The sequence below is a fragment of the Furipterus horrens genome, unplaced genomic scaffold (genome assembly GCF_987537825.1).
Source record: "Furipterus horrens unplaced genomic scaffold, mFurHor1.1.pri manual_scaffold_17, whole genome shotgun sequence".
Classification (NCBI taxonomy): Eukaryota; Metazoa; Chordata; class Mammalia; order Chiroptera; family Furipteridae; genus Furipterus; species Furipterus horrens.
Genome location: NW_028327187.1, coordinates 11,816,087 through 11,884,315, shown reverse-complemented (window position 1 = coordinate 11,884,315; position 68,229 = coordinate 11,816,087). Strand labels below are relative to the sequence as shown.

Below are 68,229 nucleotides of genomic sequence, written 5' to 3'. Positions count from 1 at the left end.
TTCGTCCAGTGCATGGTAGAACTGTTCTTTCTCTTTGGTGGTGGCGCAGAGGGTTGGGGCATACGTGCTAAGAATGCTGACTGGGCCGAAAGTTGTTGACAATCGGAGGGTAAGTAATCTCTCTGTGCCTCCTGTAGGTGGCTCTATGGAGTTAACAAGCGTGTTCTTCACAGCGAACCCAACACCGTGCTGTCTTGGTTGGTCCGGAGACTTCCCTTGCCAGTAGAAGGTGTAGTTGGTTTCTCTGATAGTTCCGTTGTCGGCCAACCGGGTCTCCTGTAGAGCCGCAATGTCGATGTTTAGTCGTGCCAGTTCCCTATCGATGACAGCGGTTTTCCTGGCACCCTTGATCCACGGAAGGTCTGCAGTAAGTCCGGGACACATGGTCCTGATGTTCCAGCTAGCGAGGCGAAGAGCCGGAGGCTTCTTTCTTGTTGTTTGCTTGGAATTAACTGGTGCGGGTGTTTTGTGGCCCACTTTTCGAGAGGCGCCTCTCTGATCCCCACGCACCCAGTGGGGCAGGCGAGCCATGGCGAGACGGTAGCTGTCCAGTGAGGTGCGATGACCTCTCCCACCGTCAGAGGAGACCCCTGGCGCTCGTTTCCTTCGCCAATCGGATGAGCTTATAACCGGTATCTGTCTCCTCCCGTGTTGAGTCGACATCTTGCGATGACGCTGGAGTGTCCTCTCAAGTGAAACTGAAGCTACAGAGCCTGGGCAGGGTGATATGGAGGGTCTGCTGTTGCCCATGCAGCAGACCCCCCCTCTCCTCGCAGCTGAAGGGTCCAAGGGAAAGACAAAGTCAATACAGCTTGGCTTCAGGTGCGCCGCAGGAGTTGCCGGTGTTGACTACAACGTCAAACCGCCTTAGGGACTCCGGCTCCGGATTTTCTGTCGGGGTTTACTCCCTTAGCCTTTCCCCTGAAGAGGTATGCCGCAAGGCAGCGGAGGTTTTTTGGAGTCAGAGTTTTCCTTCTCTGATTTTAGAGATGTCCTTCCTCTTTCCTCCTTTACAGTCTTGAGGGCAGCATTTACAGGCTAAAATAGAAAACTGGCAGTGTAACCTTCTAAGCAGATACTACCAATACCCTGCTTGGGTATACTCACCCAACAATAAACATCTCTTAAATGTCCTCCAAGTGCCATGCCTCGAATTAGTAAATGGCAGTGCAATGGCAGCCAAACATTTGGATCAGTTTCACTAAGTAAACCACCAGCACAAGTAGGTTTTTAAAACAATAGAATAGTGTCTCATTTTATTAAAAATAATAACTATTTTTAAGCAACTTACCAGCAACACTGAATAAAAACCTGGCTGTGTTTCCCACTGTTTCAACTGCTCCTCAGCTGGCTTTAACACAGCAGTATCCTGACTGTTGGCCTGAGTTAAGACTTGAAGAACAACAGTGCTGGCACTATTGAGATCCATGGAAACCAAACAGGGGGTATACTTTAGACTTAATGACATAAGTCCTTTGAAAATCAAAAGACAGAAAAAGATACGCTAAGAATTCAGCAACCAAAAGAATTCTGCCATAATAATATCTGACAAAGTAGAATGTTAAGATAGAAAGTGTTAATAAGGACAAAATTAGACATTTTATAATAACAAAAAGATCCACTGATAAGGGAGACATAATTTTAAACTTATATGTGCATAGCAGAGCCTCAAAATATATACAATGGGATCTGACAAATTCAAGGGAGAAATAGAATATCAAGAGTAATATCTTGCTCTGGCTGGTGTGGCTCAGTGGATTGAGTGCTGGCCTGCAAACCAAAAAGTTGCTGGTTCAATTCTCAGTCAGGGCACATGCCTGGGTTACAGACCAGGTCCCCCATTGGGGCACGTGATAGACAACCACACATTGATGTTTCTCTCTCTCTCTTTCTCCCTCCCTTCACCTCTCTCTAAAAATAAATCTAAAAGTCTTTTTAAAAAACCATTAATATATTGAGGCTTTAATACTCCATTCTCAATAATTGATAGAAGAACTGGACATAAAATTAAGACGGATATAGAGGATTTGAATAACAGTTTCTATTAAGTCAAGCTAGCTGACATCTATGAATCACTTTATTCAACAACAGTGGAATAAATATTCTTTCTAAGTCTACACAGATCATTTTCCAGGCTAAAACATATTGAATGCCATGACCTAGTTTAAATAACTTTAAAAGGATTTAAATTACACAAAAGATTAAGCCCTGTGGTGGTAGAAATGTGTAAGAGATGACAGTACCACTTAACAAGGCTTCAAAGAAAGTAATGATGAACCAACCAACTTTCAGTTAAGCGAGAAGGTGAAGAGAACATCTAAAGATGTTGAGGATATTGGGATACTTTGCTGATCATGAACCATCTTCACTCTCACCTGATGATCTTGCTTCCCATTTCCCTGAGAACATATAGGGCAACCAGAAGAAAACTTTGCTCCTTCCTCATAAATGTTTTCCTCTCTTTGGGATCATTTGTATCAGCATACAGTCATGTCATTTCTCCTAACTTAAAAACCCCTCTTCTGATCCCACCTTCCCTTCAAGTTACCCACATTTCTCTGCTTAGTTTTATAGAAAAACTCCTTTAAACGAGTTGTGTATACTCACTGTACCGAATTCCTCTTCTCCCATTCACTCTTCCTCTTTTTCTTTTCATTGAACAAATCTTCACTTAATGTTTACCATGTCCCAGGTATTGTCTTAAGACCTGAGATTACATCTTTTAACAAGACAGATGAAGTTCCTCCTCTAAAGGAATTTACATTTCTATCATAGTCCTATCAGAAGTATTTTCCACATCTTCAAATAAGTTCATTCCTTTGGTCTTGAAGATCACTTTCCCAGACCATGCTCCAATTTTATTGGTTGCTAAGGGTGCTGCATTGATAAGTTTGAGGAAAAATGTTATTTTTACTATGTTTTGTATTCTAATTCAGAGAAGGGAGAATCCCAATGGCCAGTGCACATCTGTTATTTTCCTGTGGGTTTTATACATTTTTCACATTGTTTTGTTCCTCTATTTCTCCATGACTCTTTTTTTTTTTTTGTATTAAATTAGTATGTTCTAATACCATTTGATTCCTTTTGTATAGGATCTCACTCTCTGGGGCCTCAGACCTTGTAAGGCTGCTCTTCCTTCCCTAACAACAGCTAGCATGTTCTCTGTGCTAGTTTATGCTGTAGGGTCTACTCCCCTACAAAGCCACAGTTTCCCTTCCCAGGAAAAGCCCCATCTCTCCATAATCTCGCTGGGGACATGCCAAGCTTAAGGGTAAAAAAAGTATACACCAAGGAAATTTCAAGAAATAGCCAGCCTGTTCTGCCAGGAACAGGAATATAACACTAGAATTGAATTTTGAGAGTGCTGGATCAAGGCGACTAGAATACGACTGTATAAGCAAGCTTTACTGAATGAAGACAATTTCTCATGTCATGAGATTTAACACACTGACAAGGATGCCAGGAGATGGAGGAAAATCACTGCCATAGTAGCCATTAGAAGTTTTAAGAAAGTGATGGCCCACATGGAGAGAAGAAAAAATGCTTACCTTGGACTGGGCTCATTACCTTCCATTGGAATAATGGAATTCCAACACAATAGAGGACAGAGAACAGCTCTTAACAAAGATGCCAGAAGACCACATTTCACTTAAAAATGACAAGGTCAGTGGGGCCATCAAGAATGTTTAAACAGAAGAGAGCTGATAAGATGCTTCTGACAGCAGGCTCCCTAGAGGCAACTACAGCCAGAAAAAAAGCAAGAATTCAAGAGAAACAGAACAGTTGTTCCTATAAAAAGATCTGATCCTTTCCTTAGCTCCTGATCCTAAGGCAATTTTCAGAGGAGCCCAATTAATTAAACAAGTGCATAAATCCTGAGGAAAGAAAAAGGATTCAGAGGCCCAAAGTGTCATGATGGAGGGCCTGTTAGAATGTGGCTTATGAAACACTAGTAATAAAAGGATTTGGGAATGAAGTCTGGTTCACAGGAAGCTGACTGACTCCCTGAATCAACACAGTGGCTGTTTCTCCAGCCCCCAAGTTGATCATTGTAAGTTATGCACTTGGAAGTTGGAGCAATAACCCCCACAGGGTCATTGTTCTATGGGGTAAGAGCAATCAGTGGCCCCACCCCAGGCCAAGATAGAATATCAAAACCAACATTATGATCTTGGTGAGCACCAGATTGGGTGGGTGGGGTGTAAAGAGAGATAGGGATCCTATTGAAGACCTATAAAATGCAGGAGAAGAGGAGGCAGTAGAGCCACAGGGATGAAGAAAGTGGAGGAGGTGTGGAAAAGTTCTAGGATTCTGTCTATGGGACACAGAGGGAGGTAAGGACAGAGAAAACGGAGATGGTGAGAAGGATGGCGGAGGCTTCCACTGCATGGATGGGGGACATTTCCTAGGACAGTGGAGAGTACTGGAGATTCTGCTATATCCTTTGCTGTCCATTTTAGTGTGTCTGAAATAGCACCCCATGTCTTTAAAAGTCACTGGGACAAGTGGGAGAAGGTGTTATCCATACACAGGCAGGGATTGTCGTGGTGGGGCACTCACACTTCATGGAGGATGATCAAAGATGTAGAGTGCACCCAGTCTCCCTGCCCCATAACCTTCTCCATCAGACCCAGGAAAATTGGGCTTTTGTGTGCCCTTCAGCAACAGATGTTCAGACAACCCAGGCCTCTTTGGAGATCAGGCAGAGTAGGATGCAGGAGGGAGAGGCAACTGGAAAGACAGAGGAGTATGAATGGGAGAGGAAGAAAGTATAGAAGGAATAGAGGAATGCTGTTGGAGTAGGGGTTAGGTGGCAAAAGCAAGTGGGAATTCTAACACTTGAAGCCTTATAGAAACCAAGAGGGGACCCGGACTGCTCAGCTCAGGGAAGTTGGGAACCAGGTGACTCAGGAAATTTGAGAGACAGCTGGCAGTCTGTTCAGCCTGCCCACTGGAAAGCCTAGGCTGTGCATCCTTTCATGTTTTTTACTTTTTGTTTTGTTTTTTGTTTTTGCAAGTTTTATTCACTTTTACAGAGATAGGAAGGGTGGGAGAAAAAGAGGGAGAGAAACATCAATGTGTAGTTGCCCCCAGCTGGGGATCTGGCCCTCAACCCAGGCATGTACCTTGACTGGGAATCGAACCGGTGACCTCTCAGTACGCAGCCCGGTGCTCAATCCACTGAACCACACAAATGAGGGCCTTAATCAAAACATGTCTGTAGGTACATTTATATGTATTCTCAGACATTATATTGGATCGACTAGGTTTTTTAAAATTAAATATGTGTATCCAACTCCAGTGTTCTGCGACTTGCTGTATGCTTTTAAAATCTGTGAACAGGGTCTCATGTATTGTTTGTTTGTTTGTTTTTAAGATTTTATTTATTTAATTTTAGAAAGAGGGGAAGGGAGGGAAAAAAAGAGGGAGAGAAACATCAATGTGTGGTTGCCTCTCGTGTGCCCATAACTAGGGACCTGATCCGCAACCCAGGCACGTATCCTGACTGGGAATCGAACCAGCGACTACTTTGGTTCGCAGGTGGGTGCTCAATCCACTGAACCACACCAGACCCCTCCATATCACCCTGCCCAGGCTCTGTAGCTTCAGCTCCACTGGAGAGGACACTCCAGCGTCATCGCAAGATGTCGATTTAACACGGGAGGAGACAGATACCGTGTCACTCCCGAGTCAGACTGCACAGCCATTCTCGGCAGTGCAGATAGACTCTTAAGAAGCTACACCATCGTCTCTCGAGACGGACGGCTGCCGACGACACCAGACAGGGGCTCATGCATTGTTTTTACTGCTGCATTTCAATCTGCTAGATGCATGTGCCACGTTGCATTCATCCATTTTTTTTACTGATGGAAATTTAAAGTGTTCCCCGGTTTTCCCATCACCAACACCCTGTGCATGTGGCCTGACACACTATCTGTACCAGCATGTCTTCAGGAGATGTGCGCTTCAGCGGACTTGACAGGTCATAGAAGGAATGGGCACTTTTTCAGTTTTAAGGTTTTACCATCAAAACAAGGGCTCTGGAGCTGCAGTGTCTGGTTTTAATCTTATTGGTGATCTCAGCAAGCTGAGTGACCTTGGGCCAGTGGTTTCACCTCATAGGGTCGGTTTCCTCATCTATAAGAAGGAGGGCAGTAATAGTGTGCACTGCACTCCTAGGATTGTCGTGAGGATGTGTTAGTGTTTATCTAGAAGAGTGCTAGGCACACAGTATGTATTGCGTAAATTGCTCTCCCTGAATTCTGCCAAATTACCCTCCCAAATGAGTCTTCTGTGCCTCACACAGGCTGCCAAATCTCCTTTCCCACCTGCCCCTCCCTATCCATACCCACACCCACACCCACACCCACACCTAAGCAGTGGGCAGACTGGTTTGCTCAAAATCTCTCTGAAACTTGGAATGGTTAAGCTCTTGTTTGTTGTAAACTTGGTATATTAAAATCTCCAGGAGCAATGACGGTGAGCACCTTCTGGGATGTATGCAAGCCAGTGGGATTCCCTCTCTTTGAATTGACTCAGAATGTAGGTGGGGCCGAGAGACTGGGGCAAACCCCAGCCCCGCCTCTGAGGCGGCTCGCCAATAAAGTTAGCTGAGAATCAAGCCACAACCGATTTGATCACCCATCATAATGGTAACTGAGTCATGACGGAGACCCTACAGCTCGTCAATATGACAACTTTTTGCTCTCTGGCCCTGTAAGGAAAAGTAGGTCACCCCCACATTGAGGGCCTCCAATGCCCCTTGTACCATTGAGTGGGTAAGTCTTGTGAAACAATGGCTGCCAGACCCTTTCTTCACTAAGTTCTTCCAGTCATTGTGAAGCGTTACCCTCATAACCCCTCTGCCTATGGCCAGACAGCTGCCCTCAACTCCGAGCTTTTTGCATGAGAAACAAAGGCTAAGTGCTGTGACTGTGGCTGGAAAGCAAGTGCCTAGAGAGAAGAGGCGGGACAGAAAGTGATAGGAGGAGAACTCAATGACAACCGAATTCCAACGCCAGATCGAATTCCGACTTCCGCTGCAGCATCAGGATTCAGCACCCACCAGAGACCCTCCACCCTATTGGCCAGGGCCTCGAGGCACAGGCATACAAGGGGCGCACTGATTGGTGATGAGCGGAGGACCAAGGAGAACAGCACGGCTCAGCATCCAAGTAGCGCACAATTGGTGGCCAACTTGTGCGTTGCCTGGGTGAAAGGCCTTGAGGCACCTACCACGCGCTGTCGCAGGCTCTGCCACTGACGCCATTTTGCCCATGGTCATTGCCTCAGCAAAAGCCAGATTTTCGGGCTTCAGGAACAATGAGCTCCCGCGACAAGAATGAGGGGTCTGTTTCGGGAGCAGGGTTTGACCCAGAGGGCGGGGAGTGCGCCAGAACAGTCGGGCTCGCTGTGAGGACATCGCAGAGCAGTGAGAGTGAGGGCGGGCTCCTCGACCCGGAGGGCTTCGAGGCCGAGCAGGAGGATGTGATGGAATCGGGAGGGCGAGTGCCTAGGGGCTGTGAAGGCTGACCTGGCTCCCCAGCCGACTCTGAAGGGGCCACTCTGGCCTACCTTGGCAATGAGGCCGCAATAGCCATCCTGCAGCCGCTGACCGACCGAGATGCCCTACGTGTCCGCAGAAACCCCACCCCAGAGAGCTGCGACACTGAAGAGTCCACCATTTTGGCGGACCCAGAACCAGGTCCCAGTGATAGAGGCGGGAGGGCCCAGAGCTGGGTGGGATGGCAATTGGCTTCCGGCGCCCCATTCCTCCTGAGGGAGACTGAAGGAGGCCGAGCTTGGGGAATCCCGAAAACAGGCGCTACGAATGAATCAAAAGTCACTGGGGGTCCGCAGCTGCCTACAGAGCAAGGCCCAGTCAGCTCACAGTGTTCGGACACTGAGTCATCTGATGAGTTCGGTGAGATGCAGGTGATGAGGGTGAGCATTTGTCGAAAAGGAGAAGGCCAGGCCAAACCGCACAGCCCTGAGGATGCACCCAGACAGTCAGGAAATCACGGTAGGGAGAAGTTCTTTCCCGTCCCAGGCACTTTCCTGTCCTCAGCTACACAAGGACGACTCACTTCACGTGTGGAAAAGCAGGATGTTAGGGATCTGGAAGCATCCTCCAAGAAACCACAAAGTGCGGTCAGAGGGAAGGCTGGGAGTAGGTCCAGCAAACTTCCTCTAGTTGCTGCTGCTGGTGTCCTGCCGAAGCCCACTCCGACAAGGAAAGTGGCCCAGGAGAAGAAACCCCTAGGAGGGGCTGCAAAAGCAGCCCCCGGGGATTCTATCCTTCCTCGGGACACACAGGCTTCGCAGGTGCCCTGGATCCAACAACCTTCCTCGGATCTCTGGTGTTCCCCTGCTTGGGAGGGGCAAGAGAAGTTCCTTGGTCCCTTTTGGAACCAAAGAGTTCAAGCACGCGGGCGCTGGGAAGAAGTCAGCGGCCAGGAGGAAGACGACGTCTGACCCAGTAGTGGGAGAAGAAGATAAGGACTTGCACAGAGGCCCATTCCCGGAGAGCCAGGTGAGTCTCAGGCCCTGCCTGCTTCTCCCTGCTCCCCACCCTTCTCATGCCCCACCCCTGCCTCTCTCCCCGTGCTCCCTCTGTCCCTCACTCCGGGGCTGTCGTTGGGCGCCCAAGGCCGTTAGGGTGCCGGACCTGGGTGGTTTTCGCAGGGCAAGCCCGAAGACAGCTTCGCTGTGTGCTGGCCTACATACTGCGCCACTGGCAAGCTGCCCAGCCTGCTCCGTCAGAGAGGGGCTGGGATGGAAGGCAGGGCTGGGGCAGCGGAAGGGGATCGGGGACCCCTTCCAAGTTTTTGACAGGAAGCTTCGAAGTTGAGACCAGCGAGCGGCCTGGCTCCTACTTCCTAGCTGCTCCGCAGCCTTTCCTGCAGGGGCCGCGGGCCTTCTCTGCACCCCACTGTTCTCTCTAGCTCGGCTCTGCCCCCTGGCCCAAGGCTGACTGAGGGAGAAAGTGCCCAGGAGATCAGCCTGCGGACTGCCTTCCCTGTGCCCGGCCTCACCCCAGCTGCTCAACACACGTGCACCTGCACATGCCCACGCTCAGCCAGGTACACACACCCAAGTTTGAATCAATGAGAACTTTTTGTTTGTCTGTTTCAGACACAGAGGCAGAGACTGTTGTTTCCATGCAGGCATCGTGAACAGTGTGACACTTGTGACGTGAACAACAGAAATGCCCCTGATTCAGGACACTAAGAGTCCTTGGCCCTGAGCCAGGGAGAAGTCATGCCCCGTGGGCCCGCAGCCTACGGTGAGTCCCATGGCTTTGCTGGAGCGGAGGGGCAAGGGCACCGGGAGGGAGACGTCTGGTTCTGCCAGGGCCTCAGCTTCCTCCCAGCCTCCCAGCCGCCCTGCCTCCCTACACAGCGAGACAGCCTCTCCCAGAGGATACAGGCTGTCACAGGGCTGGGCTCAAGGCACCCAATCTACTACCTGGGGTGCACACAGGGGTCATTCGTGGCAGCGCCACAAAATGCAATTCCAGACCTAAAGTTTAGGCAGAACAGGGCCTTTTCCGTTAAGTCCTGTTAGGCCACAGGACTCGCCTCAGGGGCTGGTGGTGACAGCAGCTCAGCCAGCTTCCAACCCAGAGCCACACACAGTCTTGGGGACCAGAGTCCTGGATGAGCTGCCCCTGGGGAACAGGGGAGGCAGGCCCTGAGAGAAGGGTGGAGCTGCTGGGCAGGCAGGGACAGCTTGTAGCCAGCAGAGGGTGATGCGGCCTCACGTTAGACCGCGCTAAGGCCTTTCCTCCTCCTTGGGAGCTTTGGCAGCTGGATCTTGTGTTCTGTCCCTCTCAGGTGACGAGGAACATCCTCAACAATCCCTGGGAACAGAAAGTCAGCAGGAAACAGAGCAACAGGAGCAACCTGCAGCAGAGGGTTGTCCTCGGGTAATTCCTCTGGCTCCCAGAAATGCAGGCCCAAACTAGAGAGCTGGGATCTGTGTCTGGATTCAACAGACCTGTCTCCCACCCCCACCACCACCCCACCACCATCCCGCCTCTCGTGGGGGGGACGTGCCTTCTCCGTGTCCTGAGGAGCCCGAGGCGGCGAAGCCCCAGGGTGGGGGCATCCAGGGGTGAGGAGGCCTGAGTATGCTAATTGTCTCTCTTTCTGCGGTGTCTGCCGGCCCAGTGTCCCCAGCTGCAGAGAGAAATACGGGACCTTAAACAGCAACTTGGTATGCGGAACCTCTGGCTGGTCTGGGCCAGGGCCAGGGGCCGACTGAGTGTGGGTTGGGGACGGTGTGCGGGTCCCAGGGACCTCCTTTCCTCTGGGGAAGGGAACCCAGCAGGCCTGGCGCTGGCGCCCGCTCTGCATGCACAGCCCGGGGTGTGCACAGAGGGGAAAGTGTGGTTCAAAACGCGGGCGCACTTTGCCGGCGAGGACCGCTCCTAGGCTCTCCTCTTAGGACGTTTGGTGATGCCTCCCTGACTTTGCCTTGGGTATAGCTGGGTGCGGCGTCTGCGGGTCTGGCTTGTTTGAAAAGTTCTGAGTGGTTCTGATGTGCCCCAAAGCTTCAGCTCTACTGGCACGCTTTGTCATGCTGGGAAAACATGTGCACATTGAATTGGGCTGGTGGGTGGGAGTCGGGGCCCAAGGCTCCTTGGGGAGGGGCTGCAGGGGGTCTCAGGTTGCAGGGCTGGGCGGTTGCCCACAGGTCAGGGGGGATGGGCTTCCCCGTCCTAGCTGGAGTGCCTGCTTATGCCTGTCTGTGTTTCAGAGGCCATGCGGTCCCTGGCTGGCAAGTTCCAGAAACTGTGATGTGAGTGCTCCACACACGGTGCCCCTTCCCCCAGCCGTGGCTCTTGAGGCGTGCCGTGGGCCGGCCCTGGTTTGACGCTGGTCCCCGACGCTGCCGTGTGTGTGTGTGTGACAGGCGGAAGCGCGCACCTTCGCGCAGGAGGAGCAGCTGGTAGCCTTGGAGCCCGGGCGCTGCGGCCAAGCTGATTCCCTCCCGTCCCACCTCGGCCGGGGCTTCCTTCCCCGGTTCGCCGGCTCCTACTGCACTTCATTTGTCAGCTTTTCCAAATTAAAGTTTCTCTCAAATTTTGTGGTCTCTTGGCGTTGGGGAAGGGCGGTTGCCGTGGAAGGGGGTGTCTGGGCAGGGAGGGCCTGGAGCTGCTCCTTCCATCTCAGAGGTTGGTCCAGAACAGTGCCTGTGGCGTTCAGTGGCGGGCTCTCTGCCTGCGGGGCCTCTGGGCCAGCCTCTGATAGCGGCGCTGCAGGCAGGCCACCTGACGTCCCGGGGTGTGGTCTGTGGCTCTGCCAGTCAACGTCAGAATTTCTTACCTTTTCCCTGCGGTCCCTCTGGGTGTTCTGTCCCAGCCTCCTCCCCGTTGTGTTTAGACCTTGGGGGTTGCCTCTGCCAGACTGGGTTTCCAGGAGACTGGTCTTTAATACACAGTTGGCAGGTGTGGGTCGATACAGGGCGACAGTGGATGGAACATTCAAGGTGCGGGGCTTGCATAGCATTCATCGTGAGTAACGAATGGTCCTCTGAGGGGATACGTGGTTCAGGCAGTAAGGCAGTCGAGGCCGTGGCCAAGTCCCTTAAGGAATCCAGTGGACAAAAGCACGGCTGGCACCTACATTTTTCAAGGGGCATTGTTAAATTCCCAGCAGATTGCGGGTGGGGGATGATGCAGAAGTCACCGAACCCCGAAGCAGGGTGTCCAGGATCTGAAAATGTTGCTTGAGGTGTCTGTGGATCCTAGTCTGCCACCCTATGACGCCTGACAACTCCTGGAGTGAGAATGAGGAGCATGGGCACCTGAGAGTCGGGGGACACGCCTCAGCCTCGGGGTAGGGAGCTCACGTAGGAGACCGCCCCCCCATGAGCCCGGCAGGGCACGGGCAGGGTGGGCGCAGTGAGGATGGAAACGAGAGGGTGACCCACCAGGGCTATTGGGCAGACTCGGTTGCACCCTGCCTCCACACTCTCACCCTGTCTCCCTCCCGGGTCCTGTGCGTGAGCTCAGGTGGACAGACCCTCACGCGTGGTATGGGGCATGCACAGACCTCGGGGCCAGGAAAGGGAGTTCGTGGGGCTTCGTCCTTCTACCTCAAACGCCCCACCAGAGAAAGGGGCCTTGGTTGCTTAGGCTCTGGCTGTGCCCCTAACCTCAGGGCTTCTTTCTCGGCGGGGTCCCTTGCTGTCTCATGACGAGTTTGCAACAGAATGCCCAGCTGGGCTCTCTGGCCGCACAGACATGCAGGGAGGCTGTGATGGGGGCCAGTGCAGCACCGGCACTGCCCCGGGAGCCCTGGGGTCACAGTGACCAGCGTGAGGAATGGAAGAAGTGCATTGAAGAAGTCATGGGGGTCAGGAACGCAGCCTGCAGTGGCCAGTTTTGCCAGCCTCCCTTCCCTCCTCCGAGCACACGCTTCTCCACCCTGCACGTTGAGACCGAGTACGGCACGACAGTGCTGCTCTAAGCTTGCTCGTCACAGCTCACAGGCCGCGGCCTAGCGCCTTCCAGTTCCAGGGGGAAACACGCGGTCAGAACCCAGCCCTGATTCAGCGTGCCCCTTGTGCCTTTTCCCTCAAAGCTGCTCTGCAGGCCGGGAGGCGGTGGTGACTGGCCTGGAGAGCCGAGGTTCTCAGCCTGCCTCCTTCTGCTACCTGCCTAGCTCTTGGGCAGACCCCCCTCGCCACCCCCATGCCGACCACCAGCAGCACCTCGACCCCCGACGATCCCGCTCCGACCACCGCAGCCATCCCCCACAACAGCTCCGTGACCAGTCAACTGCCTTGGGCGGACTCTGGGCAAATGGGCACGCCCAGGGAGGGGAGGAGGAGGGGAGCGCACCCAAGGAGCTGAGAGCGGTGCGCACAGGAATGGTGCCCAAGGATGACCACGGCCTAATTTTTGGAATCGGCTAGTGTGTTACCGTGCATAGAAATGGGGCGTTAGGTTTGCCGCTGCAATCATGGTGCTAACTCAACTGATTTGAAGGTAGGGAGTCCTTTCTGCATTTGCCGTTCAGCCTCGGTATCATCTCAAGGCTTTCAAGAGGAAGACGGAGGAAGGAGTATAGGTCACGGTGGTGCGACAGGACCAAGACCCGATCCTGCATCCCTGGCTTGGAAGATGGAGGAAGGTATCCCTGCGCCAAACAATGTAGGCATCGGCTAGAACTGGAAGGACAAGGAAATCAATCCCTTCCAGTGCCTCCAGAAGAAAACGCTGCCCCACTGCCACCCTGGCATCCGCCCAGTGGTTTCTGTGTCTTACCCTGCCCTCCAGAAGTATAATTCAACAAACTAGTCTACTTCTTGAGGCCCTCGATTTCTAGGAATTGGTTATGGAAAGGGTAAGAAAGTAATACTCTAGGGGATAATAACATTCCTCTTAAGATGTTATTCACTTATTTCCAGGGGGAGTGGAAGGGAGGGAGAAAGAGAGGGAGAGAAACAGCAATGTGTGGCTATCTCTCGCACGTCCCCTACCCAAGGACCTGGCCACCACCCAGCCGTGTGCCTTGACCGGCGATAGAGCTGGCGACCCTCTGGTTACCCGGCCAGCACTCAGTGCACTGAGCCACACCAGTCAGGGAGAATACTAACATCTCAGTGGCCACTCAGCTCAGAGGGAGCTCTGGAGATCTGTTGACCGGTGTGCCCGGCGTTGCTACAGCCGCGCCGGTGAAGGCCCGAGCCAGATTCCACATGTCCGGCATGCCGGGACTCTCCAGCTTTCGTTCCCTTGTACGACCTTGAACTCCGTGGGCAAAATAGATGGTCTCTTATGCGGACTCTAGGTAGGATGGAAGGTGAGCATGAGTCAGCAAGGACAGCCATCCGTGGCTGTGGCAGAGGCACAGCACACTGCTCGGGGGCACCTGTGATGACCATCATAGGATGTCTGAGAGACTAGGGTTTGCTGTGGTAGTTCCTGGGTGAACTCGGACACCTTCGTGCACATCTACCCTCAACATCCATGCCAAGAACTCCTCCTTTCTCTGTCCATACTGTCTCTTTATCCATTTCTTATAGCATTTCACCAAGAAGATCTAACAATTATAAATACATACGCACCTAACATCAGATCCCCCGAACACACGAGCCAGACACTGACGCAACGGAAGGGACAAACAGATAGTAATACAATAGTAATAGGAGAGTTTAATAGTCTGCTCTCAGTCCCGGGTAGAACAACGAGAAAGGAGATCCATAAGGAACCAGAGGGCTTGCACAACACTACGGGACAACTGGACTTAACAGGCCTGTACAGAACAGTGCACCCAACCGAATCCAACTACACATTCTTCTCAAGCACACACAGAGTACACTCCAGGAGAGGTTTCTCTGAAACCACCATACAATTTTTTAAATCTTTACAACTTGGAATCATTCTCAGGTATCTTTCCTGATCACAGTGGAATCAAACTAGAAATCTGTATCAGAAAGAACTTTTTTTTTTCCCCCTCAGAGGGAGGAATAAGGGAAAAGCCAGAGGAAGCAATTCAATTAGAAAATGTCCTTCCAATGAAAACTTTCTGAAAAATAACGGGCCTGCACCTTCACAAATGTCAGTGTCGTGCTTGACCAAAAACACCCTGGGAGACTGTTCCAGTATCGTGGACATCAAAGAGACATGACAAGCGAACGCAGTGCATGGTCTTTGATGAGAAAGAAGTTTTTTTAAAAATAGCTAAGAAATGATAGTGCGGTCATTGGCAATTTTCAGTGCGGATCATAATTGTTTCTCCTCAACGTTCAATTTTCTGAGTGTGCGAATTGCATTAAAGTTTTTGTATCTAAGCATTCTTCTTTTTAAAGATGGAAACCGAAGTATTTAGAGACAATGAACTGTAATAACTTAAAGGCACTCAGATGATTCACTGAAATAAGTAAATATACACTCCCATGAAGAGAGAGAGAGAGAAAGAGGGAGAGACAGAGACAGAGACAGAGAGAGAGAGAGAGAGAGACAGAGACAGAGAGACACAGAGAGAGACAGAGAGAGGGAGATGGAGAAAAAGAGAGACAGACAGACTGAGGGAGAGAGAGAGAGAGAGACACAATGAGAAATGTGACAGATCTTTAATAATGGGCGAATCCTGGTGCACTATATATATGTGTTCTTTGCAATTGTCTTGCACCTTTTTGTAAGACAGACATTTGCAAAAATAAAATATTTCAATCAATTAAAAATCAAAGAGAAACGTAAACAATGCCTAGGAACACATAGCCTGCCTAATCTGACTCAGGAAAGAACAGCCAACCCATGAATCAATAGGTTAATAGTTAAGACGCTTCTCACAAAAACTCCAGGCTTCCCCACTGAAATGTGACAAACATCCTGGGCACAAATATTTTCAATTTCACACAAACTCTTGGAAAAAGGAGAAAAGGGGAAACATTCTTTTATCCCTTTTGGGAGGAAGATAACCTTCCTACTAAATCCTGGCAAGGGCAGTTCGAGGAAGGGGAATCATGCGTCAACCGCACGCTCACGACCCGGAAGCGAGGATCAGAAACAGAGTAGTAGCAGACAGGATCCTACAGGGCATAAGACGGAAAGTACCTAATGTGCAATGACTGACCTGGATTCATTTCGGGAGTGCTAACTTGATTTAACCTCAGAAAATCATGAGGAAAATTTCCCACATTCACAGATGAAAGGAAAGAATCATGAGTCTCACGTTCAGGAAACAAAAGGAAACAATCGCTAAGTGTAGCTATCCCTTTGCGATGTACTTTTTCCAATTTCTCTTAAAAGCTGTGGTTGTTGAGATATAATTTCCTCACAGGACTTTCTGAGTCCTCATCAATTCATACTGTCACGGAGAGCCACCACCACAACCAAAATACAGAACATTTTCAGCGCCCCAGATCCTTCCCTTCTCTCAAGTCCCACAGCCTGACAGCCAGCGACCTGTGTTGTGTCCCCAAAGGCTGACTTTCTCAGCATGTCAGAGAGTGGGACCACGCCGCAGTGTGTGCACTTTTGCATTTGGCTTCCTTCACAGAAAAGGATACGTGAGAGCCTTGTGCAGGTGCAACGTACCATTCCTCCGCCCGGGTAGGGTTACATGGCGCGATCACTTCACGGTTACTCGTCAAATGTCGCTTTGCACATAATCTCTCCCACCCTCGAAATGGTTAGACTCTTTGATTGTTGCAAACGTGGTGTGTGAAAAGTGATGGATGGTTTCCGTTCGTGTGCCCGGGATCAGTGACAGTGAACTTCTTTTGGAGAGTGTGCGGGCCACCGGGATTCCCTCTTCTTTGAATGGACTCCGAGTTAGGGGCGGGGCGGGGAGAGCCGGGCCAACCCCAGCTCACGGGCCAAACCGGCCAACCAATCAAGCCCCCCGAGCATCAACGCACAGGCCGATTTGATCACCCATCAGAGCGGTGATTGAGTCGTGACGGAGACCGTCCAGTCCGTCGAGATGACAACTTTCGCTTTGGGGCCCTTTAAGGCAAAAGTAGGGTCCCCCCCCACCCCGCACTATTGAGGGCCGGCTTCCGGTGCCCCCATTCCCATTGGGCGGTATGTCTTGTGGTGGAATAACGGCCGGCAGACACGTTCTGAGCTAAGCGATTCTCCACGCTGCCACTGCGCCCTCCCCACCCCTCCGCACGCCACCACAGAGGTGGCACCTTCGTCTCCCTGCTTTTTTGCACGAGGAATTGGGGCTACACGCCCAACTGCGGCGGGAAGGCGGGTGCCCGGGCACAGGAGGCGGGGCAGGAAGTGATGAGAGAAAAGCCCGAAGACCACCGAGCTGGTCCGCCAGATCGGCTGCCGACTTCCGCTACAGCGCAGGGACTCGGCGCCCGCCAGAAACCCTGCACCTTACTGGCCAGGGCGCGGAGGCACGGGCGTACAGGGGCGCACTCATTGGCGGTGGGCGGAGGACCAATGAGAAGGCGACAGCGGGGCCTCGAAGTCGCGCGCTGTGGGAAGCGAGCCCGCGCGTTTCCTGTGGGGCTGGCCAACGGCGTTCTGGGCAGGCTTCTGCGCCCGAGCGGTGTCGCAGCGGCCAGCGCCTCCGCCGCTGTTCTGCCCAGGGTCGTTGCCTCGGCAGAAGCTCCCTTTCGGGACTTGGCGACAATGAGCTCCTCTGAGGTGGACGAGGGGTTTCTTTCCGGAGCAGAGTTTGACCCACAGGACGAGGAGGGTGCCGGCCTCCTCGCTTTGGGGGCGCCGCAGGGCAATGAGGGCGGGGGCAGGTTCCTCAACCCGGAGGGCTTCGAGACCAACCAGGGAGCCATGGAAGCAGCAGGGTGGAGGCATTGGGGCTATGAACGCCCACCTGGCTCCCCGGCGATGGCTTCGCTACAGCAGCTGAGCGACCCGGATGCCCCGGCTGTTCGCAGAAGCTCCACCCCAGAGAGTTGCGACACTGAAGACTCCACCATTTTGGCGGCCCCGACACCAGGTCCCAGAGATAGAGGCACGAGGGCTCTTGGCTGGGTGGGATGGCAGCTGGGTTTTATCGACGCGTTCCACCTCAGGGTGCCTGATGGAGGCCTGGCCTGGGACACCCAGTATAGAGGCCTTGGGTATAGGTCAGAAGTCACTGTGGGTCGCCAGCAGCCCTCTGGGGAAGGTCTGGTCAGCTGGCCGTGTTCTGACTCTGAACCACCGTATGAGTTGGGTGAGAGGAGGCTGATGAGGGTGAGAGTTTGTCGCCAAGGAGGAAACCAGGTGAAACCGAATAGCCCCGAGGACGCACCCAGACAGTCGGGAAGCCAAATCAGGGAGCAGTTCCTTGCCGTTCCAGTCGCTTCCCTGTCCTCAGCTCCGCGGAGATTCACTTCAGTTGTAAAAAGGCAGGCTGTTTGGGATCCAGAGGTGTCCCTCCATAAGGTGCCACCGAGTGTGTTCTCTGGGAAGGCTGGGAGCAGCCCTGTCTTCTTGCCCCAAGGTAATGTTGCAGGCAGCCTGACTAAATGCACTAGGATAAAAAAATGGCCCGTGGAGCCAAAATCTCTAGGGAGGGGGCCCCAAAGTAGACCCCCAGATATTCTTCCCTTCCTGCGGGCAGGGAGACTCAACAGCTGCCCTGGATCCAGCCCCTTCCCCTCCGACCTTTGTCGTTCCACTGCTAGTGAGGCGCCAGAGGTGTTCCTTGGGCCCTTTCGGAACTGAAGAGTCCAGTCACACTGGCGCTGGGCTGAAGTCTGTGGCCAGGAGGAAGAGTGGGTGCACGCCGGTGTTGGGAGGAGATGAGGACCCGCACAGAGGCCCATTCCTGGAGAGCCAGGTGAGTATCGGGCCCTGCCTGCTTCTCCCTGCTCCCCACCCTTCTCATGCCCCACCCCTGCCTCTCTCCCCCCGTGGTCCCTCTGTCCCTCACTCCGGGGCTGTCGTTGGGCGCCCTCGGTCGTTAGGGTGCCGGACCCGGGTGGTTTTCGCAGGGCAAGCCCGAAGACAGCGCTACGTGTGTGCTGCGCCATATACTGCACCGCTGGCTAGCTGCCCAGCCCGCTCCCCCAGAGGGGTGCTTGGATGGAAGGCAAGGCTGGGGCAGCGAATGGGGATCGGGGACCCCTTCCAAGTTTGGGACACAAAGTTTTAGTATTTCGACCCATGAAAAACTTGCCCCTACTTCCTAGCTGCCCCCTAGCCTTCCTTGCAGGACTTCTCTGCACCCCACTGTTGTCTCTAGCTCGGCTCTGCCCCCTGGCCCAAGGCCGACTGAGGGAGAAAGTGCCCAGGAGATCAGCCCGCTGACTGCCTTCCCTGTGCCCGGCCTCACCCCAGCCCCGGTGCCCACGTGGCACGCGCACACGCCCACGCTCAGCCAAGCACACACATCGAATCCATGAGAACTTTTGGTTTTCGTCTCTGACTCAGGGGCAGAGACCATCGTTTCTGTTCCCGCATCTTGGAGAATGCAACACTGATGATGGGAACAGTGGAGACATCCGAGTTCCAGAACATTCACAGTCCTTGGCCCAGAGCCAGGAAGAAGTCATGCCCGGTGGGCCCGCACCTTCTGGTAAGTCCTGTGGGTTTGCTGGAGCGGAGGGGCGACAGCATAGGGAGGGAGACGTCTGGTTCTGCCTCCTCCTAGTCTCCCTGCTTCCCTTCCTAGCCAGACAGCTTCTCCCAGAGGATAACGGGTGTCACAGGGTTGAACTCAAGCCACCTCCTCTCCAGCGTGGGTTTGCGCGCTAGGGACATTCGTGGCCGAACCCCAAATTCAACTCCAGACCTAGAGTTTCAGCGGAACCAGGCCTTTTCGGATAAGCCTTGTTGAGCCACAGGGCTCGCCCCAGGGGTTGGCGGTGACTGCAGCTCCATCGCTGTCACACCCACAGCCACACACAGTTTGAGGACCAGAGTCCTGGATGGGCTGCCCCTGGGGGACAAGGAAGGCAGGCCCTGAGAGAAGGGTGGAGCTGCTGGGCAGGCAGGGACAGCTTGTTGCCAGCAGAGAGGGTGGTGTGGCCTCGCGTTAGACCGCGCTAAGGCCTTTCCTCCTCCCTGGGAGCTTTGGCAGCTGGATCTTGTGTTCTCTCGGTCTCAGGTGACCAGGAACCTCCCGAAGAACCTGCAAGACCGGACCATCAGCAGCAGCCACCTGCGGGACAGGGTTGTCTTCAGGTGATGCTCCCTCTGGCTCCTTAGAAATGCAGGCCCAAACTAGAGAGCTGGGATCTGTGTCTGGATTCAACAGACCTGTCTCCCACCCCCACCACCATCCCACCTCTCGTGTGGGGTACGTAGCTTCTCCGTGTCCTGAGGAGCCCGAGGCGGCCAAGCCCCAGGGTGGGGGCATCCAGGGGTGAGGAGGCCTGAGTATGCTAATTGTCTCTCTTTCTGCGGTGTCTGCCGGCCCAGTGTCCCGAGCTGCAGAGAGAAATACACGACATTCAACAGGAACATGGTATGCGGAACCTCTGACTGGTCTGGGCCAGGGGCCGACTGAGTGTGGGTTGGGGACTGTGTGCAGGTCCCAGGGACCTCCGTTCCTGTGGGGCGGGCAACCCAGCAGGCCTAGTGCTGGCGCCCGCTCTGCATGCACAGCCCGGGGTGTGCACAGAGGGGAAAGTGTGGTTCAAAACGCAGGCGCACTTTGCCGGCGAGGACCGCTCCTAGGCTCTCCTCTTAGGACGTTTGGTGATGCCTCCCTGACTTTGCCTTGGGTATAGCTGGGTGCGGCTTCTGCGGGTCTGGCTTGTTTGAAAAGTTCTGAGTGGTTCTGATGTGGCCCAAAGCTTCAGCTCTACTGGCACGCTTTGTCATGCTGGGAAAACATGTGCACATTGAATTGGGGTGGTGGGTGGGAGTCGGGGCCCAAGGCTCCTTGGGGAGGGGCTGCAGGGGGTCTCAGGTTGCAGGGCTGGGCCGATGCCCACAGGTCAGGGGGGATGGGCTTCCCCGTCCTAGCTGGAGTGCCTGCTTATGCCTGTCTGTGTTTCAGAGGCCATGCGGTCCCTGGCTGGCAAGTTCCAGAAACTGTGATGTGAGTGCTCCACACACGGTGCCCCTTCCCCCAGCCGTGGCTCTTGAGGCGTGCCGTGGGCCGGCCCTGGTTTGACGCTGGTCCCCGACGCTGCCGTGTGTGTGTGTGTGACAGGCGGAAGCGCGCACCTTCGCGCAGGAGGAGCAGCTGGTAGCCTTGGAGCCCGGGCGCTGCGGCCAAGCTGATTCCCTCCCGTCCCACCTCGGCCGGGGCTTCCTTCCCCGGTTCGCCGGCTCCTACTGCACTTCATTTGTCAGCTTTTCCAAATTAAAGTTTCTCTCAAATTTTGTGGTCTCTTGGCGTTGGGGAGGGGCGGTTGCCGTGGAAGGGGGTGTCTGGGCAGGGAGGGCCTGGAGCTGCTCCTTCCATCTCAGAGGTTGGTCCAGAACAGTGCCTGTGGCGTTCAGTGGCGGGCTCTCTGCCTGCGGGGCCTCTGGGCCAGCCTCTGATAGCGGCGCTGCAGGCAGGCCACCTGACGTCCCGGGGTGTGGTCTGTGGCTCTGCCAGTCAACGTCAGTGTTTACTCCCTTTCCCCTGCGGTCCCTCTGGGTGTTCTGTCCTGGCCTCCTCCTCGTTGAGTGTCTCATGGCATTGGTCCCCACATTTCCCCTCCTACCTTCAGCAGGAACTCACAGTCCCCTTCCAGAGCTCAGTCCCTCTTGCCGTGTGTCCATCTACTGCTGGTTGTCCTGCTGTCCTGCTTTGTTGTCTGAACGTCCCTGATTTCCCCTGTGGCTTTCCGCCAGTGGCATGCCCTTCACCTGTCTTCCACAGGGGTTAGAGAGCAATGTAGCCCCTCCCCACCTGCACAGTCCCAGGTCCAGTGCTCTGTGGAGTCAGTCCCTAGCTCTGGGGCCACCTGGACAGCTCACCCAGGAAGGTGTACTCTTCCGATAAATCTGCTCTCCATTTGAGCCTGAGTTGCCAGTGCTGTGTGGTCCCTCCTTGGAATCAGTGGGTGGGCGGGTGGGGGTGGAAGTATAAGGCATAGCCCAGGGACTTGGGGATCGGGGGGAAGGTTCTGGGAACACGGAAGAGAGGCGCTGGCGGTTGTCCATCCTGAAGGACAGGGACTGAGTCTTTGCTGGCTCAGGGCCAACCCTGGGGAAACTGCCTGCCCGAGTGAGCGGTCACATCCGTCCTGCACTAGGCGGCCATCTGGCCCTCCTCCCACCGGGTCATCTCCGTACCCTCGACGGGAAAATGGCCACCAGCTTCTATGCTGAGGGTGGTTGATAGGTCTCCATGGAGCTGCATAGTCCCCTTCAAATACTGCTGCACCAGCTCAGGACACACATTTTCCTGGCAATGGTAGTGCTCACCTCAGCTCAGCCTCCCACGCTGCCTCCTTAGGACACACAAGGTTGAGTCTGACTCTGTGTTGGATTTGCCCTCAAGCGAAGGTTGGGAATTGGTTCCTTCCCACAGCCAGCACCCAGGGCTGCACGGGCCTGCGACTGAGGGACACACTTGTGTATAGAGCCTTGGGGGTTGCTTCTGTCAGACTGGGTTTCCAGGAGACTGGTGTTTAACACACAGTTGGCAGAGGTCTGTGGGTAGGAAGCAATGGTGGATAGAACATTCAAGGTGGGGTGCGCGCACGGAATTAATTGCAATGGTCTCTGAGGAGAAACATGCCGTTGAGAGAGTAAGGCAGTAGAGGCCACAGCCAAGTCCCTTAAGGGATCCAGTGGACAAAAGCACGGCTGGGACCTACATTTTTCAAGGGGCATTGTTAAATTCCCAACGCATTGCCAGTGGGGGGCTCATGCCAAAGTCACCAAACCCCAAAGCAGGGTGTCCAGATATGAAATTGTCCCAGTTACGGTAGGCGGCTGCGGATCCTATTCTGCGACCCTGATATCCTGACAACTCCTGGAGTGAGTGAAAACGGGGAGGATGGCCTCCTCAGAGTCAGGGGACCTGCCTCACCCTCAGGGCAAGGAGCTCATGTAGGAGACCGCCCCCACATAAGCCCAGCAGGGCATGGGCAGGATGGGCGCAGTGAGGATGGAAACGAGAGGGTGACCCACCGGGGCTATTGGGCAGACTCGGTTGCACCCTGCCTCCACACTCTCACCCTGTCTCCCTCCTGGGCCCTGTGCGTGAGCCCAGGTGGACAGACCCTCACGTGTGGGATCGGGCATGCACAGACCTCAGGGCCAGGGAAGGGAGTTCGTGGGGCTTCGTCCTTCTACCTCAAACGCCTCGCCAGAGAAAGGGGCCTTGGTTGCTTAGGCTCTGGCTGTGCCCCTAACCTCGGGGCTTCTTTCTTGGTGGGGTCCCTTGCTGTCTGATGACTAGTTTGCAACAGAATGCCCAGCTGGGCTCTCTGGCCGCATAGACATGCAGGAAGGCTGTGATGGGGGCCAGTGCAGCACCGGCACTGCCCCGGGAGCCCTGGGGTCACAGTGACCAGCGTGAGGAATGGAAGAAGTGCATTGAAGGGGTCATGGGGGGCAGGAACGCAGCCTGCAGTGGCCAGTTTTGCCAGCCTCCCTTCCCTCCTCCGAGCACATGCTTCTCCATCCTGCACGTTGAGACCGAGTACGGCACGACAGTGCTGCTCTAAGCTTGCTCGTCACAGCTCACAGGCCGCGGCCTAGCGCCTTCCAGTTCCAGGGGGAAACACGCGGTCAGAACCCAGCCCTGATTCAGCGTGCCCCTTGTGCCTTTTCCCTCAAAGCTGCTCTGCAGGCCGGGAGGCGGTGGTGACTGACCTAAGGAGCCCGAGTTCCCAGCCTGCCTTGTTCTGCTACCTGGCAAGGGCAGTTTGAGGAAGGGGAATCATGCGTCAACCACACGCTCACGACCCGGAAGCGAGGATCAGAAACAGAGTAGTAGCAGACAGAATCGTACAGGGCATAAGACGGAAAGTGTCTGATGTGCAATGACTGACCTGGATTCATTTCGGGAGTGCTAACTTGATCTAACCTCAGAAAATCATGAGGAAAATTTCCCACATTCACAGATGAAAGGAAAGAATCATGAGCCTCACGTTCAGGAAACAAAACGAAACAGTCGCTAAGTGTAGATATCCCTTTGCGATGTACTTTTTCCAGTTTCTCTTAAAAGCTGTGGTTGCTGAGATACAATTTCCTCACAGGACTTTCTGAGTCCTCATCAATTCATACTGTCACGGAGAGCCACCACCACAACCAAAATACAGAACATTTTCAGCGCCCCAGATCCTTCCCTTCTCTCAAGTCCCACAGCCTGACAGCCAGCGACCTGTGTTGTGTCCCCACAGGCTGGCCTTCTCAGAATGCCAGAGAGTGGGACCACGCCGCAGTGTGTGCACTTCTGCATTTGGCTTCCTTCACAGAAAAGGATAAGTGAGAGCCTTGTGCAGGTGCAACGTACCATTCCTCCGCCCGGGTAGCGTTACATGGCGCGATCACTTCACGGTTACTCGTCAAATGTCGCTTTGCACATAATCTCTCCCACCCTCGAGATGGTTAGACTCTTTGATTGTTGCAAACGTGGTGTGTGAAAAGTGATGGATGGTTTCCGTTCGTGTGCCCGGGATCAGTGACAGTGAACTTCTTTTGGAGAGTGTGCGGGCCACCGGGATTCCCTCTTCTTTGAATTAACTCCAAGTTAGGGGCGGGGCGGGGAGAGCCGGGCCAACCCCAGCTCACGGGCCAAACCGGCCAACCAATCAAGCCCCCCGAGCATCAACGCACAGGCCGATTTGATCACCCATCAGAGCGGTGATTGAGTCGTGACGGAGACCGTCCAGTCCGTCGAGATGACAACTTTCGCTTTGGGGCCCTTTAAGGAAAAAGTAGGGTCCCCCCCCACCCCGCACTATTGAGGGCCGGCTTCCGGTGCCCCCATTCCCATTGGGCGGTATGTCTTGTGGTGGAATAACGGCCGGCAGACACGTTCTGAGCTAAACGATTCTCCACGCTGCCACTGCGCCCTCCCCACCCCTCCGCACGCCACCACAGAGGTGGCGCCTTCGTCTCCCTGCTTTTTTGCACGAGGAATTGGGGCTACACGCCCCAACTGTGGCGGGAAGGCGGGTGCCCGGGCACAGGAGGCGGGGCAGGAAGTGATGAGAGAAAAGCCCGAAGACCACCGAGCTGGTCCGCCAGATCGGCTGCCGACTTCTGCTACAGCGCAGGGACTCGGCGCCCGCCAGAAACCCTGCACCTTACTGGCCAGGGCGCGGAGGCACGGGCGTACAGGGGCGCACTCATTGGCGGTGGGCGGAGGACCAATGAGAAGGCGACAGCGGGGCCTCGAAGTCGCGCGCTGTGGGAAGCGAGCCCGCGCGTTTCCTGTGGGGCTGGCCAACGGCGTTCTGGGCAGGCTTCTGCGCCCGAGCGGTGTCGCAGCGGCCAGCGCCTCCGCCGCTGTTCTGCCCAGGGTCGTTGCCTCGGCAGAAGCTCCCTTTCGGGACTTGGCGACAATGAGCTCCTCTGAGGAGGACGAGGGGTCTGGCTCCGGAGCAGGATTTGGCCCACAGGGCGGGGAGGGTGCGGGCCTCCTCGCTTTGGGGGCGCCGCAGGGCAGTGAGAGCGGGGGCGGGGGGCGGCTACTTCGACCGGGAGGGCTCCGAGGCCGACCAGGGAGCCATGGAAGCAGCAGGGTGGGGGCCGTGGGGCTCCGAAGGCCCACCTGGCTCCTTGGTCCGCGGTGAGGGGGCCACTCCGGCGCACCTTGGCAGTGAGAGCACGATGGCTGTGCTGAGGCAGCTGAGCGAACGGGATGCCCCGGGTGTCCGCAGAGCCTCCACCCCAGAGAGCTGCGACACGGAAGTGTCCACCATTTTGGCGGCCCCGACACCAGGTGCGAGGGCCCAGACCCCGGTGGGACGGCGGGTGGCTTTTGGCGCCGCGTTTCACTTCGGGGAGCCTGGAGGAGACCTGGCCTGGGCAACCGCCAATAGAGGCGCTGGGTATAGGTCAGAAGTCACTGTGGGTCGCCAGCAGCCCTCCGGGGAAGGTCTGGTCAGCTGGCCGCGTTCCGACTCCGAGCCACCCTATGAGCCGGGGGAGAGGCAGCTGACCAGGGTGAGCGTTTGTCGCCCAGGAGGAAGCCAGGCCATACCCAGGAGGCCCGAGGACGCACCCAGACGCTGGGGAAGCCACGTCAGGGAGCAGTTCCCTGCCCTGCCGGGCTCTTCCCTGTCCTCAGCTCTGCGAGGATTCACTTCAGATGTGGACAGGCCGGCTGTTTGGGACCCAGAGGTGTCCTTCAACGAGATGCGACCAAATGTGCTCTGTGGGAAGGCTCGGATCAGCTCCGTCTTCCTGCCCCTAGGTGCTGCTGCAGGCAGCCTGGCCGGGGACACTGGGATAAAGAAACGGCGGCGTACAGCGCGGATATCCCTACGGGGGACCCGCAAAGCACCCCGCCGGAGGATCTCTCCTTCCTGCGGACAGGGAAGCTCGGCAGCCGCCCTGGATCCAGCCGCCTCGCCTCCGACCTTTGCTGCTGCGCTGCTTGGGAGGGGCCGGAGGTGTTCCTCGCCCGTTTTTGGACCCAAAGAGTCCAGTCACATGGGCGCTGCACCCAAGTGTGCGGCCATGAGGCAGAGTGGGAGTGGGTCGGTGATGGGAGAAGGAAAACATGAGGACCCGCACAGAGGCCCATTCCCGGAGAGCCAGGTGAGTCTCAGGCCCTGCCTGCTTCTCCCTGCTCCCCACCCTTCTCATGCCCCACCCCTGCCTCTCTCCCCGTGCTCCCTCTGTCCCTCACTCCGGGGCTGTCGTTGGGCGCCCAAGGCCGTTAGGGTGCCGGACCGGGGTGGTTTTCGCAGGGCAAGCCCGAAGACAGCTTCGCTGTGTGCTGGCCTACATACTGCGCCGCTGGCAAAATCCCCAGCCCGCTGTGTCAGAGAGGGGCTGGGATGGAAGGCCGGGCTGGGGCAGAGGACGGGGATCGGGGACCCCTTCCAAGTTTTTGACAGGAAGCTTCAAAGTTGAGACCAGTGAGCGGCCTTTCGCGGCTCCGCAGCCTTTCCTGCAGGGGCCGCGGGCCTTCTCTGCACCCCACTGTTCTCTCTAGCTCGACTCTGCCCCCTGACCCAAGGCTGACTGAGGGAGAAAGTGCCCAGGAGATCAGCCTGCGGACTGCCTTCCCTGTGCCCGGCCTCACCCCAGCCCCGGTGCCCACGTGGCACGCGCACACGCCCACGCTCAGCCAGGTATACACGTCGACTCAACGAGAACTTTTGGTTTTCATCTGCGTTGCAGGAGCAGAGACCGTCGTTTCAGTGTGGGCATATTGGAGAACGCGACACCGGCGATGGGAACAACGGAGACATCCGGGGTCAGGGACGCCCAGGATCCTTGGCCCTGAGCCAGGGAGAAGTCATGCCCCGTGGGCCCGCAGCCTACGGTGAGTCCCATGGCTTTGCTGGAGCGGAGGGGCGAGGGCACCGGAAGGGAGACGTCTGGTTCTGCCAGGGCCTCAGCTTCCTCCCAGCCTCCCTGCCGCCCTGCCTCCCTGTCTGCCTGCCTGCCTGCCTGCCTCCCTGCACGGCGAGACAGCCTCTCCCAGAGGATACAGGCTGTCACAGGGCTGGACTCAAGCCACCTCATCCCCTGCGTGGGTTCTGCACGCAGGAGTCATTCGCGGCAGCGCCCCAAACTGCGACTGCAGACGTAGAGTTTCAGCAGAACAGGGCCTTTTCCGATAAGCGCTGTTGGGCCCCAGGGGCTGGCGGTGACTGCAGCTCGACCGGCGTCCAACCCAGAGCCACACACAGTTTGGGGACCAGAGTCCTGGATGGGCTGCCCCTGGGGGACGGGGAAGGCAGGCCCTGAGAGAAGGGTGGAGCTGCTGGGCAGGCAGGGACACCTTGTTGCCAGCAGAGAGGGTGGTGTGGCCTCGCGTTAGACCGCGCTAAGGCCTTTCCTCCTCCCTGGGAGCTTTGGCAGCTGGATCTTGTGTTCTCTCGGTCTCAGGTGACCAGGAACCTCCCGAAGAACCTGCAAGACCGGACCGTCAGCAGCAGCCACCTGCGGGACAGGGTTGTCTTCAGGTGATGCCCCTCTGGCTCCTAGAAATCCAGGCCCAAACTAGAGAGCTGGGATCTCTGTCTGGATTCAACGGACCTGTCTCCCACCCCCACCACCACCCCACCACCATCCCGCCTCTCATGGGGCGGACGTGCCTTTTCCGTGTCCTGAGGAGCCCGAGGCGGCCAAGCCCCAGGGTGGGGGCATCCAGGGGTGAGGAGGCCTGAGTATGCTAATTATCTCTCTTTCTGCGGTGTCTGCCGGCCCAGTGTCCCCAGCTGCAGAGAGAAATACACGACATTCAACAGGAACCTGGTATGCGGAACCTCTGACTGGTCTGGGCCAGGGTCCGACTGAGTGTGGGTTGGGGACTGTGTGCAGGTCCCAGGGACCTCCGTTCCTGTGGGGCGGGCAACCCAGCAGGCCTAGTGCTGGCGCCCGCTCTGCATGCACAGCCCGGGGTGTGCACAGAGGGGAAAGTGTGGTTCAAAACGCGGGGCGCACTTTGCCGGCGAGGACCGCTCCTAGGCTCTCCTCTTAGGACGTTTGGTGATGCCTCCCTGACTTTGCCTTGGGTATAGCTGGGTGCGGCTTCTGCGGGTCTGGCTTGTTTGAAAAGTTCTGAGTGGTTCTGATGTGCCCCAAAGCTTCAGCTCTACTGGCACGCTTTGTCATGCTGGGAAAACATGTGCACATTGAATTGGGCTGGTGGGTGGGAGTCGGGGCCCAAGGCTCCTTGGGGAGGGGCTGCAGGGGGTCTCAGGTTGCAGGGCTGGGCGGTTGCCCACGGGTCAGGGGGGATGGGCTTCCCCGTCCTAGCTGGAGTGCCTGCTTATGCCTGTCTGTGTTTCAGAGGCCATGCGGTCCCTGGCTGGCAAGTTCCAGAAACCTTGATGTGAGTGCTCCACACACGGTGCCCCTTCCCCCAGCCGTGGCTCTTGAGGCGTGCCGTGGGCCGGCCCTGGTTTGACGCTGGTCCCCGACGCTGCCGTGTGTGTGTGTGACAGGCGGAAGCGCGCACCTTCGCGCAGGAGGAGCAGCTGGTAGCCTTGGAGCCCGGGCGCTGCGGCCAAGCTGATTCCCTCCCGTCCCACCTCGGCCGGGGCTTCCTTCCCCGGTTCGCCGGCTCCTACTGCACTTCATTTGTCAGCTTTTCCAAATTAAAGTTTCTCTCAAATTTTGTGGTCTCTTGGCGTTGGGGAGGGGCGGTTGCCGTGGAAGGGGGTGTCTGGGCAGGGAAGGCCTGGAGCTGCTCCTTCCATCTCAGAGGTTGGTCCAGAACAGTGCCTGTGGCGTTCAGTGGCGGGCTCTCTGCCTGCGGGGCCTCTGGGCCAGCCTCTGATAGCGGCGCTGCAGGCAGGCCACCTGACGTCCCGGGGTGTGGTCTGTGGCTCTGCCAGTCAACGTCAGTGTTTACTCCCTTTCCCCTGTGGACCATCTGGGTGTTCTGTCCTGGCCTCCTCCTCGTTGAGTGTCTCATGGCATTGGTCCCCACATTTCCCCTCCTACCTTCAGCAGGAACTCACAGTCCCCTTCCAGAGCTCAGTCCCTCTTGCCGTGTGTCCATCTACTGCTGGTTGTCCTGCTGTCCTGCTTTGTTGTCTGAACGCCCCTGATTTCCCCTGTGGCTTTCCGCCAGTGGCTTGCCCTGCACCTGTCTTCCACAGGGGTTAGAGAGCAATGTAGCCCCTCCCCACCTGCATAGTCCCAGGTCCAGTGCTCTGTGGAGTCTGTCCCCAGCTCTGGGGCCACCTGGACAGCTCACCCAGGAAGGTGTACTCTTCCGATAAATCTGCTCTCCATTTGAGCCTGAGTTGCCAGTCCTGTGTGGTCCCTCCTTGGAATCACTGGGTGGGCGGGTGGGGGTGGAAGTATAAGCATAGCCCAGGGACTTGGGGACCGGGGGGAAGGTTCTGGGAACACGAAAGAGAGGCGCTGGCGGTTGTCCATCCTGAAGGACAGGGACTGAGTCTTTGCTGGCTCAGGGCCAACCCTGGGGAAACTGCCTGCCTGAGTGAGCGGTCACATCCGTCCTGCACTAGGCGGCCACCTGGCCCTCCTCCCACCGGGTCATCTCTGTACCCTCGACGGGAAAATGACCACCAGCTTCTATGGTGAGGGCGGTTGATAGGTCTCCATGGAGCTGCATAGTCCCCTTCAAATACTGCTCCACCAGCTCAGGACACACATTTTCCTGGCAATGGTAGTGCTCACCTCAGCTCAGCCTCCCACCCTGCCTCCTTAGGTCACACAAGGTTGAGTCTGACTCTGTGTTGTATTTGCCCTCGAGCGAAGGTTGGGAATTGGTTCCTTCCCACAGCCAGCATCCAGGGCTACACGGGCCTGCGACTGAGGGACACACTGGTGTATAGAGCCTTGGGGGGTTGCTTCTGTCAGACTGGGTTTCCAGGAGACTGGTGTTTAATACACAGTGGGCAGGTGTCTGTGGGTAGGAAGCAATGGTGGATAGAACATTCAAGGTGAGGTTCGTGCACGGAATAATTGCAATGGTCTCTGAGGAGAAATATGCTGTTGAGAGAATAAGGCAGTAGAGGCCACAGCCAAGTCCCTTAAGGGATCCAGTGGACAAAAGCACGGCTGGGACCTACATTTTTCAAGGGGCATTGTTAAATTCCCAACGCATTGCCAGTGGGGGCTGATGCCAAAGTCACCAAACCCCAAAGCAGGGTGTCCAGATATGAATTGTCCCAGTTACGGTAGGCGGCTGCGGATCCTATTCTGCGACCCTAATAGCCTGACAACTCCTGGAGTGAGTGAAAACAGGGAGAATGGCCTCCTCAGAATCAGGGGACCTGCCTCACCCTCAGGGCAAGGAGCTCATGTAGGAGACCGCCCCCACATAAGCCCCGCAGTGATGGGCACAGTGAGGATGTAAACGAGAGGGTGACCCACCGGGACTATTCGGCAGACTCGGCTACACCCTGCCTCCACACTCTCACCCTGTCTCCCTCCTGGGCCCTGTGCGTGAGCCCAGGAGGACAGACCCTCACGCGTGGGATGGGGCATGCACAGACCTCAGGGCCAGGGAAGGGAGTTCGTGGGGCTTCGTCCTTCTACCTCAAACGCCTCGCCAGAGAAAGGGGCCTTGGTTGCTTAGGCTCTGGCTGTGCCCCTAACCTCGGGGCTTCTTTCTTGGTGGGGTCCCTTGCTGTCTGATGACTAGTTTGCAACAGAATGCCCAGCTGGGCTCTCTGGCCGCATAGACATGCAGGGAGGCTGTGATGGGGGCCAGTGCAGCACCGGCACTGCCCCGGGAGCCCTGGGGTCACAGTGACCAGCGTGAGGAATGGAAGAAGTGCATTGAAGGGGTCATGGGGGGCAGGAACGCAGCCTGCAGTGGCCAGTTTTGCCAGCCTCCCTTCCCTCCTCCGAGCACACGCTTCTCCATCCTGCACGTTGAGACCGAGTACGGCACGACAGTGCTGCTCTAAGCTTGCTCGTCACAGCTCACAGGCCGCGGCCTAGCGCCTTCCAGTTCCAGGGGGAAACACGCGGTCAGAACCCAGCCCTGATTCAGCGTGCCCCTTGTGCCTTTTCCCTCAAAGCTGCTCTGCAGGCCGGGAGGCGGTGGTGACTGACCTAAGGAGCCCGAGTTCCCAGCCTGCCTTGTTCTGCTACCTGGCAAGGGCAGTTTGAGGAAGGGGAATCATGCCTCAACCACACGCTCACGACCCGGAAGCGAGGATCAGAAACAGAGTAGTAGCAGACAGGATCGTACAGGGCATAAGACGGAAAGTGCCTGATGTGCAATGACTGACCTGGATTCATTTCGGGAGTGCTAACTTGATCTAACCTCAGAAAATCATGAGGAAAATTTCCCACATTCACAGATGAAAGGAAAGAATCATGAGCCTCACGTTCAGGAAACAAAACGAAACAGTCGCTAAGTGTAGATATCCCTTTGCGATGTACTTTTTCCAGTTTCTCTTAAAAGCTGTGGTTGCTGAGATACAATTTCCTCACAGGACTTTCTGAGACCTCATCAATTCATACTGTCACGGAGAGCCACCACCACAACCAAAATACAGAACATTTTCAGCGCCCCAGATCCTTCCCTTCTCTCAAGTCCCACAGCCTGACAGCCAGCGACCTGTGTTGTGTCCCCACAGGCTGGCCTTCTCAGAATGCCAGAGAGTGGGACCACGCCGCAGTGTGTGCACTTCTGCATTTGGCTTCCTTCACAGAAAAGGATAAGTGAGAGCCTTGTGCAGGTGCAACGTACCATTCCTCCGCCCGGGTAGCGTTACATGGCGCGATCACTTCACGGTTACTCGTCAAATGTCGCTTTGCACATAATCTCTCCCACCCTCGAAATGGTTAGACTCTTTGATTGTTGCAAACGTGGTGTGTGAAAAGTGATGGATGGTTTCCGTTCGTGTGCCCGGGATCAGTGACAGTGAACGTCTTTTGGAGAGTGTGCGGGCCACCGGGATTCCCTCTTCTTTGAATTAACTCCAAGTTAGGGGCGGGGCGGGGAGAGCCGGGCCAACCCCAGCTCACGGGCCAAACCGGCCAACCAATCAAGCCCCCCGAGCATCAACGCACAGGCCGATTTGATCACCCATCAGAGCGGTGATTGAGTCGTGACGGAGACCGTCCAGTCCGTCGAGATGACAACTTTCGCTTTGGGGCCCTTTAAGGAAAAAGTAAGGTCCCCCCCCACCCCGCACTATTGAGGGCCGGCTTCCGGTGCCCCCATTCCCATTGGGCGGTATGTCTTGTGGTGGAATAACGGCCGGCAGACACGTTCTGAGCTAAGCGATTCTCCACGCTGCCACTGCGCCCTCCCCACCCCTCCGCACGCCACTACAGAGGTGGCACCTTCGTCTCCCTGCTTTTTGCACGAGGAATTGGGGCTACACGCCCCAACTGTGGCGGGAAGGCGGGTGCCCGGGCACAGGAGGCGGGGCAGGAAGTGATGAGAGAAAAGCCCGAAGACAACCGAACTGGTCCGCCAGATCGGCTGCCGACTTCTGCTACAGCGCAGGGACTCGGCGCCCGCCAGAAACCCTGCACCTTACTGGCCAGGGCGCGGAGGCACGGGCGTACAGGGGCGCACTCATTGGCGGTGGGCGGAGGACCAATGAGAAGGCGACAGCGGGGACTCGAAGTCGCGCGCCGTGGGAAGCGAGCCCGCGCGTTTCCTGTGGGGCTGGCCAACGGCGTTCTGGGCAGGCTTCTGCGCCCGAGCGGTGTCGCAGCGGCCAGCGCCTCCGCCGCTGTTCTGCCCAGGGTCGTTGCCTCGGCAGAAGCTCCCTTTCGGGACTTGGCGACAATGAGCTCCTCTGAGGAGGACGAGGGGTCTGGCTCCAGAGCAGGGTTTGACCCACAGGGCAGGAAGGGTGCGGGCCTCCTCGCTTTGGGGGCGCCGCAGGGCAGTGAGGGCGGGGGCTGCGGCGGCTACCTCGAAAGGGAGGGCTCCGAGGCCGACCAGGGAGCCATGGAAGCAGCAGGGTGGGGGCCGTGGGGCTCCGAAGGCCCACCTGGCTCCTTGGTCCGCGGTGAGGGGGCCACTCCGGCGCACCTTGGCAATGAGAGCACGATGGCTGTGCTGAGGCAGCTGAGCGAACGGGATGCCCCGGGTGTCCGCAGAGCCTCCACCCCAGAGAGCTGCGACACGGAAGTGTCCACCATTTTGGCGGCCCCGACACCAGGTGCGAGGGCTCAGAGCCCGGTGGGACGGCGGGTGGCTTTTGGCGCCGCGTTCCACTTCGGGGCGCCTGGAGGAGACCTGGCCTGGGCAACCGCCAATAGAGGCGCTGGGTATAGGTCAGAAGTCACTGTGGGTCGCCAGCAGCCCTCCGGGGAAGGTCTGGTCAGCTGGCCGCGTTCCGACTCCGAGCCACCCTATGAGCCGGGGGAGAGGCAGCTGACCAGGGTGAGCGTTTGTCGCCCAGGAGGAAGCCAGGCCATACCCAGCAGGCCCGAGGACGCACCCAGACGCTGGGGAAGCCACGTCAGTGAGCAGTTCCCTGCCCTGCCGGGCTCTTCCCTGTCCTCAGCTCTGCGAGGATTCACTTCAGATGTGGACAGGCCGGCTGTTTGGGACCCAGAGGTGTCCTTCAACGAGATGCGACCAAATGTGCTCTGTGGGAAGGCTCGGAGCAGCTCCGTCTTCCTGCCCCTAGGTGCTGCTGCAGGCAGCCTGGCCGGGTACACTGGGATAAAGAAACAGCCCACGGCGCGGAAATCCCTACGGGGGAACCGCAAAGCACCCCCCCGGAAGTTCTCTCCTTCCTGGGGACAGGGAGGCTCTGTAGCCGCCCTGGATCCAGCCGCCTCACCTCCGACCTTTGCTGCTGCGCTGCTTGGGAGGGGCCGGAGGTGTTCCTCGCCCGTTTTTGGACCCGAAGAGTCCAGTCACACGGGCGCTGCACCCAAGTGTGCGGCCATGAGGAAGAGTGGGAGTGGGTCGGTGATGGGAGAAGGAAAACATGAGGACCCGCACAGAGGCCCATTCCCGGAGAGCCAGGTGAGTCTCAGGCCCTGCCTGCTTCTCCCTGCTCCCCACCCTTCTCATGCCCCACCCCTGCCTCTCTCCCCGTGCTCCCTCTGTCCCTCACTCCGGGGCTGTCGTTGGGCGCCCAAGGCCGTTAGGGTGCCGGACCGGGGTGGTTTTCGCAGGGCAAGCCCGAAGACAGCTTCGCTGTGTGCTGGCCTACATACTGCGCCGCTGGCAAAATCCCCAGCCCGCTGTGTCAGAGAGGGGCTGGGATGGAAGGCCGGGCTGGGGCAGAGGACGGGGATCGGGGACCCCTTCCAAGTTTTTGACAGGAAGCTTCAAAGTTGAGACCAGTGAGCGGCCTTTCGCGGCTCCGCAGCCTTTCCTGCAGGGGCCGCGGGCCTTCTCTGCACCCTACTGTTCTCTCTAGCTCGGCTCTGCCCCCTGGCCCAAGGCTGACTGAGGGAGAAAGTGCCCAGGAGATCAGCCCGCGGACTGCCTTCCCTTTTCCCTGGCTCACCCCAGGCCCGGTGCCCACGTGGCACGCGCACACGCCCACGCTCAGCCAGGCACACACGTCGACTCAACGAGAACTTTTGGTTTTCATCTGCGATGCAGGAGCAGAGACTGTCGTTTCAGTGTGGGCATATTGGAGAACGCGACACCGGCGATGGGAACAACGGAGACATCCGGGGTCAGGGACGCCCAGGATCCTTGGCCCTGAGCCAGGGAGAAGTCATGCCCCGTGGGCCCGCAGCCTACGGTGAGTCCCATGGCTTTGCTGGAGCGGAGGGGCGAGGGCACCGGAAGGGAGACGTCTGGTTCTGCCAGGGCCTCAGCTTCCTCCCAGCCTCCCTGCCGCCCTGCCTCCCTGTCTGCCTGCCTGCCTGCCTGCCTCCCTGCACGGCGAGACAGCCTCTCCCAGAGGATACAGGCTGTCACAGGGCTGGACTCAAGCCACCTCATCCCCTGCGTGGGTTCTGCACGCGGGAGTCATTCGCGGCAGCGCCCCAAACTGCGACTGCAGACGTAGAGTTTCAGCAGAACAGGGCCTTTTCCGATAAGCGCTGTTGGGCCCCAGGGGCTGGCGGTGACTGCAGCTCGACCGGCGTCCAACCCAGAGCCACACACAGTTTGGGGACCAGAGTCCTGGATGGGCTGCCCCTGGGGGACGGGGAAGGCAGGCCCTGAGAGAAGGGTGGAGCTGCTGGGCAGGCAGGGACACCTTGTTGCCAGCAGAGAGGGTGGTGTGGCCTCGCGTTAGACCGCGCTAAGGCCTTTCCTCCTCCCTGGGAGCTTTGGCAGCTGGATCTTGTGTTCTCTCGGTCTCAGGTGACCAGGAACCTCCCGAAGAACCTGCAAGACTGGACCGTCAGCAGCAGCCACCTGCGGGACAGGGTTGTCTTCAGGTGATGCTCCCTCTGGCTCCTTAGAAATGCAGGCCCAAACTAGAGAGCTGGGATCTGTGTCTGGATTCAACAGACCTGTCTCCCACCCCCACCACCACCCCACCACCATCCCACCTCTCGTGGCGGGGACCTGCCTTCTCCGTGTCCTGAGGAGCCCGAGGCGGCCAAGCCCCAGGGTGGGGGCATCCAGGGGTGAGGAGGCTTGAGTATGCTAATTATCTCTCCTTCTGCGGTGTCTGCCGGCCCAGTGTCCCGAGCTGCAGAGAGAAATACGGGACCTTAAACAGCAACTTGGTATGCGGAACCTCTGGCTGGTCTGGGCCAGGGCCAGGGCTAGGGGCCGACTGAGTGTGGGTTGGGGACGGTGTGCGGGTCCCAGGGACCTCCTTTCCTCTGGGGAAAGGAACCCAGCAGGCCTGACGCTGGCGCCCGCTCTTCATGCACAGCCCGGGGTGTGCACAGAGGGGAAAGTGTGGTTCAAAACGCGGGCGCACTTTGCCGGCGAGGACCGCTCCTAGGCTCTCCTCTTAGGACGTTTGGTGATGCCTCCCTGACTTTGCCTTCGGTATAGCTGGGTGCGGCTTCTGCGGGTCTGGCTTGTTTGAAAAGTTCTGAGTGGTTCTGATGCGGCCCAAAGCTTCAGCTCTACTGGCACGCTTTGTCATGCTGGGAAAACATGTGCACATTGAATTGGGCTGGTGGGTGGGAGTCGGGGCCCAAGGCTCCTTGGGGAGGGGCTGCAGGGGGTCTCAGGTTGCAGGGCTGGGCGGTTGCCCACAGGTCAGGGGGGATGGGCTTCCCCGTCCTAGCTGGAGTGCCTGCTTATGCCTGTCTGTGTTTCAGAGGCCATGCGGTCCCTGGCTGACAAGTTCCAGAAACCTTGATGTGAGTGCTCCACACACGGTGCCCCTTCCCCCAGCCGTGGCTCTTGAGGCGTGCCGTGGGCCGGCCCTGGTTTGACGCTGGTCCCCGACGCTGCCGTGTGTGTGTGTGACAGGCGGAAGCGCGCACCTTCGCGCAGGAGGAGCAGCTGGTAGCCTTGGAGCCCGGGCGCTGCGGCCAAGCTGATTCCCTCCCGTCCCACCTCGGCCGGGGCTTCCTTCCCCGGTTCGCCGGCTCCTACTGCACTTCATTTGTCAGCTTTTCCAAATTAAAGTTTCTCTCAAATTTTGTGGTCTCTTGGCGTTGGGGAGGGGCGGTTGCCGTGGAAGGGGGTGTCTGGGCAGGGAAGGCCTGGAGCTGCTCCTTCCATCTCAGAGGTTGGTCCAGAACAGTGCCTGTGGCGTTCAGTGGCGGGCTCTCTGCCTGCGGGGCCTCTGGGCCAGCCTCTGATAGCGGCGCTGCAGGCAGGCCACCTGACGTCCCGGGGTGTGGTCTGTGGCTCTGCCAGTCAACGTCAGTGTTTACTCCCTTTCCCCTGTGGACCATCTGGGTGTTCTGTCCTGGCCTCCTCCTCGTTGAGTGTCTCATGGCATTGGTCCCCACATTTCCCCTCCTACCTTCAGCAGGAACTCACAGTCCCCTTCCAGAGCTCAGTCCCTCTTGCCGTGTGTCCATCTACTGCTGGTTGTCCTGCTGTCCTGCTTTGTTGTCTGAACGCCCCTGATTTCCCCTGTGGCTTTCCGCCAGTGGCTTGCCCTGCACCTGTCTTCCACAGGGGTTAGAGAGCAATGTAGCCCCTCCCCACCTGCACAGTCCCAGGTCCAGTGCTCTGTGGAGTCTGTCCCCAGCTCTGGGGCCACCTGGACAGCTCACCCAGGAAGGTGTACTCTTCCGATAAATCTGCTCTCCATTTGAGCCTGAGTTGCCAGTCCTGTGTGGTCCCTCCTTGGAATCACTGGGTGGGCGGGTGGGGGTGGAAGTATAAGGCATAGCCCAGGGACTTGGGGATCGGGGGGAAGGTTCTGGGAACAGGAAAGAGAGGCGCTTGCGGCTGTCCATCCTGAAGTATAGGGACTGAGTCTTTGCTGGCTCAGGGCCAACCCTGGGGAAACTGCCTGCCCGAGTGAGCGGTCACATCCGTCCTGCACTAGGCGGCCACCTGGCCCTCCTCCCACCGGGTCATCTCCGTACCCTCGACGGGAAAATGGCCACCAGCTTCTATGGTGAGGGCGGTTGATAGGTCTCCATGGAGCTGCATAGTCCCCTTCAAATACTGCTCCACCAGCTCAGGACACACATTTTCCTGGCAATGGTAGTGCTCACCTCAGCTCAGCCTCCCACCCTGCCTCCTTAGGTCACACAAGGTTGAGTCTGACTCTGTGTTGGATTTGCCCTCGAGCGAAGGTTGGGAATTGGTTACTTCCAGCAGCCAGCACCCAGGGCTACGCGGGCCTGCGAATGAGGGGCACACTTGTGTTTCGAGTCTTGGAGGTTGCTTCTGCCAGACTGGGTTCCCAGGAGATTGGTCTTTAATACATCGATTGAGGGTATGGGTGGATAGGGGGTGATGGTGGAAGGAACTTCCAAGGTGGGGTGAGTACATAGAATTGATCGTGAGTAATAAATGGAGGAGAAGTGCGGTGGTCTTCCAGTTCTCCCATCACTTCCTGTCTCACCTCCTCTCCCCAGGCACCTGTTCTGCCAGCACAGTCTCACTGCGTAACCCGTTACCCATGCAAAAAGTGGGAGATGAGGGTACCATCTGTGTGGTGGTGGGTGGAGTGGATGGAAGGATGCAGTGTTAGCATGGATGTGAAACACTTAGCTCAGAAAGTATGGCCAGCCATTTTTCCAACACAAGACTTAACACCCACAGGGAAAAGTGGCATAGGAAGCCCGCCCTTAATGGTGAAGGTGGGGGGCGCCCTACAGTTTCCTTAAAGGAGTCATAGGGTGGCAGACTAGGATCCACAGCCGCCTCAAGCAACATTTTCAGATCCTGGACACCCTGCTTCGGGGTTCGGTTCGGTTCACACACCACGTTTGCAACAATCAAAGAGTCTAACCATTTCGAGGGTGGGAGAGATTATGTGCAAAGCGACATTTGACGAGTAACCGTGAAGTGATCGCGCCATGTAACGCTACCCGGGCGGAGGAATGGTACGTTGCACCTGCACAAGGCTCTCACTTATCCTTTTCTGTGAAGGAAGCCAAATGCAGAAGTGCACACACTGCGGCGTGGTCCCACTCTCTGGCATTCTGAGAAGGCCAGCCTGTGGGGACACAACACAGGTCGCTGGCTGTCAGGCTGTGGGACTTGAGAGAAGGGAAGGATCTGGGGCGCTCAAAATGTTCTGTATTTTGGTTGTGGTGGTGGCTCTCCGTGACAGTATGAATTGATGAGGACTCAGAAAGTCCTGTGAGGAAATTGTATCTCAACAACCACAGCTTAGAAAAGAAATTGGAAAAAGTACATCGCAAAAGGATATCTACACTTAGCGACTGTTTCGTTTTGTTTCCTGAACGTGAGGCTCATGATTCTTTCCTTTCATCTGTGAATGTGGGAAATTTTCCTCATGATTTTCTGAGGTTAGATCAAGTTAGCACTCCCGAAATGAATCCAGGTCAGTCATTGCACATCAGACACTTTCTGTCTTATGCCCTGTACGATCCTGTCTGCTACTACTCTGTTTCTGATCATCGCTTCTTGGTCGTGAGTGTGTGGTTGAGGCATGATTCCCCTTCCTCAAACTGCCCTTGCCAGGTAGCAGAACAAGGCAGGCTGGGAACTCGGGCTCCTTAGGTCAGTCACCACCGCCTCCCGGCCTGCAGAGCAGCTTTGAGGGAAAAGGCACAAGGGGCACGCTGAATCAGGGCTGGGTTCTGACCGCGTGTTTCCCCCTGGAACTGGAAGGCGCTAGGCCGCGGCCTGTGAGCTGTGACGAGCAAGCTTAGAGCAGCACTGTCGTGCCGTACTCGGTCTCAACGTGCAGGATGGAGAAGCGTGTGCTCGGAGGAGGGAAGGGAGGCTGGCAAAACTGGCCACTGCAGGCTGCGTTCCTGCCCCCCATGACCCCTTCAATGCACTTCTTCCATTCCTCACGCTGGTCACTGTGACCCCAGGGCTCCCGGGGCAGTGCCGGTGCTGCACTGGCCCCCATCACAGCCTCCCTGCATGTCTATGCGGCCAGAGAGCCCAGCTGGGCATTCTGTTGCAAACTAGTCATCAGACAGCAAGGGACCCCACCAAGAAAGAAGCCCCGAGGTTAGGGGCACAGCCAGAGCCTAAGCAACCAAGGCCCCTTTCTCTGGCGAGGCGTTTGAGGTAGAAGGACGAAGCCCCATGAACTCCCTTCCCTGGCCCTGAGGTCTGTGCATGCCCCATCCCACGCGTGAGGGTCTGTCCACCTGGGCTCACGCACAGGGCCCAGGAGGGAGACAGGGTGAGAGTGTGGAGGCAGGGTGCAACCGAGTCTGCCCAATAGCCCTGGTGGGTCACCCTCTCGTTTCCATCCTCACTGCGCCCACCATGCCCGTGCCCTGCCGGGCTCATGGGGGGGCGGTCTCCTATGTGAGCTCCCTACCCCGAGGCTGAGGCGTGTCCCCCGACTCTCAGGTGCCCATGCTCCTCATTCTCACTCCAGGAGTTGTCAGGCTATTAGGGTCGCAGAATAGGATCCGCAGCCGCCTACCGTAACTGGGACAATTTCATATCTGGACACCCTGCTTTGGGGTTTGGTGACTTTGGCATCAGCCCCCACTGGCAATGCGTTGGGAATTTAACAATGCCCCTTGAAAAATGTAGGTGCCAGCCGTGCTTTTGTCCACTGGATTCCTTAAGGGACTTGGCCACGGCCTCGACTGCCTTACTGCCTGAACCACGTATCCCCTCAGAGGACCATTCGTTACGATGAATGCTATGCAAGCCCCGCACCTTGAATGTTCCATCCACTGTCGCCCTGTATCGACCCACACCTGCCAACTGTGTATTAAAGACCAGTCTCCTGGAAACCCAGTCTGGCAGAGGCAACCCCCAAGGTCTAAACACAACGGGGAGGAGGCTGGGACAGAACACCCAGAGGGACCGCAGGGAAAAGGTAAGAAATTCTGACGTTGACTGGCAGAGCCACAGACCACACCCCGGGACGTCAAGTGGCCTGCCTGCAGCGCCGCTATCAGAGGCTGGCCCAGAGGCCCCGCAGGCAGAGAGCCCGCCACTGAACGCCACAGGCACTGTTCTGGACCAACCTCTGAGATGGAAGGAGCAGCTCCAGGCCCTCCCTGCCCAGACACCCCCTTCCACGGCAACCGCCCTTCCCCAACGCCAAGAGACCACAAAATTTGAGAGAAACTTTAATTTGGAAAAGCTGACAAATGAAGTGCAGTAGGAGCCGGCGAACCGGGGAAGGAAGCCCCGGCCGAGGTGGGACGGGAGGGAATCAGCTTGGCCGCAGCGCCCGGGCTCCAAGGCTACCAGCTGCTCCTCCTGCGCGAAGGTGCGCGCTTCCGCCTGTCACACACACACACGGCAGCGTCGGGGACCAGCGTCAAACCAGGGCCGGCCCACGGCACGCCTCAAGAGCCACGGCTGGGGGAAGGGGCACCGTGTGTGGAGCACTCACATCAAGGTTTCTGGAACTTGCCAGCCAGGGACCGCATGGCCTCTGAAACACAGACAGGCATAAGCAGGCACTCCAGCTAGGACGGGGAAGCCCATCCCCCCTGACCTGTGGGCAACCGCCCAGCCCTGCAACCTGAGACCCCCTGCAGCCCCTCCCCAAGGAGCCTTGGGCCCCGACTCCCACCCACCACCCCAATTCAATGTGCACATGTTTTCCCAGCATGACAAAGCGTGCCAGTAGAGCTGAAGCTTTGGGGCACATCAGAACCACTCAGAACTTTTCAAACAAGCCAGACCCGCAGAAGCCGCACCCAGCTATACCCAAGGCAAAGTCAGGGAGGCATCACCAAACGTCCTAAGAGGACAGCCTAGGAGCGGTCCTTGCCGGCAAAGTGCGCCCGCGTTTTGAACCACACTTTCCCCTCTGTGCACACCACGGGTGGTGCATGCAGAGCGGGCGCCAGCGCCAGTCCTGCTGGGTTCCCTTCTCCAGAGGAAAGGAGGTCCCTGGGACCCGCACACCATCCCCAACCCACACTCAGTCGGCCCCTGCCCCTGAACCTGGCCCAGATCGGCCAGACGTTCCGCATACCAAGTTGCTGTTGAATGTCGCGTATTTCTCTCTGCAGCTGGGGACACTGGGCCGGCAGACACCGCAGAAAGAGAGACAATTAGCATACTCAGACCTCCTCACCCCTCCATGCTCCCACCCTGGGGCTTGGCCGCCTCGGGCTCCTCAGGACACGGAGAAGGCACGTCTCCCCCACGAGAGGCGGGATGGTGGTGGGGTGGTGGTGGGGGTGGGAGACAGGTCTGTTGAATCCAGACACAGATCCCAGCTCTCTAGTTTGGGCCTGCATTTCTAAGGAGCCAGAGGGAGCATCACCTGAAGACAACCCTGTCCCGCAGGTGGCTGCTGCTGATGGTCCGGTCTTGCAGGTTCTTCGGGAGGTTCCTGGTCACCTGAGACCGAGAGAACACAAGATCCAGCTGCCAAAGCTCCCAGGGAGGAGGAAAGGCCTTAGCGCGGTCTAACGCGAGGCCACACCACCCTCTCTGCTGGCAACAAGGTGTCCCTGCCTGCCCAGCAGCTCCACCCTTCTCTCAGGGCCTGCCTTCCCCGTCCCCCAGGGGCAGCCCATCCAGGACTCTGGTCCCCAAACTGTGTGTGGCTCTGGGTTGGACGCCGGTCGAGCTGCAGTCACCGCCAGCCCCTGGGGCCCAACAGCACTTATCGCAAAAGGCCCTGTTCTGCTGAAACTCTACGTCTGCAGTCGCAGTTTGGGGCGCTGCCGCGAATGACTCCTGCGTGCAGAACCCACGCAGGGGATGAGGTGACTTGAGTCCAGCCCTGTGACAGCCTGTATCCTCTGGGAGACGCTGTCTCGCCGTGCAGGGAGTCAGGCAGGCAGGCAGGCAGGCAGGGAGGCAGGGCGGCTGGGAGGCTGGGAGGAAGCTGAGGCCCTGGCAGAACCAGATGTCTCCCTTCCGGTGCCCTCGCCCCTCCGCTCCAGCAAAGCCATGGGACTCACCGTAGGCTGCGGGCCCACGGGGCATGACTTCTCCCTGGCTCAGGGCCAAGGATCCTGGGCGTCCCTGACCCCGGATGTCTCCGTTGTTCCTGTCGCCAGTGTCGCATTCTCCAATATGCTCACACTGAAACGACGGTCTCTGCTCCTGCATCGCAGATGAAAACCAAAAGTTCTCGTTGATTCGACGTGTGTGCCTGGCTGAGCGTGGCCGTGTGCGCGTGCCACGTGGGCACCGGGGCTGGGGTGAGGCCGGGCACAGGGAAGGCAGTCCGCGGGCTGATCTCCTGGGCACTTTCTCCCTCAGTCAGCCTTGGGCCAGCGGGCAGAGCCGAGCTAGAGAGAACAGTGGGGTGCAGAGAAGGCCCGCGGCCCCTGCAGGAAAGGCTGCGGAGCGGTTAGGAAGTAGGAGCCAGGCCGCTCGCTAGTCTCAACTTCGAAGCTTCCTGTCAAAAACTTGGAAGGGGTCCCCGATCCCCTTCCGCTGCCCCAGCCCGGCCTTCCATCCCAGCCCCTCTCTGACGGAGCAGGCTGGGCAGCTTGCCAGCGGCGCAGTATGTAGGCCACCACACAGCGAAGCTGTCTTCGGGCTTGCCCTGCGAAAACCACCCCGGTCCGGCACCCTAACGGCCTTGGGCGCCCAACGACAGCCCCGGAGTGAGGGACAGAGGGAGCCCGGGGAGAGAGGCAGGGGTGGGGCATGAGAAGGGTGGGGAGCAGGGAGAAGCAGGCAGGGCCTGAGACTCACCTGGCTCTCCGGGAATGGGCCTCTGTGCGGGTCCTCACGTTTTCCTTCTCCCATCACCGACCCACTCCCACTCTTCCTCATGGCCACACAGTTGGGCGCAGCACCCGTGTGACTGGACTCTTCGGGTCCAACAACGGGCGAGGAACACCTCCGGCCCCTCCCAAGCAGCGCAGCAGCAAAGGTCGGAGGCGAGGCGGCTGGATCCAGGGCGGCTGCCGAGCTTCCCTGTCCCCAGGAAGGAGAGAACCTCTGGGGAGGGCCTTTGCAGGTCCCCCTTAGAGATTTCCGCGCCGAGGGCCGTTTTTTTATCCCAGTGTACCGGGCCAGGCTGCCTGCAGCAGCACCTAGGGGCAGGAAGACGGAGCTGCTCCGAGCCTTCCCACAGAGCACATTTGGTCGCATCTCGTTGAAGGACACCTCTGGGTCCCAAACAGCCGGCCTGTCCACATCTGAAGTGAATCCTCGCAGAGCTGAGGACAGGGAAGAGCCCGGCAGGGCAGGGAACTGCTCACTGACGTGGCTTCCCCAGCGTCTGGGTGCGTCCTCGGGCCTGCTGGGTATGGCCTGGCTTGCTCCTGGGCGACAAATGCTCACCCTGGTCAGCTGCCTCTCCCCCGGCTCATAGGGTGGCTCGGAGTCGGAACGCGGCCAGCTGACCAGACCTTCCCCGGAGGGCTGCTGGCGACCCACAGTGACTTCTGACCTATACCCAGCGCCTCTATTGGCGGTTGCCCAGGCCAGGTCTCCTCCAGGCTCCCCGAAGTGGTAGACGGTGCCAAAAGCCACCTGTTGTCCCACCGGGTTCCGGGCCCTCGTGCCTCTGTCAGTAGGACCTGGTATCGGGGCCGCCAAAATGGTGGACACTTCCGTGTCGCAGCTCTCTGGGGTGGAGGCTCTGCGGACACCCGGGGCATCCCGTTCGCTCAGCTGCCTCAGCACAGCCATCGTGCTCTCACTGCCAAGGTGCGCCGGAGTGGCCCCCTCACCGCGGACCAAGGAGCCAGGTGGGCCTTCGGAGCCCCACGGCCCCCACCCTGCTGCTTCCATGGCTCCCTGGTCGGCCTCGGAGCCCTCCCGGTCGAAGTAGCCGCCCCCGCCCCCGCTCTCACTGCCCTGCGGCGCCCCCAAAGCGAGGAGGCCCGCACCCTTCCCGCCCTGTGCGTCAAACCCTGCTCCGGAGCCAGACCCCTCGTCCTCCTCAGAGGAGCTCATTGTCGCCAAGTCCCGAAAGGGAGCTTCTGCCGAGGCAACAACCCTGGGCAGAACAGCGGCGGAGGCGCTGGCCGCTGCGACACCGCTCGGGCGCAGAAGCCTGCCCAGAACGCCGTTGGCCAGCCCCACAGGAAACGCGCGGGCTCGCTTCCCACAGCGCGCGACTTCGAGGCCCCGCTGTCGCCTTCTCATTGGTCCTCCGCCCACCGCCAATGAGTGCGCCCCTGTACGCCCGTGCCTCCGCGCCCTGGCCAGTAAGGTGCAGGGTTTCTGGCGGGCGCCGAGTCCCTGCGCTGTAGCGGAAGTCGGCAGCCGATCTGGCGGACCAGCTCGGTGGTCTTCGGGCTTTTCTCTCATCACTTCCTGCCCCGCCTCCTGTCCCCGGGCACCCGCCTTCCCGCCGCAGTTGGGCGTGTAGCCCCAATTCCTCGTGCAAAAAGCAGGGAGACGGAGGTGCCACCTCTGTGGTGGCGTGCGGAGGGGTGGGGAGGGCGCAGTGGCAGCATGGAGAATCGCTTAGCTCAGAACGTGTCTGCCGGCCGTTATTCCACCACAAGACATACCGCCCAATGGGAATGGGGGCACCGGAAGCCGGCCCTCAATAGTGTGTGTGGGGGGGGACCCTACTTTTTCCTTAAAGGGCCCCAAAGCGAAAGTTGTCATCTCGACGGACTGGACGGTCTCCGTCACGACTCAATCACCGCTCTGATGGGTGATCAAATCGGCCTGTGCTTTGATGCTCGGGGGCTTGATTGGTTGGCCGGTTTGGCCCGTGAGCTGGGGTTGGCCCGGCTCTCCCCGCCCCGCCCCTAACTCGGAGTCCATTCAAAGAAGAGGGAATCCCGGTGGCCCGCACACTCTCCAAAAGAAGTTCACTGTCACTGATCCCGGGCACACGAACGGAAACCATCCATCACTTTTCACACACCACGTTTGCAACAATCAAAGAGTCTAACCATTTCGAGGGTGGGAGAGATTATGTGCAAAGCGACATTTGACGAGTAACCGTGAAGTGATCGCGCCATGTAACGCTACCCGGGCGGAGGAATGGTACGTTGCACCTGCACAAGGCTCTCACTTATCCTTTTCTGTGAAGGAAGCCAAATGCAGAAGTGCACACACTGCGGCGTGGTCCCACTCTCTGGCATTCTGAGAAGGCCAGCCTGTGGGGACACAACACAGGTCGCTGGCTGTCAGGCTGTGGGACTTGAGAGAAGGGAAGGATCTGGGGCGCTGAAAATGTTCTGTATTTTGGTTGTGGTGGTGGCTCTCCGTGACAGTATGAATTGATGAGGACTCAGAAAGTCCTGTGAGGAAATTGTATCTCAGCAACCACAGCTTTTAAGAGAAACTGGAAAAAGTACATCGCAAAGGGATATCTACACTTAGCGACTGTTTCGTTTTGTTTCCTGAACGTGAGGCTCATGATTCTTTCCTTTCATCTGTGAATGTGGGAAATTTTCCTCATGATTTTCTGAGGTTAGATCAAGTTAGCACTCCCGAAATGAATCCAGGTCAGTCATTGCACATCAGGCACTTTCCGTCTTATGCCCTGTACGATCCTGTCTGCTACTACTCTGTTTCTGATCCTCGCTTCCGGGTCGTGAGCGTGTGGTTGACGCATGATTCCCCTTCCTCAAACTGCCCTTGCCAGGTAGCAGAACAAGGCAGGCTGGGAACTCGGGCTCCTTAGGTCAGTCACCACCGCCTCCCGGCCTGCAGAGCAGCTTTGAGGGAAAAGGCACAAGGGGCACGCTGAATCAGGGCTGGGTTCTGACCGCGTGTTTCCCCCTGGAACTGGAAGGCGCTAGGCCGCGGCCTGTGAGCTGTGACGAGCAAGCTTAGAGCAGCACTGTCGTGCCGTACTCGGTCTCAACGTGCAGGATGGAGAAGCGTGTGCTCGGAGGAGGGAAGGGAGGCTGGCAAAACTGGCCACTGCAGGCTGCGTTCCTGCCCCCCATGACCCCTTCAATGCATTTCTTCCATTCCTCACGCTGGTCACTGTGACCCCAGGGCTCCCGGGGCAGTGCCGGTGCTGCACTGGCCCCCATCACAGCCTCCCTGCATGTCTATGCGGCCAGAGAGCCCAGCTGGGCATTCTGTTGCAAACTAGTCATCAGACAGCAAGGGACCCCACCAAGAAAGAAGCCCCGAGGTTAGGGGCACAGCCAGAGCCTAAGCAACCAAGGCCCCTTTCTCTGGCGAGGCGTTTGAGGTAGAAGGACGAAGCCCCACGAACTCCCTTCCCTGGCCCTGAGGTCTGTGCATGCCCCATCCCACGCGTGAGGGTCTGTCCTCCTGGGCTCACGCACAGGGCCCAGGAGGGAGACAGGGTGAGAGTGTGGAGGCAGGGTGTAGCCGAGTCTGCCGAATAGTCCCGGTGGGTCACCCTCTCGTTTACATCCTCACTGTGCCCATCACTGCGGGGCTTATGTGGGGGCGGTCTCCTACATGAGCTCCTTGCCCTGAGGGTGAGGCAGGTCCCCTGACTCTGAGGAGGCCATCCTCCCCGTTTTCACTCACTCCAGGAGTTGTCAGGATATCAGGGTCGCAGAATAGGATCCGCAGCCGCCTACCGTAACTGGGACAATTTCATATCTGGACACCCTGCTTTGGGGTTTGGTGACTTTGGCATGAGCCCCCCACTGGCAATGCGTTGGGAATTTAACAATGCCCCTTGAAAAATGTAGGTCCCAGCCGTGCTTTTGTCCACTGGATCCCTTAAGGGACTTGGCTGTGGCCTCTACTGCCTTATTCTCTCAACAGCATATTTCTCCTCAGAGACCATTGCAATTAATTCCGTGCACGAACCTCACCTTGAATGTTCTATCCACCATTGCTTCCTACCCATAGACACCTGCCCACTGTGTGTTAAACACCAGTCTCCTGGAAACCCAGTCTGACAGAAGCAACCCCCAAGGCTCTATACACCAGTGTGTCCCTCAGTCGCAGGCCCGTGTAGCCCTGGATGCTGGCTGTGGGAAGGAACCAATTCCCAACCTTCGCTCGAGGGCAAATACAACACAGAGTCAGACTCAACCTTGTGTGACCTAAGGAGGCAGGGTGGGAGGCTGAGCTGAGGTGAGCACTACCATTGCCAGGAAAATGTGTGTCCTGAGCTGGTGGAGCAGTATTTGAAGGGGACTATGCAGCTCCATGGAGACCTATCAACCGCCCTCACCATAGAAGCTGGTGGTCATTTTCCCGTCGAGGGTACGGAGATGACCCGGTGGGAGGAGGGCCAGGTGGCCGCCTAGTGCAGGACGGATGTGACCGCTCACTCAGGCAGGCAGTTTCCCCAGGGTTGGCCCTGAGCCAGCAAAGACTCAGTCCCTGTCCTTCAGGATGGACAACCGCCAGCGCCTCTCTTTCGTGTTCCCAGAACCTTCCCCCCGGTCCCCAAGTCCCTGGGCTATGCCTTATACTTCCACCCCCACTCGCCCACCCAGTGATTCCAAGGAGGGACCACACAGGACTGGCAACTCAGGCTCAAATGGAGAGCAGATTTATCGGAAGAGTACACCTTCCTGGGTGAGCTGTCCAGGTGGCCCCAGAGCTGGGGACAGACTCCACAGAGCACTGGACCTGGGACTGTGCAGGTGGGGAGGGGCTACATTGCTCTCTAACCCCTGTGGAAGACAGGTGCAGGGCAAGCCACTGGCGGAAAGCCACAGGGGAAATCAGGGGCGTTCAGACAACAAAGCAGGACAGCAGGACAACCAGCAGTAGATGGACACACGGCAAGAGGGACTGAGCTCTGGAAGGGGACTGTGAGTTCCTGCTGAAGGTAGGAGGGGAAATGTGGGGACCAATGCCATGAGACACTCAACGAGGAGGAGGCCAGGACAGAACACCCAGATGGTCCACAGGGGAAAGGGAGTAAACACTGACGTTGACTGGCAGAGCCACAGACCACACCCCGGGACGTCAGGTGGCCTGCCTGCAGCGCCGCTATCAGAGGCTGGCCCAGAGGCCCCGCAGGCAGAGAGCCCGCCACTGAACGCCACAGGCACTGTTCTGGACCAACCTCTGAGATGGAAGGAGCAGCTCCAGGCCTTCCCTGCCCAGACACCCCCTTCCACGGCAACCGCCCCTCCCCAACGCCAAGAGACCACAAAATTTGAGAGAAACTTTAATTTGGAAAAGCTGACAAATGAAGTGCAGTAGGAGCCGGCGAACCGGGGAAGGAAGCCCCGGCCGAGGTGGGACGGGAGGGAATCAGCTTGGCCGCAGCGCCCGGGCTCCAAGGCTACCAGCTGCTCCTCCTGCGCGAAGGTGCGCGCTTCCGCCTGTCACACACACACACGGCAGCGTCGGGGACCAGCGTCAAACCAGGGCCGGCCCACGGCACGCCTCAAGAGCCACGGCTGGGGGAAGGGGCACCGTGTGTGGAGCACTCACATCAAGGTTTCTGGAACTTGTCAGCCAGGGACCGCATGGCCTCTGAAACACAGACAGGCATAAGCAGGCACTCCAGCTAGGACGGGGAAGCCCATCCCCCCTGACCCGTGGGCAACCGCCCAGCCCTGCAACCTGAGACCCCCTGCAGCCCCTCCCCAAGGAGCCTTGGGCCCCGACTCCCACCCACCAGCCCAATTCAATGTGCACATGTTTTCCCAGCATGACAAAGCGTGCCAGTAGAGCTGAAGCTTTGGGGCACATCAGAACCACTCAGAACTTTTCAAACAAGCCAGACCCGCAGACGCCGCACCCAGCTATACCCAAGGCAAAGTCAGGGAGGCATCACCAAACGTCCTAAGAGGAGAGCCTAGGAGCGGTCCTCGCCGGCAAAGTTCGCCCGCGTTTTGAACCACACTTTCCCCTCTGTGCACACCCCGGGCTGTGCATGCAGAGCGGGCGCCAGCACTAGGCCTGCTGGGTTGCCCGCCCCACAGGAACGGAGGTCCCTGGGACCTGCACACAGTCCCCAACCCACACTCAGTCGGCCCCTGGCCCAGACCAGTGAGAGGTTCCGCATACCAGGTTCCTGTTGAATGTCGTGTATTTCTCTCTGCAGCTGGGGACACTGGGCCGGCAGACACCGCAGAAAGAGAGATAATTAGCATACTCAGGCCTCCTCACCCCTGGATGCCCCCACCCTGGGGCTTGGCCGCCTCGGGCTCCTCAGGACACGGAAAAGGCACGTCCCCCCCACGAGAGGCGGGATGGTGGTGGGGTGGTGGTGGGGGTGGGAGACAGGTCCGTTGAATCCAGACAGAGATCCCAGCTCTCTAGTTTGGGCCTGGATTTCTAGGAGCCAGAGGGGCATCACCTGAAGACAACCCTGTCCCGCAGGTGGCTGCTGCTGACGGTCCGGTCTTGCAGGTTCTTCGGGAGGTTCCTGGTCACCTGAGACCGAGAGAACACAAGATCCAGCTGCCAAAGCTCCCAGGGAGGAGGAAAGGCCTTAGCGCGGTCTAACGCGAGGCCACACCACCCTCTCTGCTGGCAACAAGGTGTCCCTGCCTGCCCAGCAGCTCCACCCTTCTCTCAGGGCCTGCCTTCCCCGTCCCCCAGGGGCAGCCCATCCAGGACTCTGGTCCCCAAACTGTGTGTGGCTCTGGGTTGGACGCCGGTCGAGCTGCAGTCACCGCCAGCCCCTGGGGCCCAACAGCGCTTATCGGAAAAGGCCCTGTTCTGCTGAAACTCTACGTCTGCAGTCGCAGTTTGGGGCGCTGCCGCGAATGACTCCTGCGTGCAGAACCCACGCAGGGGATGAGGTGGCTTGAGTCCAGCCCTGTGACAGCCTGTATCCTCTGGGAGAGGCTGTCTCGCCGTGCAGGGAGGCAGGCAGGCAGGCAGGCAGACAGGGAGGCAGGGCGGCAGGGAGGCTGGGAGGAAGCTGAGGCCCTGGCAGAACCAGACGTCTCCCTCCCGGTGCCCTCGCCCCTCCGCTCCAGCAAAGCCATGGGACTCACCGTAGGCTGCGGGCCCACGGGGCATGACTTCTCCCTGGCTCAGGGCCAAGGATCCTGGGCGTCCCTGACCCCGGATGTCTCCGTTGTTCCCATCGCCGGTGTCGCGTTCTCCAATATGCCCACACTGAAACGACGGTCTCTGCTCCTGCAACGCAGATGAAAACCAAAAGTTCTCGTTGAGTCGACGTGTATACCTGGTTGAGCGTGGGCGTGTGCGCGTGCCACGTGGGCACCGGGGCTGGGGTGAGGCCGGGCACAGGGAAGGCAGTCCGCAGGCTGATCTCCTGGGCACTTTCTCCCTCAGTCAGCCTTGGGTCAGGGGGCAGAGTCGAGCTAGAGAGAACAGTGGGGTGCAGAGAAGGCCCGCGGCCCCTGCAGGAAAGGCTGCGGAGCCGCGAAAGGCCGCTCACTGGTCTCAACTTTGAAGCTTCCTGTCAAAAACTTGGAAGGGGTCCCCGATCCCCGTCCTCTGCCCCAGCCCGGCCTTCCATCCCAGCCCCTCTCTGACACAGCGGGCTGGGGATTTTGCCAGCGGCGCAGTATGTAGGCCAGCACACAGCGAAGCTGTCTTCGGGCTTGCCCTGCGAAAACCACCCCGGTCCGGCACCCTAACGGCCTTGGGCGCCCAACGACAGCCCCGGAGTGAGGGACAGAGGGAGCACGGGGAGAGAGGCAGGGGTGGGGCATGAGAAGGGTGGGGAGCAGGGAGAAGCAGGCAGGGCCTGAGACTCACCTGGCTCTCCGGGAATGGGCCTCTGTGCGGGTCCTCATGTTTTCCTTCTCCCATCACCGACCCACTCCCACTCTGCCTCATGGCCGCACACTTGGGTGCAGCGCCCATGTGACTGGACTCTTTGGGTCCAAAAACGGGCGAGGAACACCTCCGGCCCCTCCCAAGCAGCGCAGCAGCAAAGGTCGGAGGCGAGGCGGCTGGATCCAGGGCGGCTGCCGAGCTTCCCTGTCCGCAGGAAGGAGAGATCCTCCGGCGGGGTGCTTTGCGGGTCCCCCGTAGGGATATCCGCGCTGTACGCCGCCGTTTCTTTATCCCAGTGTCCCCGGCCAGGCTGCCTGCAGCAGCACCTAGGGGCAGGAAGACGGAGCTGATCCGAGCCTTCCCACAGAGCACATTTGGTCGCATCTCGTTGAAGGACACCTCTGGGTCCCAAACAGCCGGCCTGTCCACATCTGAAGTGAATCCTCGCAGAGCTGAGGACAGGGAAGAGCCCGGCAGGGCAGGGAACTGCTCCCTGACGTGGCTTCCCCAGCGTCTGGGTGCGTCCTCGGGCCTCCTGGGTATGGCCTGGCTTCCTCCTGGGCGACAAACGCTCACCCTGGTCAGCTGCCTCTCCCCCGGCTCATAGGGTGGCTCGGAGTCGGAACGCGGCCAGCTGACCAGACCTTCCCCGGAGGGCTGCTGGCGACCCACAGTGACTTCTGACCTATACCAGCGCCTCTATTGGCGGTTGCCCAGGCCAGGTCTCCTCCAGGCGCCCCGAAGTGAAACGCGGCGCCAAAAGCCACCCGCCGTCCCACCGGGCTCTGAGCCCTCGCACCTGGTGTCGGGGCCGCCAAAATGGTGGACACTTCCGTGTCGCAGCTCTCTGGGGTGGAGGCTCTGCGGACACCCGGGGCATCCCGTTCGCTCAGCTGCCTCAGCACAGCCATCGTGCTCTCACTGCCAAGGTGCGCCGGAGTGGCCCCCTCACCGCGGACCAAGGAGCCAGGTGGGCCTTCGGAGCCCCACGGCCCCCACCCTGCTGCTTCCATGGCTCCCTGGTCGGCCTCGGAGCCCTCCCGGTCGAAGTAGCCGCCCCCGCCCCCGCTCTCACTGCCCTGCGGCGCCCCCAAAGCGAGGAGGCCCGCACCCTCCCCGCCCTGTGGGCCAAATCCTGCTCCGGAGCCAGACCCCTCGTCCTCCTCAGAGGAGCTCATTGTCGCCAAGTCCCGAAAGGGAGCTTCTGCCGAGGCAACGACCCTGGGCAGAACAGCGGCGGAGGCGCTGGCCGCTGCGACACCGCTCGGGCGCAGAAGCCTGCCCAGAACGCCGTTGGCCAGCCCCACAGGAAACGCGCGGGCTCGCTTCCCACAGCGCGCGACTTCGAGGCCCCGCTGTCGCCTTCTCATTGGTCCTCCGCCCACCGCCAATGAGTGCGCCCCTGTACGCCCGTGCCTCCGCGCCCTGGCCAGTAAGGTGCAGGGTTTCTGGCGGGCGCCGAGTCCCTGCGCTGTAGCAGAAGTCGGCAGCCGATCTGGCGGACCAGCTCGGTGGTCTTCGGGCTTTTCTCTCATCACTTCCTGCCCCGCCTCCTGTGCCCGGGCACCCGCCTTCCCGCCACAGTTGGGGCGTGTAGCCCCAATTCCTCGTGCAAAAAAGCAGGGAGACGAAGGCGCCACCTCTGTGGTGGCGTGCGGAAGGGTGGGGAGGGCGCAGTGGCAGCGTGGAGAATCGCTTAGCTCAGAACGTGTCTGCCGGCCGTTATTCCACCACAAGACATACCGCCCAATGGGAATGGGGGCACCGGAAGCCGGCCCTCAATAGTGCGGGGTGGGGGGGGACCCTACTTTTTCCTTAAAGGGCCCCAAAGCGAAAGTTGTCATCTCGACGGACTGGACGGTCTCCGTCACGACTCAATCACCGCTCTGATGGGTGATCAAATCGGCCTGTGCGTTGATGCTCGGGGGGCTTGATTGGTTGGCCGGTTTGGCCCGTGAGCTGGGGTTGGCCCGGCTCTCCCCGCCCCGCCCCTAACTTGGAGTTAATTCAAAGAAGAGGGAATCCCGGTGGCCCGCACACTCTCCAAAAGAAGTTCACTGTCACTGATCCCGGGCACACGAACGGAAACCATCCATCACTTTTCACACACCACGTTTGCAACAATCAAAGAGTCTAACCATCTCGAGGGTGGGAGAGATTATGTGCAAAGCGACATTTGACGAGTAACCGTGAAGTGATCGCGCCATGTAACGCTACCCGGGCGGAGGAATGGTACGTTGCACCTGCACAAGGCTCTCACTTATCCTTTTCTGTGAAGGAAGCCAAATGCAGAAGTGCACACACTGCGGCGTGGTCCCACTCTCTGGCATTCTGAGAAGGCCAGCCTGTGGGGACACAACACAGGTCGCTGGCTGTCAGGCTGTGGGACTTGAGAGAAGGGAAGGATCTGGGGCGCTGAAAATGTTCTGTATTTTGGTTGTGGTGGTGGCTCTCCGTGACAGTATGAATTGATGAGGACTCAGAAAGTCCTGTGAGGAAATTGTATCTCAGCAACCACAGCTTTTAAGAGAAACTGGAAAAAGTACATCGCAAAGGGATATCTACACTTAGCGACTGTTTCGTTTTGTTTCCTGAACGTGAGGCTCATGATTCTTTCCTTTCATCTGTGAATGTGGGAAATTTTCCTCATGATTTTCTGAGGTTAGATCAAGTTAGCACTCCCGAAATGAATCCAGGTCAGTCATTGCACATCAGGCACTTTCCGTCTTATGCCCTGTACGATCCTGTCTGCTACTACTCTGTTTCTGATCCTCGCTTCCGGGTCGTGAGCGTGTGGTTGACGCATGATTCCCCTTCCTCAAACTGCCCTTGCCAGGTAGCAGAACAAGGCAGGCTGGGAACTCGGGCTCCTTAGGTCAGTCACCACCGCCTCCCGGCCTGCAGAGCAGCTTTGAGGGAAAAGGCACAAGGGGCACGCTGAATCAGGGCTGGGTTCTGACCGCGTGTTTCCCCCTGGAACTGGAAGGCGCTAGGCCGCGGCCTGTGAGCTGTGACGAGCAAGCTTAGAGCAGCACTGTCGTGCCGTACTCGGTCTCAACGTGCAGGATGGAGAAGCGTGTGCTCGGAGGAGGGAAGGGAGGCTGGCAAAACTGGCCACTGCAGGCTGCGTTCCTGCCCCCCATGACCCCTTCAATGCACTTCTTCCATTCCTCACGCTGGTCACTGTGACCCCAGGGCTCCCGGGGCAGTGCCGGTGCTGCACTGGCCCCCATCACAGCCTTCCTGCATGTCTATGCGGCCAGAGAGCCCAGCTGGGCATTCTGTTGCAAACAAGTCATCAGACAGCAAGGGACCCCACCAAGAAAGAAGCCCCGAGGTTAGGGGCACAGCCAGAGCCTAAGCAACCAAGGCCCCTTTCTCTGGCGAGGCGTTTGAGGTAGAAGGACGAAGCCCCACGAACTCCCTTCCCTGGCCCTGAGGTCTGTGCATGCCCGATCCCACACGTGAGGGTCTGTCCACCTGGGCTCACGCACAGGGCCCAGGAGGGAGACAGGGTGAGAGTGTGGAGGCAGGGTGCAACCGAGTCTGCCCAATAGCCCCGGTGGGTCACCCTCTCGTTTCCATCCTCACTGCGCCCATCCTGCCCATGCCCTGCTGGGCTTATGTGGGGGCGGTCTCCTACATGAGCTCCTTGCCCTGAGGGTGAGGCAGGTCCCCTGACTCTGAGGAGGCCATCCTCCCCGTTTTCACTCACTCCAGGAGTTGTCAGGATATCAGGGTCGCAGAATAGGATCCGCAGCCGCCTACCGTAACTGGGACAATTTCATATCTGGACACCCTGCTTTGGGGTTTGGTGACTTTGGCATGAGCCCCCCACTGGCAATGCGTTGGGAATTTAACAATGCCCCTTGAAAAATGTAGGTCCCAGCCGTGCTTTTGTCCACTGGATCCCTTAAGGGACTTGGCTGTGGCCTCTACTGCCTTACTCTCTCAACGGCATGTTTCTCCTCAGAGACCATTGCAATTAATTCCGTGCGCGCACCCCACCTTGAATGTTCTATCCACCATTGCTTCCTACCCACAGACCTCTGCCAACTGTGTGTTAAACACCAGTCTCCTGGAAACCCAGTCTGACAGAAGCAACCCCCAAGGCTCTATACACAAGTGTGTCCCTCAGTCGCAGGCCCGTGCAGCCCTGGGTGCTGGCTGTGGGAAGGAACCAATTCCCAACCTTCGCTTGAGGGCAAATCCAACACAGAGTCAGACTCAACCTTGTGTGTCCTAAGGAGGCAGCGTGGGAGGCTGAGCTGAGGTGAGCACTACCATTGCCAGGAAAATGTGTGTCCTGAGCTGGTGCAGCAGTATTTGAAGGGGACTATGCAGCTCCATGGAGACCTATGAACCACCCTCACCATAGAAGCTGGTGGCCATTTTCCCGTCGAGGGTACGGAGATGACCCGGTGGGAGGAGGGCCAGATGGCCGCCTAGTGCAGGACGGATGTGACCGCTCACTCGGGCAGGCAGTTTCCCCAGGGTTGGCCCTGAGCCAGCAAAGACTCAGTCCCTGTCCTTCAGGATGGACAACCGCCAGCGCCTCTCTTCCGTGTTCCCAGAACCTACCCCCTGGTCCCCAAGTCCCTGGGCTATGCCTTATACTTCCACCCCCACCCGCCCACCCAGTGATTCCAAGGAGGGACCACACAGGACTGGCAACTCAGGCTCAAATGGAGAGCAGATTTATCGGAAGAGTACACCTTCCTGGGTGAGCTGTCCAGGTGGCCCCAGAACTAGGGACAGACTCCACAGAGCACTGGACCTGGGACTGTGCAGGTGGGGAGGGGCTACATTGCTCTCTAACCCCTGTGGAAGACAGGTGCAGGGCAAGCCACTGGCGGAAAGCCACAGGGGAAATCAGGGACTTTCAGACAACAAAGCAGGACAGCAGGACAACCAGCAGTAGATGGACACACGGCAAGAGGGACTGAGCTCTGGAAGGGGACTGTGAGTTCCTGCTGAAGGTAGGAGGGGAAATGTGGGGACCAATGCCATGAGACACTCAACGAGGAGGAGGCCGGGACAGAACACCCACATGGTCCGCAGGGGAAAGGGAGTAAACACTGACGTTGACTGGCAGAGCCACAGACCACACCCCGGGACGTCAGGAGGCCTGCCTGCAGCGCCGCTATCAGAGGCTGGCCCAGAGGCCCCGCAGGCAGAGAGCCCGCCACTGAACGCCACAGGCACTGTTCTGGACCAACCTCTGAGATGGAAGGAGCAGCTCCAGGCCCTCCCTGCCCAGACACCCCCTTCCACGGCAACCGCCCTTCCCCAACGCCAAGAGACCACAAAATTTGAGAGAAACTTTAATTTGGAAAAGCTGACAAATGAAGTGCAGTAGGAGCCGGCGAACCGGGGAAGGAAGCCCCGGCCGAGGTGGGACGGGAGGGAATCAGCTTGGCCGCAGCGCCCGGGCTCCAAGGCTACCAGCTGCTCCTCCTGCGCGAAGGTGCGCGCTTCCGCCTGTCACACACACACACGGCAGCGTCGGGGACCAGCGTCAAACCAGGGCCGGCCCACGGCACGCCTCAAGAGCCACGGCTGGGGGAAGGGGCACCGTGTGTGGAGCACTCACATCAAGGTTTCTGGAACTTGTCAGCCAGGGACCGCATGGCCTCTGAAACACAGACAGGCATAAGCAGGCACTCCAGCTAGGACGGGGAAGCCCATCCCCCCTGACCTGTGGGCAACCGCCCAGCCCTGCAACCTGAGACCCCCTGCAGCCCCTCCCCAAGGAGCCTTGGGCCCCGACTCCCACCCACCAGCCCAATTCAATGTGCACATGTTTTCCCAGCATGACAAAGCGTGCCAGTAGAGCTGAAGCTTTGGGGCACATCAGAACCACTCAGAACTTTTCAAACAAGCCAGACCCGCAGAAGCCGCACCCAGCTATACCGAAGGCAAAGTCAGGGAGGCATCACCAAACGTCCTAAGAGGAGAGCCTAGGAGCGGTCCTCGCCGGCAAAGTGCGCCCGCGTTTTGAACCACACTTTCCCCTCTGTGCACACCCCGGGCTGTGCATGCAGAGCGGGCGCCAGCGCCAGGCCTGCTGGGTTCCCTTCCCCAGAGGAAAGGAGGTCCCTGGGACCCGCACACCGTCCCCAACCCACACTCAGTCGGCCCCTGCCCTTGGCCCAGACCAGCCAGAGGTTCCGCATACCAAGTTGCTGTTTAAGGTCCCGTATTTCTCTCTGCAGCTGGGGACACTGGGCCGGCAGACACCGCAGAAAGAGAGACAATTAGCATACTCAGGCCTCCTCACCCCTGGATGCCCCCACCCTGGGGCTTCGCCGCCTCGGGCTCCTCAGGACACGGAGAAGGCACGTCCCCCCCACGAGAGGCGGGATGGTGGTGGGGTGGTGGTGGGGGTGGGAGACAGGTCTGTTGAATCCAGACACAGATCCCAGCTCTCTAGTTTGGGCCTGCATTTCTAAGGAGCCAGAGGGAGCATCACCTGAAGACAACCCTGTCCCGCAGGTGGCTGCTGCTGACGGTCCGGTCTTGCAGGTTCTTCGGGAGGTTCCTGGTCACCTGAGACCGAGAGAACACAAGATCCAGCTGCCAAAGCTCCCAGGGAGGAGGAAAGGCCTTAGCGTGGTCTAACGCGAGGCCACACCACCCTCTCTGCTGGCAACAAGCTGTCCCTGCCTGCCCAGCAGCTCCACCCTTCTCTCAGGGCCTGCCTTCCCCGTCCCCCAGGGGCAGCCCATCCAGGACTCTGGTCCCCAAACTGTGTGTGGCTCTGGGTTGGACGCCGGTCGAGCTGCAGTCACCGCCAGCCCCTGGGGCCCAACAGCGCTTATCGGAAAAGGCCCTGTTCTGCTGAAACTCTACGTCTGCAGTCGCAGTTTGGGGCGCTGCCGCGAATGACTCCTGCGTGCAGAACCCACGCAGGGGATGAGGTGGCTTGAGTCCAGCCCTGTGACAGCCTGTATCCTCTGGGAGAGGCTGTCTCGCCGTGCAGGGAGGCAGGCAGGCAGGCAGGCAGGCAGGCAGGCAGGGAGGCAGGGAGGCTGGGAGGCTGGGAGGAAGCTGAGGCCCTGGCAGAACCAGACGTCTCCCTCCCGGTGCCCTCGCCCCTCCGCTCTAGCAAAGCCATGGGACTCACCGTAGGCTGCGGGCCCACGGGGCATGACTTCTCCCTGGCTCAGGGCCAAGGATCCTGGGCGTCCCTGACCCCGGATGTCTCCGTTGTTCCCGTCGCCAGTGTCGCATTCTCCAATATGCCCACACTGAAACGACGGTCTCTGCTCCTGCATCGCAGATGAAAACCAAAAGTTCTCGATTCGACGTGTGTGCCTGGCTGAGCGTGGGCGTGTGCGCGTGCCACGTGGGCACCGGGGCTGGGGTGAGCCAGGGAAAAGGGAAGGCAGTCCGCGGGCTGATCTCCTGGGCACTTTCTCCCTCAGTCAGCCTTGGGCCAGGGGGCAGAGCCGAGCTAGAGAGAACAGTGGGGTGCAGAGAAGGCCCGCGGCCCCTGCAGGAAAGGCTGCGGAGCGGCTAGGAAGTAGGAGCCAGGCCGCTCGCTGGTCTCAACTTCGAAGCTTCCTGTCAAAAACTTGGAAGGGGTCCCCGATCCCCTTCCGCTGCCCCAGCCCTGCCTTCCATCCCAGCCCCTCTCTGACGGAGCAGGCTGGGCAGCTTGCCAGCGGCGCTGTATGTAGGCCAGCACACAGCGAAGCTGTCTTCGGGCTTGCCCTGCGAAAACCACCCCGGTCCGGTACCCTAACGGCCTTGGGCGCCATGGACAGCCCCGGAGTGAGGGACAGAGGGAGCCCGGGGAGAGAGGCAGGGGTGGGGCATGAGAAGGGTGGGGAGCAGGGAGAAGCAGGCAGGGCCTGAGACTCACCTGGCTCTCCGGGAATGGGCCTCTGTGCGGGTCCTCATGTTTTCCTTCTCCCATCACCGACCCACTCCCACTCTTCCTCATGGCCACACAGTTGGGCGCAGCGCCCGTGTGACTGGACTCTTCGGGTCCAACAATGGGCGAGGAACACCTCCGGCCCCTCCCAAGCAGCGCAGCAGCAAAGGTCGGAGGCGAGGCGGCTGGATCCAGGGCGGCTGCCGAGCTTCCCTGTCCCCAGGAAGGAGAGAACCTCCGGGGTGGTGCTTTGAGGGTCCCCCGTAGGGATTTCCGCGCCATGGGCCGTTTCTTTATCCCAGTGTACCCGGCCAGGCTGCCTGCAGCAGCACCTAGGGGCAGGAAGACGGAGCTGCTCCGAGCCTTCCCACAGAGCACATTTGGTCGCATCTCGTTGAAGGACACCTCTGGGTCCCAAACAGCCGGCCTGTCCACATCTGAAGTGAATCCTCGCAGAGCTGAGGACAGGGAAGAGCCCGGCAGGGCAGGGAACTGCTCACTGACGTGGCTTCCCCAACGTCTGGGTGCATCCTCGGGCCTGCTGGGTATGGCCTGGCTTCCTCCTGGGCGACAAATGCTCACCCTGGTGGGCTGCCTCTCCTCCGGCTCATAGGGTGGCTCGGAGTCGGAACGCGGCCAGCTGACCAGACCTTCCCCGGACGGCTGCTGGCGACCCACAGTGACTTCTGACCTATACCCAGCGCCTCTATTGGCGGTTGCCCAGGCCAGGTCTCCTCCAGGCGCCCCGAAGTGGAACGCGGCGCCAAAAGCCACCCGCCGTCCCACCGGGCTCTGAGCCCTCGCACCTGGTGTCGGGGCCGCCAAAATGGTGGACACTTCAGTGTCGCAGCTCTCTGGGGTGGAGGCTCTGCGGACACCCGGGGCATCCCGTTCCCTCAGCTGCCTCAGCACAGCCATCGTGCTTTCACTGCCAAGGTGCGCCGGAGTGGCCCCCTCACCGCGGACCAAGGAGCCAGGTGGGCCTTCGGAGCCCCACGGCCCCCACCCTGCTGCTTCCATGGCTCCCTGGTCGGCCTCGGAGCCCTCCCGGTCGAAGTAGCCGCCCCCGCCCCCGCTCTCACTGCCCTGCGGCGCCCCCAAAGCGAGGAGGCCCGCACCCTCCCCGCCCTGTGGGCCAAATCCTGCTCCGGAGCCAGACCCCTCGTCCTCCTCAGAGGAGCTCATTGTCGCCAAGTCCCGAAAGGGAGCTTCTGCCGAGGCAACAACCCTGGGCAGAACAGCGGCGGAGGCGCTGGCCGCTGCGACACCGCTCGGGCGCAGAAGCCTGCCCAGAACGCCGTTGGCCAGCCCCACAGGAAACGCGCGGGCTCGCTTCCCACGGCGCGCGACTTCGAGGCCCCGCTGTCGCCTTCTCATTGGTCCTCCACCCACCGCCAATGAGTGCGCCCCTGTACGCCCGTGCCTCCGCGCCCTGGCCAGTAAGGTGCAGGGTTTCTGGCGGGCGCCGAGTCCCTGCTCTGTAGCGGAAGTCGGCAGACGATCTGGCGGACCAGTTCGGTTGTCTTCGGGCTTTTCTCTCATCACTTCCTGCCCCGCCTCCTGTCCCCGGGCACCCGCCTTCCCGCCGCAGTTGGGCGTGTAGCCCCAATTCCTCCTGCAAAAAGCAGGGAGACGAAGGTGCCACCTCTGTAGTGGCGTGCGGAGGGGTGCGGAGGGCGCAGTGGCAGCGTGGAGAATCGCTTAGCTCAGAACGTGTCTGCCGGCCGTTATTCCACCACAAGACATACCGCCCAATGGGAATGGGGGCACCGGAAGCCGGCCCTCAATAGTGCGGGGAGGGGGACCCTACTTTTTCCTTAAAGGGCCCCAAAGCGAAAGTTGTCATCTCGACGGACTGGACGGTCTCCGTCACGACTCAATCACCGCTCTGATGGGTGATCAAATCGGCCTGTGCTTTGATGCTCGGGGGTCTTGATTGGTTGGCCGGTTTGGCCCGTGAGCTGGGGTTGGCCCGGCTCTCCCCGCCCCGCCCCTAACTCGGAGTCCATTCAAAGAAGAGGGAATCCCGGTGGCCCGCACACTCTCCAAAAGAAGTTCACTGTCACTGATCCCGGGCACACGAACGGAAACCATCCATCACTTTTCACACACCACGTTTGCAACAATCAAAGAGTCTAACCATTTCGAGGGTGGGAGAGATTATGTGCAAAGCGACATTTGACAAGGAATCGTGAAGTGATCGCGCCATGTAACCCTACCCGGGCGGAGGAATGGTACCTTGCACCTGCACAAGGCTCTCACTTATCCTTTTCTGTGAAGGAAGCCAAATGCAAAAGTGCACACACTGTGGCGTGGTCCCACTCTCTGACATGCTGAGAAGGTCAGTCTTTGGGGACACAACACAGGTCGCTGGCTGTCAGGCTGTGGGACTTGAGAGAAGGGAAGGATCTGGGGCGCTGAAAATGTTCTGTATTTTGGTTGTGGTGGTGGCTCTCCGTGACAGTATGAATTGATGAGGACTCAGAAAGTCCTGTGAGGAAATTATATCTCAACAACCACAGCTTTTAAGAGAAATTGGAAAAAGTACATCGCAAAGGGATAGCTACACTTAGCAATTGTTTCGTTTTGCTTCCTGAACGTGAGGCTCATGATTCTTTCCTTTCATCTGTGAATGTGGGAAATTTTCCTCATGATTTTCTGAGGTTAGATTAAGTTAGCACTCCCGAAATGAATCCAGGTCAGTCATTGCACATTAGGTACTTTCCGTCTTATGCCCTGTACGATCCTGTCTGCTACTACTCTGTTTCTGATCCTCGCTTCTGGGTCGTGAGCGTGTGGTTGACGCATGATTCCCCTTCCTCGAACTGCCCTTGCCAGGATTTAGTAGGAAGGTTATCTTCCTCCCAAAAGGGATAAAAGAATGTTTCCCCTTTTCTCCTTTTTCCAAGAGTTTGTGTGAAATTGAAAATATTTGTGCCCAGGATGTTTGTCACATTTCAGTGGGGAAGCCTGGAGTTTTTGTGAGAAGCGTCTTAACTATTAACCTATTGATTCATGGGTTGGCTGTTCTTTCCTGAGTCAGATTAGGCAGGCTATGTGTTTCTAGGCATTCTTTACGTTTCTGTATGATTTTTAATTGATTGGAATATTTTATTTTTGCAAATGTCTGTCTTACAAAAAGGTGCAAGACAATTGCAAAGAACACACATATATATAGTGCACCAGGATTCGCCCATTATTAAAGATCTGTCACATTTCTCATTGTCTCTCTCTCTCTCTCCCTCAGTCTGTCTGTCTCTCTTTTTCTCCATCTCCCTCTCTCTGTCTCTCTCTGTGTCTCTCTGTCTGTCTGTCTGTCTGTCTCTCTCTCTCTTTCTCTCTCTCTCTCTTTCTCTCTCTCTCTCTCTCTTCATGGCAGTGTGTATTTACTTATTTCAGTGAATCATTTGAGTTCCTTTAAGTTATTACAGTTCATTGTCTCTAAATACTTCGGTTTCTATCTTTAAAAAGAGGAATGCTTAGATGCAAAAACTTTAATGCAATTCGCACACTCAGAAAATTGAACGTTGAGGAGAAACAATTATGATCCACACTCAAAATTGCCAATGACCGCGCTATCATTTCTTAGCTATTTTTTTAAAAACTTCTTTCTCATCAAAGACCATGCACTGCGTTCGCTTGTCATGTCTCTTTGATGTCCACGATACTGGAACAGTCTCCCAGGGTGTTTTTGGTCAAGCACGACACTGACATTTGTGAAGGTGCAGGCCCGTTATTTTTCAGAAAGTTTTCATTGGAAGGACATTTTCTAATTGAATTGCTTCCTCTGGCTTTTCCCTTATGCCTTCCTCTGAGGGAAAAAATAAAAAATTCTTTCCAATACAGATTTCTAGTTTGATTCCACTGTGATCAGGAAAGATACCTGAGAATGATTCCAAGTTGTAAAGATTTAAAAAATTGTTTGATGGTTTCAGTGAAACCTCTCCTGGAGTGTACTCTGTGTGTGCTTGAGAAGAATGTGTAGTTGGGTTCGGTTGGGTGCACTGTTCTGTACAGGCCTGTTAAGTCCAGTTGTCCCGTAGTGTTGTGCAAGCCCTCTGGTTCCTTATGGATCTCCTTTCTCGTTGTTCTACCCGGGACTGAGAGCAGACTATTAAACTCTCCTATTACTATTGTATTACTATCTGTTTGTCCCTTCCGTTGCGTCAGTGTCTGGCTCGTGTGTTCGGGGGATCTGATGTTAGGTGCGTATGTATTTATAATTGTTAGATCTTCTTGGTGAAATGCTATAAGAAATGGATAAAGAGACAGTATGGACAGAGAAAGGAGGAGTTCTTGGCATGGATGTTGAGGGTAGATGTGCACGAAGGTGTCCGAGTTCACCCAGGAACTACCACAGCAAACCCTAGTCTCTCAGACATCCTATGATGGTCATCACAGGTGCCCCCGAGCAGTGTGCTGTGCCTCTGCCACAGCCACGGATGGCTGTCCTTGCTGACTCATGCTCACCTTCCATCCTACCTAGAGTCCGCATAAGAGACCATCTATTTTGCCCACGGAGTTCAAGGTCGTACAAGGGAACGAAAGCTGGAGAGTCCCGGCATGCCGGACATGTGGAATCTGGCTCGGGCCTTCACCGGCGCGGCTGTAGCAACGCCGGGCACACCGGTCAACAGATCTCCAGAGCTCCCTCTGAGCTGAGTGGCCACTGAGATGTTAGTATTCTCCCTGACTGGTGTGGCTCAGTGCACTGAGTGCTGGCCGGGTAACCAGAGGGTCGCCAGCTCTATCGCCGGTCAAGGCACACGGCTGGGTGGTGGCCAGGTCCTTGGGTAGGGGACGTGCGAGAGATAGCCACACATTGCTGTTTCTCTCCCTCTCTTTCTCCCTCCCTTCCACTCCCCCTGGAAATAAGTGAATAACATCTTAAGAGGAATGTTATTATCCCCTAGAGTATTACTTTCTTACCCTTTCCATAACCAATTCCTAGAAATCGAGGGCCTCAAGAAGTAGACTAGTTTGTTGAATTATACTTCTGGAGGGCAGGGTAAGACACAGAAACCACTGGGCGGATGCCAGGGTGGCAGTGGGGCAGCGTTTTCTTCTGGAGGCACTGGAAGGGATTGATTTCCTTGTCCTTCCAGTTCTAGCCGATGCCTACATTGTTTGGCGCAGGGATACCTTCCTCCATCTTCCAAGCCAGGGATGCAGGATCGGGTCTTGGTCCTGTCGCACCACCGTGACCTATACTCCTTCCTCCGTCTTCCTCTTGAAAGCCTTGAGATGATACCGAGGCTGAACGGCAAATGCAGAAAGGACTCCCTACCTTCAAATCAGTTGAGTTAGCACCATGATTGCAGCGGCAAACCTAACGCCCCATTTCTATGCACGGTAACACACTAGCCGATTCCAAAAATTAGGCCGTGGTCATCCTTGGGCACCATTCCTGTGCGCACCGCTCTCAGCTCCTTGGGTGCGCTCCCCTCCTCCTCCCCTCCCTGGGCGTGCCCATTTGCCCAGAGTCCGCCCAAGGCAGTTGACTGGTCACGGAGCTGTTGTGGGGGATGGCTGCGGTGGTCGGAGCGGGATCGTCGGGGGTCGAGGTGCTGCTGGTGGTCGGCATGGGGGTGGCGAGGGGGGTCTGCCCAAGAGCTAGGCAGGTAGCAGAAGGAGGCAGGCTGAGAACCTCGGCTCTCCAGGCCAGTCACCACCGCCTCCCGGCCTGCAGAGCAGCTTTGAGGGAAAAGGCACAAGGGGCACGCTGAATCAGGGCTGGGTTCTGACCGCGTGTTTCTCCCTGGAACTGGAAGGCGCTAGGCCGCGGCCTGTGAGCTGTGACGAGCAAGCTTAGAGCAGCACTGTCGTGCCGTACTCGGTCTCAACGTGCAGGGTGGAGAAGCGTGTGCTCGGAGGAGGGAAGGGAGGCTGGCAAAACTGGCCACTGCAGGCTGCGTTCCTGACCCCCATGACTTCTTCAATGCACTTCTTCCATTCCTCACGCTGGTCACTGTGACCCCAGGGCTCCCGGGGCAGTGCCGGTGCTGCACTGGCCCCCATCACAGCCTCCCTGCATGTCTGTGCGGCCAGAGAGCCCAGCTGGGCATTCTGTTGCAAACTCGTCATGAGACAGCAAGGGACCCCGCCGAGAAAGAAGCCCTGAGGTTAGGGGCACAGCCAGAGCCTAAGCAACCAAGGCCCCTTTCTCTGGTGGGGCGTTTGAGGTAGAAGGACGAAGCCCCACGAACTCCCTTTCCTGGCCCCGAGGTCTGTGCATGCCCCATACCACGCGTGAGGGTCTGTCCACCTGAGCTCACGCACAGGACCCGGGAGGGAGACAGGGTGAGAGTGTGGAGGCAGGGTGCAACCGAGTCTGCCCAATAGCCCTGGTGGGTCACCCTCTCGTTTCCATCCTCACTGCGCCCACCCTGCCCGTGCCCTGCCGGGCTCATGGGGGGGCGGTCTCCTACGTGAGCTCCCTACCCCGAGGCTGAGGCGTGTCCCCCGACTCTCAGGTGCCCATGCTCCTCATTCTCACTCCAGGAGTTGTCAGGCGTCATAGGGTGGCAGACTAGGATCCACAGCCACCTCAAGCAACATTTTCAGATCCTGGACACCCTGCTTCGGGGTTCGGTGACTTCTGCATCATCCCCCACCCGCAATCTGCTGGGAATTTAACAATGCCCTTTGAAAAATGTAGGTGCCAGCCGTGCTTTTGTCCACTGGATTCCTTAAGGGACTTGGCCACGGCCTCGACTGCCTTACTGCCTGAACCACGTATCCCCTCAGAGGACCATTCGTTACTCACGATGAATGCTATGCAAGCCCCGCACCTTGAATGTTCCATCCACTGTCGCCCTGTATCGACCCACACCTGCCAACTGTGTATTAAAGACCAGTCTCCTGGAAACCCAGTCTGGCAGAGGCAACCCCCAAGGTCTAAACACAACGGGGAGGAGGCTGGGACAGAACACCCAGAGGGACCGCAGGGAAAAGGTAAGAAATTCTGACGTTGACTGGCAGAGCCACAGACCACACCCCGGGACGTCAGGTGGCCTGCCTGCAGCGCCGCTATCAGAGGCTGGCCCAGAGGCCCCGCAGGCAGAGAGCCCGCCACTGAACGCCACAGGCACTGTTCTGGACCAACCTCTGAGATGGAAGGAGCAGCTCCAGGCCCTCCCTGCCCAGACACCCCCTTCCACGGCAACCGCCCTTCCCCAACGCCAAGAGACCACAAAATTTGAGAGAAACTTTAATTTGGAAAAGCTGACAAATGAAGTGCAGTAGGAGCCGGCGAACCGGGGAAGGAAGCCCCGGCCGAGGTGGGACGGGAGGGAATCAGCTTGGCCGCAGCGCCCGGGCTCCAAGGCTACCAGCTGCTCCTCCTGCGCGAAGGTGCGCGCTTCCGCCTGTCACACACACACACACGGCAGCGTCGGGGACCAGCGTCAAACCAGGGCCGGCCCACGGCACGCCTCAAGAGCCACGGCTGGGGGAAGGGGCACCGTGTGTGGAGCACTCACATCACAGTTTCTGGAACTTGTCAGCCAGGGACCGCATGGCCTCTGAAACACAGACAGGCATAAGCAGGCACTCCAGCTAGGACGGGGAAGCCCATCCCCCCTGACCTGTGGGCAACCGCCCAGCCCTGCAACCTGAGACCCCCTGCAGCCCCTCCCCAAGGAGCCTTGGGCCCCGACTCCCACCCACCACCCCAATTCAATGTGCACATGTTTTCCCAGCATGACAAAGCGTGCCAGTAGAGCTGAAGCTTTGGGGCACATCAGAACCACTCAGAACTTTTCAAACAAGCCAGACCCGCAGACGCCGCACCCAGCTATACCCAAGGCAAAGTCAGGGAGGCATCACCAAACGTCCTAAGAGGAGAGCCTAGGAGCGGTCCTCGCCGGCAAAGTGCGCCCGCGTTTTGAACCACACTTTCCCCTCTGTGCACACCCCGGGCTGTGCATGCAGAGCGGGCGCCAGCGCCAGGCCTGCTGGGTTCCCTTCCCCAGAGGAAAGGAGGTCCCTGGGACCCGCACACCGTCCCCAACCCACACTCAGTCGGCCCCTGCCCCTGGCCCTGGCCCAGATCAGCCAGAGGTTCCGCATACCAAGTTGCTGTTGAATGTCGCGTATTTCTCTCTGCAGCTCGGGACACTGGGCCGGCAGACACCGCAGAAAGAGAGACAATTAGCATACTCAGGCCTCCTCACCCCTCCATGCTCCCACCCTGGGGCTTGGCCGCCTCGGGCTCCTCAGGACACGGAGAAGGCACGTCCCCCCCCACGAGAGGTGGGGTGGTGGTGGGGGTGGGAGACAGGTCTGTTGAATCCAGACACAGATCCCAGCTCTCTAGTTTGGGCCTGCATTTCTAAGGAGCCAGAGGGAGCATCACCTGAAGACAACCCTGTCCCGCAGGTGGCTGCTGCTGACGGTCCGGTCTTGCAGGTTCTTCGGGAGGTTCCTGGTCACCTGAGACCGAGAGAACACAAGATCCAGCTGCCAAAGCTCCCAGGGAGGAGGAAAGGCCTTAGCGCGGTCTAACGCGAGGCCGCACCACCCTCTCTGCTGGCAACAAGGTGTCCCTGCCTGCCCAGCAGCTCCACCCTTCTCTCAGGGCCTGCCTTCCTTGTCCCCCAGGGGCAGCCCATCCAGGACTCTGGTCCCCAAACTGTGTGTGGCTCTGGGTTGGACGCCGGTCGAGCTGCAGTCACCGCCAGCCCCTGGGGCCCAACAGCGCTTATCGGAAAAGGCCCTGTTCTGCTGAAACTCTACGTCTGCAGTCGCAGTTTGGGGCGCTGCCGCGAATGACTCCTGCGTGCAGAACCCACGCAGGGGATGAGCTGGCTTGAGTCCAGCCCTGTGACAGCCTGTATCCTCTGGGAGAGGCTGTCTCGCCGTGCAGGGAGGCAGGCAGGCAGGCAGGCAGGCAGGCAGGGAGGCAGGGCGGCTGGGAGGCTGGGAGGAAGCTGAGGCCCTGGCAGAACCAGACGTCTCCCTCCCGGTGCCCTCGCCCCTCCGCTCCAGCAAAGCCATGGGACTCACCGTAGGCTGCGGGCCCACGGGGCATGACTTCTCCCTGGCTCAGGGCCAAGGATCCTGGGCGTCCCTGACCCCGGATGTCTCCGTTGTTCCCGTCGCCAGTGTCGCATTCTCCAATATGCCCACACTGAAACGACGGTCTCTGCTCCTGCATCGCAGATGAAAACCAAAAGTTCTCGTTGATTCGACGTGTGTGCCTGGCTGAGCGTGGGCGTGTGCGCGTGCCACGTGGGCACCGGGGCTGGGGTGAGCCAGGGAAAAGGGAAGGCAGTCCGCGGGCTGATCTCCTGGGCACTTTCTCCCTCAGTCAGCCTTGGGCCAGGGGGCAGAGCCGAGCTGAGAGAACAGTGGGGTGCAGAGAAGGCC

General features: G+C 58.1%; 1 protein-coding gene and 7 long non-coding RNA genes across 10 annotated transcripts in view; 4 read left to right on the top strand and 4 right to left on the bottom strand.

The window, feature by feature from the left end:
- The first annotated feature begins 9,957 nt into the window (after window positions 1–9,957).
- On the top strand, window positions 9,958–11,087 carry LOC149990527 (uncharacterized). Its single transcript, XR_016508661.1, has 2 exons — window positions 9,958–10,218; window positions 10,762–11,087. It is a non-coding gene; the product is annotated as an uncharacterized LOC149990527 (long non-coding RNA).
- An 8,645-nt stretch (window positions 11,088–19,732) lies between these two features.
- LOC149990526 (uncharacterized) lies at window positions 19,733–20,755 on the top strand. Its single transcript, XR_016508686.1, has 2 exons — window positions 19,733–19,790; window positions 20,430–20,755. It is a non-coding gene; the product is annotated as an uncharacterized LOC149990526 (long non-coding RNA).
- A 5,983-nt stretch (window positions 20,756–26,738) lies between these two features.
- LOC149990525 (uncharacterized) lies at window positions 26,739–28,622 on the top strand. Of its 3 annotated transcripts, none has more exons than XR_016508624.1 (2): window positions 26,739–26,822; window positions 28,299–28,622. It is a non-coding gene; the product is annotated as an uncharacterized LOC149990525 (long non-coding RNA). The 3 variants fall into 3 exon arrangements; XR_016508622.1 differs by lacking the exon at window positions 26,739–26,822 and adding an exon at window positions 27,593–27,658; XR_016508623.1 differs by lacking the exon at window positions 26,739–26,822 and adding an exon at window positions 27,666–27,760.
- Window positions 28,623–35,526: 6,904 nt separating this feature from the next.
- LOC149990524 (uncharacterized) lies at window positions 35,527–36,484 on the top strand. Its single transcript, XR_016508630.1, has 2 exons — window positions 35,527–35,611; window positions 36,161–36,484. It is a non-coding gene; the product is annotated as an uncharacterized LOC149990524 (long non-coding RNA).
- A 4,055-nt stretch (window positions 36,485–40,539) lies between these two features.
- On the bottom strand, window positions 40,540–41,462 carry LOC149990523 (uncharacterized). Its single transcript, XR_016508592.1, has 2 exons — window positions 41,413–41,462; window positions 40,540–40,863 (listed from the first exon to the last, which is right to left on the bottom strand). It is a non-coding gene; the product is annotated as an uncharacterized LOC149990523 (long non-coding RNA).
- A 1,190-nt stretch (window positions 41,463–42,652) lies between these two features.
- On the bottom strand, window positions 42,653–44,666 carry CUNHXorf49 (chromosome unknown CXorf49 homolog). The gene is made up of 2 exons (XM_090264015.1): window positions 43,098–44,666; window positions 42,653–42,685 (listed from the first exon to the last, which is right to left on the bottom strand). Exons 1-2 carry the CDS (start codon window positions 44,664–44,666, stop codon window positions 42,653–42,655), a joined length of 1,602 nt encoding a protein of 533 aa, XP_090120141.1.
- A 3,762-nt stretch (window positions 44,667–48,428) lies between these two features.
- LOC149990521 (uncharacterized) lies at window positions 48,429–49,480 on the bottom strand. The gene is made up of 2 exons (XR_016508662.1): window positions 49,392–49,480; window positions 48,429–48,752 (listed from the first exon to the last, which is right to left on the bottom strand). It is a non-coding gene; the product is annotated as an uncharacterized LOC149990521 (long non-coding RNA).
- A 17,458-nt stretch (window positions 49,481–66,938) lies between these two features.
- LOC149990520 (uncharacterized) overlaps window positions 66,939–68,229 on the bottom strand; it is a 2,176-nt gene continuing 885 nt past the window's right edge. Inside the window, exons 2-3 of the long non-coding RNA XR_016508611.1 lie at window positions 67,867–68,011; window positions 66,939–67,293 (exon numbers count right to left, since the gene is read on the bottom strand). This is a non-coding gene — a long non-coding RNA (uncharacterized LOC149990520). The remainder of the gene's footprint in view (window positions 67,294–67,866; window positions 68,012–68,229) is intronic.

Coding starts and splice junctions, on each gene's coding strand:
- CUNHXorf49 (XM_090264015.1), bottom strand. CDS start 44,666: ATGAGAGAAAAGCCCGAAGACCACCGAGCTGGTCCGCCAGATCGGCTG. Junction 42,686..43,097: donor GCCCATTCCCGGAGAGCCAG/GTGAGTCTCAGG, acceptor TGTTCTCTCTAG/CTCGGCTCTGCCCGCTGGCC.